Source organism: Caretta caretta, chromosome 11 (genome assembly GCF_965140235.1).
Source record: "Caretta caretta isolate rCarCar2 chromosome 11, rCarCar1.hap1, whole genome shotgun sequence".
In the NCBI taxonomy this organism is placed as follows: Eukaryota; Metazoa; Chordata; order Testudines; family Cheloniidae; genus Caretta; species Caretta caretta.
Genome location: NC_134216.1, coordinates 77,427,818 through 77,497,514, shown reverse-complemented (window position 1 = coordinate 77,497,514; position 69,697 = coordinate 77,427,818). Strand labels below are relative to the sequence as shown.

The following is a 69,697-nucleotide window of genomic DNA, read 5'->3' as shown; positions in this document are numbered from 1 at the left end:
CACAGGACGGCCAGGTCACCATCAGAGCGGATCGCTCTCAGATCCAGACCCACCTCTTTGTGAGGACCTCCCGCGATGAGAGCAACCCCCCCTTGCCCACCCTCCACACACACCCCTCCTTGGGAGAGAGAGGGAAAGAGGGAAAAAAGAAGCAAGAGAAGAGGAGAAAGGAGGGAGGAAAGAGGAAAAGGGAAACCAAAAAGGATAAACCCCAAGGTCCCCAGTGATTCCAAGCGTCAAAGCGCTCGGTAGGAAATCACATTCTGCCCCCTTAAGCCAGTGTTTTCTGTGCCGAGAATTCTGCCTGCAGCAGGTGCATCAGACCCAACAGGTTCCAAACCTCTCGCAGCCTCCGACCTTGTCCAAGGGACGTTCGTTTTCTGGCACAACCAGGGGTAGGAAAGGAGAAAGCTCCACAGAGGCTCCTCCTCATGCTACGACGTGAATCCTAATTCTCTCCCCGTCCTCGAGGGGAGACCGGGAGAAGGAGATGTGCGGCAGCAAAGCCGGGGGGGTCTCAGCGACTGCCCTGGCCCTGCACCTCGGCCCTGCCCCGCTGATGTCGGGGTCTCTCTGTGAGGTCACCCCCTCCCCACCACCTTTGCCCAATGGGCTGAGGTCCTGCAAAAGGCCTTTGTGATCTCACTGCCCCGCCACCCCTCCCCTCCCAGCTGATGTCCTGCCCCTGCCCAGCCTCTTGGAGCTTGGAGTTGTTGCCCCCGGATCTCCGCACTCAATGACTGGTGAGTCGGGGGATGGAGCCGGCTATACACTAAAGCACCAGTTTTTCATAAATTAGTCGACTTAAGGCCAGAAGGGACCATTGGAGCATCTAATATGATGCCCTGCATCTCCCAGCCCTCCCGTGTGTCACAAGAGCTGCTTTTGCACTAAAGCACCTTCCCGAAAGGCATCTAGTCTTCACTGGAAGACATCAAGAGATGGAGAATCCATCACTTCTCTTGCCACTTTGTTCCAGTGATGAGTCACCCTCCCTCTTACAAATCTCTGCCTTGTTCTAAGGAGAATTTTTCTGATTTCTGCTTCCAGCCATTGGTTCTTGTTCTGCCTTTCTTTGCAAGACTAAAGAGCCCTTTAAATACTTGGTGTTTTCTCTCAGCGAAGGCACTGCAGGCTGCCATCAGCTCACCTCTCCATCTTTTTAAAAACTAAACAGACTGAGTTTTTCAATTCCTCCTTGTAAGTCTTCTCCATCCCTCAAATATGGCTCTTTTCTGCACCCTCTCCAGTTTTTTTAACTTTATTTTTGAAATGTGGACACCAGAACGGGATGCAGCCCTGAGACTCTGAGGGGCGGGCGGCTGAGAGGTCTCACCAGAGGTCCCACAGGATGGCCAGGTCACCATCAGAGCGGATCGCTCTCAGATCCAGACCCACCTCTTTGTGAGGACCTCCCGCGATGAGAGCAACCCCCCCTTGCCCACCCTCCTCCTTGGGAGAGAGAGGGAAAGAGGGAAAAAAGAAGCAAGAGAAGAGGAGAAAGGAGGGAGGAAAGAGGAAAAGGGAAACAAAAAAGGATAAACCCCAAGGTCCCCAGTGATTCCAAGCGTCAAAGCGCTCGGTAGGAAATCACATTCTGCCCCCTTAAGCCAGTGTTTTCTGTGCCGAGAATTCTGCCTGCAGCAGGTGCATCAGACCCAACAGGTTCCAAACCTCTCGCAGCCTCCGACCTTGTCCAAGGGACGTTCGTTATCTGGCACAACCAGGGGTAGGAAAGGAGAAAGCTCCACAGAGGCTCCTCCTCATGCTACGACGTGAATCCTAATTCTCTCCCCGTCCTCGAGGGGAGACCGGGAGAAGGAGACGTGCGGCAGCAAAGCCGGGGGGGTCTCAGCGACTGCCCTGGCCCTGCACCTCGGCCCTGCCCCGCTGATGTCGGGGTCTCTCTGTGAGGTCACCCCCTCCCCACCACCTTTGCCCAATGGGCTGAGGTCCTGCAAAAGGCCTTTGTGATCTCACTGCCCCGCCACCCCTCCCCTCCCAGCTGATGTCCTGCCCCTGCCCAGCCTCTTGGAGCTTGGAGTTGTTGCCCCCGGATCTCCGCACTCAATGACTGGTGAGTCGGGGGATGGAGCCGGCTATACACTAAAGCACCAGTTTTTCATAAATTAGTCGACTTAAGGCCAGAAGGGACCATTGGAGCATCTAATATGATGCCCTGCATCTCCCAGCCCTCCCGTGTGTCACAAGAGCTGCTTTTGCACGAAAGCACCTTCCCGAAAGGCATCTAGTCTTCACTGGAAGACATCAAGAGATGGAGAATCCATCACTTCTCTTGCCAGTTTGTTCCAGTGATGAGCCGCCCTCCCTCTTACCAATCTCTGCCTTGTTCTAAGGAGATTTTTTCTGATTTCTGCTTCCAGCCATTGGTTCTTGTTCTGCCTTTCTTTGCAAGACTAAAGAGCCCTTTAAATACTTGGTGTTTTCTCTCAGCGAAGGCACTGCAGGCTGCCATCAGCTCACCTCTCCATCTTTCTAAAAACTAAACAGACTGAGTTTTTCAATTCCTCCTTGTAAGTCTTCTCCATCCCTCAAATATGGCTCTTTTCTGCACCCTCTCCAGTTTTTTTAACTTTATTTTTGAAATGTGGACACCAGAACGGGATGCAGCCCTGAGACTCTGAGGGGCGGGCGGCTGAGAGGTCTCACCAGAGGTCCCACAGGACGGCCAGGTCACCATCAGAGCGGATCGCTCTCAGATCCAGACCCACCTCTTTGTGAGGACCTCCCGCGATGAGAGCAACCCCCCCTTGCCCACCCTCCTCCTTGGGAGAGAGAGGGAAAGAGGGAAAAAAGAAGCAAGAGAAGAGGAGAAAGGAGGGAGGAAAGAGGAAAAGGGAAACCAAAAAGGATAAACCCCAAGGTCCCCAGTGATTCCAAGCGTCAAAGCGCTCGGTAGGAAATCACATTCTGCCCCCTTAAGCCAGTGGTTTCTGTGCCGAGAATTCTGCCTGCAGCAGGTGCATCAGACCCAACAGGTTCCAAACCTCTCGCAGCCTCCGACCTTGTCCAAGGGACGTTCGTTTTCTGGCACAACCAGGGGTAGGAAAGGAGAAAGCTCCACAGAGGCTCCTCCTCATGCTACGACGTGAATCCTAATTCTCTCCCCGTCCTCGAGGGGAGACCGGGAGAAGGAGACGTGCGGCAGCAAAGCCGGGGGGGTCTCAGCGACTGCCCTGGCCCTGCACCTCGGCCCTGCCCCGCTGATGTCGGGGTCTCTCTGTGAGGTCACCCCCTCCCCACCACCTTTGCCCAATGGGCTGAGGTCCTGCAAAAGGCCTTTGTGATCTCACTGCCTCCCCACCCCACCCCTCCCAGCTGATGTCCTGCCCCTGCCCAGCCTCTTGGAGCTTGGAGTTGTTGCCCCCAGATCTCCGCACTCAATGACTGGTGAGTCGGGGGATGGAGCCGGCTATACACTAAAGCACCAGTTTTTCATAAATTAGTCGACTTAAGGCCAGAAGGGACCATTGGAGCATCTAATATGATGCCCTGCATCTCCCAGCCCTCCCGTGTGTCACAAGAGCTGCTTTTGCACTAAAGCACCTTCCCGAAAGGCATCTAGTCTTCACTGGAAGACATCAAGAGATGGAGAATCCATCACTTCTCTTGCCACTTTGTTCCAGTGATGAGTCACCCTCCCTCTTACAAATCTCTGCCTTGTTCTAAGGAGAATTTTTCTGATTTCTGCTTCCAGCCATTGGTTCTTGTTCTGCCTTTCTTTGCAAGACTAAAGAGCCCTTTAAATACTTGGTGTTTTCTCTCAGCGAAGGCACTGCAGGCTGCCATCAGCTCACCTCTCCATCTTTTTAAAAACTAAACAGACTGAGTTTTTCAATTCCTCCTTGTAAGTCTTCTCCATCCCTCAAATATGGCTCTTTTCTGCACCCTCTCCAGTTTTTTTAACTTTATTTTTGAGATGTGGACACCAGAACGGGATGCAGCCCTGAGACTCTGAGGGGCGGGCGGCTGAGAGGTCTCACCAGAGGTCCCACAGGATGGCCAGGTCAACATCAGAGCGGATCGCTCTCAGATCCAGACCCACCTCTTTGTGAGGACCTCCCGCGATGAGAGCAACCCCCCCTTGCCCACCCTCCTCCTTGGGAGAGAGAGGGAAAGAGGGGAAAAAAAAGCAAGAGAAGAGGAGAAAGGAGGGAGGAAAGAGGAAAAGGGAAACCAAAAAGGATAAACCCCAAGGTCCCCAGTGATTCCAAGCGTCAAAGCGCTCGGTAGGAAATCACATTCTGCCCCCTTAAGCCAGTGTTTTCTGTGCCGAGAATTCTGCCTGCAGCAGGTGCATCAGACCCAACAGGTTCCAAACCTCTCGCAGCCTCCGACCTTGTCCAAGGGACGTTCGTTTTCTGGCACAACCAGGGGTAGGAAAGGAGAAAGCTCCACAGAGGCTCCTCCTCATGCTACGACGTGAATCCTAATTCTCTCCCCGTCCTCGAGGGGAGACCGGGAGAAGGAGACGTGCGGCAGCAAAGCCGGGGGGGTCTCAGCGACTGCCCTGGCCCTGCACCTCGGCCCTGCCCCGCTGATGTCGGGGTCTCTCTGTGAGGTCACCCCCTCCCCACCACCTTTGCCCAATGGGCTGAGGTCCTGCAAAAGGCCTTTGTGATCTCACTGCCTCCCCACCCCACCCCTCCCAGCTGATGTCCTGCCCCTGCCCAGCCTCTTGGAGCTTGGAGTTGTTGCCCCCAGATCTCCGCACTCAATGACTGGTGAGTCGGGGGATGGAGCCGGCTATACACTAAAGCACCAGTTTTTCATAAATTAGTCGACTTAAGGCCAGAAGGGACCATTGGAGCATCTAATATGATGCCCTGCATCTCCCAGCCCTCCCGTGTGTCACAAGAGCTGCTTTTGCACGAAAGCACCTTCCCGAAAGGCATCTAGTCTTCACTGGAAGACATCAAGAGATGGAGAATCCATCACTTCTCTTGCCAGTTTGTTCCAGTGATGAGCCGCCCTCCCTCTTACCAATCTCTGCCTTGTTCTAAGGAGAATTTTTCTGATTTCTGCTTCCAGCCATTGGTTCTTGTTCTGCCTTTCTTTGCAAGACTAAAGAGCCCTTTAAATACTTGGTGTTTTCTCTCAGCGAAGGCACTGCAGGCTGCCATCAGCTCACCTCTCCATCTTTCTAAAAACTAAACAGACTGAGTTTTTCAATTCCTCCTTGTAAGTCTTCTCCATCCCTCAAACATGGCTCTTTTCTGCACCCTCTCCAGTTTTTTTAACTTTATTTTTGAAATGTGGACACCAGAATGGGATGCAGCCCTGAGACTCTGAGGGGCGGGCGGCTGAGAGGTCTCACCAGAGGTCCCACAGGACGGCCAGGTCACCATCAGAGCGGATCGCTCTCAGATCCAGACCCACCTCTTTGTGAGGACCTCCCGCGATGAGAGCAACCCCCCCTTGCCCACCCTCCACACACACCCCTCCTTGGGAGAGAGAGGGAAAGAGGGAAAAAAGAAGCAAGAGAAGAGGAGAAAGGAGGGAGGAAAGAGGAAAAGGGAAACCAAAAAGGATAAACCCCAAGGTCCCCAGTGATTCCAAGCGTCAAAGCGCTCGGTAGGAAATCACATTCTGCCCCCTTAAGCCAGTGTTTTCTGTGCCGAGAATTCTGCCTGCAGCAGGTGCATCAGACCCAACAGGTTCCAAACCTCTCGCAGCCTCCGACCTTGTCCAAGGGACGTTCGTTTTCTGGCACAACCAGGGGTAGGAAAGGAGAAAGCTCCACAGAGGCTCCTCCTCATGCTACGACGTGAATCCTAATTCTCTCCCCGTCCTCGAGGGGAGACCGGGAGAAGGAGATGTGCGGCAGCAAAGCCGGGGGGGTCTCAGCGACTGCCCTGGCCCTGCACCTCGGCCCTGCCCCGCTGATGTCGGGGTCTCTCTGTGAGGTCACCCCCTCCCCACCACCTTTGCCCAATGGGCTGAGGTCCTGCAAAAGGCCTTTGTGATCTCACTGCCCCGCCACCCCTCCCCTCCCAGCTGATGTCCTGCCCCTGCCCAGCCTCTTGGAGCTTGGAGTTGTTGCCCCCGGATCTCCGCACTCAATGACTGGTGAGTCGGGGGATGGAGCCGGCTATACACTAAAGCACCAGTTTTTCATAAATTAGTCGACTTAAGGCCAGAAGGGACCATTGGAGCATCTAATATGATGCCCTGCATCTCCCAGCCCTCCCGTGTGTCACAAGAGCTGCTTTTGCACTAAAGCACCTTCCCGAAAGGCATCTAGTCTTCACTGGAAGACATCAAGAGATGGAGAATCCATCACTTCTCTTGCCACTTTGTTCCAGTGATGAGTCACCCTCCCTCTTACAAATCTCTGCCTTGTTCTAAGGAGAATTTTTCTGATTTCTGCTTCCAGCCATTGGTTCTTGTTCTGCCTTTCTTTGCAAGACTAAAGAGCCCTTTAAATACTTGGTGTTTTCTCTCAGCGAAGGCACTGCAGGCTGCCATCAGCTCACCTCTCCATCTTTTTAAAAACTAAACAGACTGAGTTTTTCAATTCCTCCTTGTAAGTCTTCTCCATCCCTCAAATATGGCTCTTTTCTGCACCCTCTCCAGTTTTTTTAACTTTATTTTTGAAATGTGGACACCAGAACGGGATGCAGCCCTGAGACTCTGAGGGGCGGGCGGCTGAGAGGTCTCACCAGAGGTCCCACAGGATGGCCAGGTCACCATCAGAGCGGATCGCTCTCAGATCCAGACCCACCTCTTTGTGAGGACCTCCCGCGATGAGAGCAACCCCCCCTTGCCCACCCTCCTCCTTGGGAGAGAGAGGGAAAGAGGGAAAAAAGAAGCAAGAGAAGAGGAGAAAGGAGGGAGGAAAGAGGAAAAGGGAAACAAAAAAGGATAAACCCCAAGGTCCCCAGTGATTCCAAGCGTCAAAGCGCTCGGTAGGAAATCACATTCTGCCCCCTTAAGCCAGTGTTTTCTGTGCCGAGAATTCTGCCTGCAGCAGGTGCATCAGACCCAACAGGTTCCAAACCTCTCGCAGCCTCCGACCTTGTCCAAGGGACGTTCGTTATCTGGCACAACCAGGGGTAGGAAAGGAGAAAGCTCCACAGAGGCTCCTCCTCATGCTACGACGTGAATCCTAATTCTCTCCCCGTCCTCGAGGGGAGACCGGGAGAAGGAGACGTGCGGCAGCAAAGCCGGGGGGGTCTCAGCGACTGCCCTGGCCCTGCACCTCGGCCCTGCCCCGCTGATGTCGGGGTCTCTCTGTGAGGTCACCCCCTCCCCACCACCTTTGCCCAATGGGCTGAGGTCCTGCAAAAGGCCTTTGTGATCTCACTGCCCCGCCACCCCTCCCCTCCCAGCTGATGTCCTGCCCCTGCCCAGCCTCTTGGAGCTTGGAGTTGTTGCCCCCGGATCTCCGCACTCAATGACTGGTGAGTCGGGGGATGGAGCCGGCTATACACTAAAGCACCAGTTTTTCATAAATTAGTCGACTTAAGGCCAGAAGGGACCATTGGAGCATCTAATATGATGCCCTGCATCTCCCAGCCCTCCCGTGTGTCACAAGAGCTGCTTTTGCACGAAAGCACCTTCCCGAAAGGCATCTAGTCTTCACTGGAAGACATCAAGAGATGGAGAATCCATCACTTCTCTTGCCAGTTTGTTCCAGTGATGAGCCGCCCTCCCTCTTACCAATCTCTGCCTTGTTCTAAGGAGATTTTTTCTGATTTCTGCTTCCAGCCATTGGTTCTTGTTCTGCCTTTCTTTGCAAGACTAAAGAGCCCTTTAAATACTTGGTGTTTTCTCTCAGCGAAGGCACTGCAGGCTGCCATCAGCTCACCTCTCCATCTTTCTAAAAACTAAACAGACTGAGTTTTTCAATTCCTCCTTGTAAGTCTTCTCCATCCCTCAAATATGGCTCTTTTCTGCACCCTCTCCAGTTTTTTTAACTTTATTTTTGAAATGTGGACACCAGAACGGGATGCAGCCCTGAGACTCTGAGGGGCGGGCGGCTGAGAGGTCTCACCAGAGGTCCCACAGGACGGCCAGGTCACCATCAGAGCGGATCGCTCTCAGATCCAGACCCACCTCTTTGTGAGGACCTCCCGCGATGAGAGCAACCCCCCCTTGCCCACCCTCCTCCTTGGGAGAGAGAGGGAAAGAGGGAAAAAAGAAGCAAGAGAAGAGGAGAAAGGAGGGAGGAAAGAGGAAAAGGGAAACCAAAAAGGATAAACCCCAAGGTCCCCAGTGATTCCAAGCGTCAAAGCGCTCGGTAGGAAATCACATTCTGCCCCCTTAAGCCAGTGTTTTCTGTGCCGAGAATTCTGCCTGCAGCAGGTGCATCAGACCCAACAGGTTCCAAACCTCTCGCAGCCTCCGACCTTGTCCAAGGGACGTTCGTTTTCTGGCACAACCAGGGGTAGGAAAGGAGAAAGCTCCACAGAGGCTCCTCCTCATGCTACGACGTGAATCCTAATTCTCTCCCCGTCCTCGAGGGGAGACCGGGAGAAGGAGACGTGCGGCAGCAAAGCCGGGGGGGTCTCAGCGACTGCCCTGGCCCTGCACCTCGGCCCTGCCCCGCTGATGTCGGGGTCTCTCTGTGAGGTCACCCCCTCCCCACCACCTTTGCCCAATGGGCTGAGGTCCTGCAAAAGGCCTTTGTGATCTCACTGCCTCCCCACCCCACCCCTCCCAGCTGATGTCCTGCCCCTGCCCAGCCTCTTGGAGCTTGGAGTTGTTGCCCCCAGATCTCCGCACTCAATGACTGGTGAGTCGGGGGATGGAGCCGGCTATACACTAAAGCACCAGTTTTTCATAAATTAGTCGACTTAAGGCCAGAAGGGACCATTGGAGCATCTAATATGATGCCCTGCATCTCCCAGCCCTCCCGTGTGTCACAAGAGCTGCTTTTGCACTAAAGCACCTTCCCGAAAGGCATCTAGTCTTCACTGGAAGACATCAAGAGATGGAGAATCCATCACTTCTCTTGCCACTTTGTTCCAGTGATGAGTCACCCTCCCTCTTACAAATCTCTGCCTTGTTCTAAGGAGAATTTTTCTGATTTCTGCTTCCAGCCATTGGTTCTTGTTCTGCCTTTCTTTGCAAGACTAAAGAGCCCTTTAAATACTTGGTGTTTTCTCTCAGCGAAGGCACTGCAGGCTGCCATCAGCTCACCTCTCCATCTTTTTAAAAACTAAACAGACTGAGTTTTTCAATTCCTCCTTGTAAGTCTTCTCCATCCCTCAAATATGGCTCTTTTCTGCACCCTCTCCAGTTTTTTTAACTTTATTTTTGAAATGTGGACACCAGAACGGGATGCAGCCCTGAGACTCTGAGGGGCGGGCGGCTGAGAGGTCTCACCAGAGGTCCCACAGGATGGCCAGGTCACCATCAGAGCGGATCGCTCTCAGATCCAGACCCACCTCTTTGTGAGGACCTCCCGCGATGAGAGCAACCCCCCCTTGCCCACCCTCCTCCTTGGGAGAGAGAGGGAAAGAGGGAAAAAAGAAGCAAGAGAAGAGGAGAAAGGAGGAAGGAAAGAGGAAAAGGGAAACCAAAAAGGATAAACCCCAAGGTCCCCAGTGATTCCAAGCGTCAAAGCGCTCGGTAGGAAATCACATTCTGCCCCCTTAAGCCAGTGTTTTCTGTGCTGAGAATTCTGCCTGCAGCAGGTGCATCAGACCCAACAGGTTCCAAACCTCTCGCAGCCTCCGACCTTGTCCAAGGGACGTTCGTTTTCTGGCACAACCAGGGGTAGGAAAGGAGAAAGCTCCACAGAGGCTCCTCCTCATGCTACGACGTGAATCCTAATTCTCTCCCCGTCCTCGAGGGGAGACCGGGAGAAGGAGACGTGCGGCAGCAAAGCCGGGGGGGTCTCAGCGACTGCCCTGGCCCTGCACCTCGGCCCTGCCCCGCTGATGTCGGGGTCTCTCTGTGAGGTCACCCCCTCCCCACCACCTTTGCCCAATGGGCTGAGGTCCTGCAAAAGGCCTTTGTGATCTCACTGCCCCGCCACCCCTCCCCTCCCAGCTGATGTCCTGCCCCTGCCCAGCCTCTTGGAGCTTGGAGTTGTTGCCCCCAGATCTCCGCACTCAATGACTGGTGAGTCGGGGGATGGAGCCGGCTATACACTAAAGCACCAGTATTCATAAATTAGTCGACTTAAGGCCAGAAGGGACCATTGGAGCATCTAATATGATGCCCTGCATCTCCCAGCCCTCCCGTGTGTCACAAGAGCTGCTTTTGCACTAAAGCACCTTCCCGAAAGGCATCTAGTCTTCACTGGAAGACATCAAGAGATGGAGAATCCATCACTTCTCTTGCCAGTTTGTTCCAGTGATGAGCCGCCCTCCCTCTTACCAATCTCTGCCTTGTTCTAAGGAGAATTTTTCTGATTTCTGCTTCCAGCCATTGGTTCTTGTTCTGCCTTTCTTTGCAAGACTAAAGAGCCCTTTAAATACTTGGTGTTTTCTCTCAGCGAAGGCACTGCAGGCTGCCATCAGCTCACCTCTCCATCTTTCTAAAAACTAAACAGACTGAGTTTTTCAATTCCTCCTTGTAAGTCTTCTCCATCCCTCAAATATGGCTCTTTTCTGCACCCTCTCCAGTTTTTTTAACTTTATTTTTGAAATGTGGACACCAGAACGGGATGCAGCCCTGAGACTCTGAGGGGCGGGCGGCTGAGAGGTCTCACCAGAGGTCCCACAGGACGGCCAGGTCACCATCAGAGCGGATCGCTCTCAGATCCAGACCCACCTCTTTGTGAGGACCTCCCGCGATGAGAGCAACCCCCCCTTGCCCACCCTCCTCCTTGGGAGAGAGAGGGAAAGAGGGAAAAAAGAAGCAAGAGAAGAGGAGAAAGGAGGGAGGAAAGAGGAAAAGGGAAACCAAAAAGGATAAACCCCAAGGTCCCCAGTGATTCCAAGCGTCAAAGCGCTCGGTAGGAAATCACATTCTGCCCCCTTAAGCCAGTGTTTTCTGTGCCGAGAATTCTGCCTGCAGCAGGTGCATCAGACCCAACAGGTTCCAAACCTCTCGCAGCCTCCGACCTTGTCCAAGGGACGTTCGTTTTCTGGCACAACCAGGGGTAGGAAAGGAGAAAGCTCCACAGAGGCTCCTCCTCATGCTACGACGTGAATCCTAATTCTCTCCCCGTCCTCGAGGGGAGACCGGGAGAAGGAGACGTGCGGCAGCAAAGCCGGGGGGGTCTCAGCGACTGCCCTGGCCCTGCACCTCGGCCCTGCCCCGCTGATGTCGGGGTCTCTCTGTGAGGTCACCCCCTCCCCACCACCTTTGCCCAATGGGCTGAGGTCCTGCAAAAGGCCTTTGTGATCTCACTGCCTCCCCACCCCACCCCTCCCAGCTGATGTCCTGCCCCTGCCCAGCCTCTTGGAGCTTGGAGTTGTTGCCCCCAGATCTCCGCACTCAATGACTGGTGAGTCGGGGGATGGAGCCGGCTATACACTAAAGCACCAGTTTTTCATAAATTAGTCGACTTAAGGCCAGAAGGGACCATTGGAGCATCTAATATGATGCCCTGCATCTCCCAGCCCTCCCGTGTGTCACAAGAGCTGCTTTTGCACTAAAGCACCTTCCCGAAAGGCATCTAGTCTTCACTGGAAGACATCAAGAGATGGAGAATCCATCACTTCTCTTGCCACTTTGTTCCAGTGATGAGTCACCCTCCCTCTTACAAATCTCTGCCTTGTTCTAAGGAGAATTTTTCTGATTTCTGCTTCCAGCCATTGGTTCTTGTTCTGCCTTTCTTTGCAAGACTAAAGAGCCCTTTAAATACTTGGTGTTTTCTCTCAGCGAAGGCACTGCAGGCTGCCATCAGCTCACCTCTCCATCTTTTTAAAAACTAAACAGACTGAGTTTTTCAATTCCTCCTTGTAAGTCTTCTCCATCCCTCAAATATGGCTCTTTTCTGCACCCTCTCCAGTTTTTTTAACTTTATTTTTGAAATGTGGACACCAGAACGGGATGCAGCCCTGAGACTCTGAGGGGCGGGCGGCTGAGAGGTCTCACCAGAGGTCCCACAGGATGGCCAGGTCACCATCAGAGCGGATCGCTCTCAGATCCAGACCCACCTCTTTGTGAGGACCTCCCGCGATGAGAGCAACCCCCCCTTGCCCACCCTCCTCCTTGGGAGAGAGAGGGAAAGAGGGAAAAAAAAGCAAGAGAAGAGGAGAAAGGAGGGAGGAAAGAGGAAAAGGGAAACCAAAAAGGATAAACCCCAAGGTCCCCAGTGATTCCAAGCGTCAAAGCGCTCGGTAGGAAATCACATTCTGCCCCCTTAAGCCAGTGTTTTCTGTGCCGAGAATTCTGCCTGCAGCAGGTGCATCAGACCCAACAGGTTCCAAACCTCTCGCAGCCTCCGACCTTGTCCAAGGGATGTTCGTTTACTGGCACAACCAGGGGTAGGAAAGGAGAAAGCTCCACAGAGGCTCCTCCTCATGCTACGACGTGAATCCTAATTCTCTCCCCGTCCTCGAGGGGAGACCGGGAGAAGGAGACGTGCGGCAGCAAAGCCGGGGGGGTCTCAGCGACTGCCCTGGCCCTGCACCTCGGCCCTGCCCCGCTGATGTCGGGGTCTCTCTGTGAGGTCACCCCCTCCCCACCACCTTTGCCCAATGGGCTGAGGTCCTGCAAAAGGCCTTTGTGATCTCACTGCCTCCCCACCCCACCCCTCCCAGCTGATGTCCTGCCCCTGCCCAGCCTCTTGGAGCTTGGAGTTGTTGCCCCCAGATCTCCGCACTCAATGACTGGTGAGTCGGGGGATGGAGCCGGCTATACACTAAAGCACCATTTTTTCATAAATTAGTCGACTTAAGGCCAGAAGGGACCATTGGAGCATCTAATATGATGCCCTGCATCTCCCATTCCTCCCGTGTGTCACAAGAGCTGCTTTTGCACGAAAGCACCTTCCCGAAAGGCATCTAGTCTTCACTGGAAGACATCAAGAGATGGAGAATCCATCACTTCTCTTGCCAGTTTGTTCCAGTGATGAGCCGCCCTCCCTCTTACCAATCTCTGCCTTGTTCTAAGGAGAATTTTTCTGATTTCTGCTTCCAGCCATTGGTTCTTGTTCTGCCTTTCTTTGCAAGACTAAAGAGCCCTTTAAATACTTGGTGTTTTCTCTCAGCGAAGGCACTGCAGGCTGCCATCAGCTCACCTCTCCATCTTTCTAAAAACTAAACAGACTGAGTTTTTCAATTCCTCCTTGTAAGTCTTCTCCATCCCTCAAATATGGCTCTTTTCTGCACCCTCTCCAGTTTTTTTAACTTTATTTTTGAAATGTGGACACCAGAACGGGATGCAGCCCTGAGACTCTGAGGGGCGGGCGGCTGAGAGGTCTCACCAGAGGTCCCACAGGACGGCCAGGTCACCATCAGAGCGGATCGCTCTCAGATCCAGACCCACCTCTTTGTGAGGACCTCCCGCGATGAGAGCAACCCCCCCTTGCCCACCCTCCACACACACCCCTCCTTGGGAGAGAGAGGGAAAGAGGGAAAAAAGAAGCAAGAGAAGAGGAGAAAGGAGGGAGGAAAGAGGAAAAGGGAAACCAAAAAGGATAAACCCCAAGGTCCCCAGTGATTCCAAGCGTCAAAGCGCTCGGTAGGAAATCACATTCTGCCCCCTTAAGCCAGTGTTTTCTGTGCCGAGAATTCTGCCTGCAGCAGGTGCATCAGACCCAACAGGTTCCAAACCTCTCGCAGCCTCCGACCTTGTCCAAGGGACGTTCGTTTTCTGGCACAACCAGGGGTAGGAAAGGAGAAAGCTCCACAGAGGCTCCTCCTCATGCTACGACGTGAATCCTAATTCTCTCCCCGTCCTCGAGGGGAGACCGGGAGAAGGAGATGTGCGGCAGCAAAGCCGGGGGGGTCTCAGCGACTGCCCTGGCCCTGCACCTCGGCCCTGCCCCGCTGATGTCGGGGTCTCTCTGTGAGGTCACCCCCTCCCCACCACCTTTGCCCAATGGGCTGAGGTCCTGCAAAAGGCCTTTGTGATCTCACTGCCTCCCCACCCCACCCCTCCCAGCTGATGTCCTGCCCCTGCCCAGCCTCTTGGAGCTTGGAGTTGTTGCCCCCGGATCTCCGCACTCAATGACTGGTGAGTCGGGGGATGGAGCCGGCTATACACTAAAGCACCAGTTTTTCATGAATAAGTCGACTTAAGGCCAGAAGGGACCATTGGAGCATCTAATATGATGCCCTGCATCTCCCAGCCCTCCCGTGTGTCACAAGAGCTGCTTTTGCACTAAAGCACCTTCCCGAAAGGCATCTAGTCTTCACTGGAAGACATCAAGAGATGGAGAATCCATCACTTCTCTTGCCACTTTGTTCCAGTGATGAGTCACCCTCCCTCTTACAAATCTCTGCCTTGTTCTAAGGAGAATTTTTCTGATTTCTGCTTCCAGCCATTGGTTCTTGTTCTGCCTTTCTTTGCAAGACTAAAGAGCCCTTTAAATACTTGGTGTTTTCTCTCAGCGAAGGCACTGCAGGCTGCCATCAGCTCACCTCTCCATCTTTTTAAAAACTAAACAGACTGAGTTTTTCAATTCCTCCTTGTAAGTCTTCTCCATCCCTCAAATATGGCTTATTCTGCACCCTCTCCAGTTTTTTTAACTTTATTTTTGAAATGTGGACACCAGAACGGGATGCAGCCCTGAGACTCTGAGGGGCGGGCGGCTGAGAGGTCTCACCAGAGGTCCCACAGGATGGCCAGGTCACCATCAGAGCGGATCGCTCTCAGATCCAGACCCACCTCTTTGTGACGACCTCCCGCGATGAGAGCAACCCCCCCTTGCCCACCCTCCTCCTTGGGAGAGAGAGGGAAAGAGGGAAAAAAGAAGCAAGAGAAGAGGAGAAAGGAGGGAGGAAAGAGGAAAAGGGAAACCCAAAAGGATAAACCCCAAGGTCCCCAGTGATTCCAAGCGTCAAAGCGCTCGGTAGGAAATCACATTCTGCCCCCTTAAGCCAGTGTTTTCTGTGCCGAGAATTCTGCCTGCAGCAGGTGCATCAGACCCAACAGGTTCCAAACCTCTCGCAGCCTCCGACCTTGTCCAAGGGACGTTCGTTTTCTGGCACAACCAGGGGTAGGAAAGGAGAAAGCTCCACAGAGGCTCCTCCTCATGCTACGACGTGAATCCTAATTCTCTCCCCGTCCTCGAGGGGAGACCGGGAGAAGGAGACGTGCGGCAGCAAAGCCGGGGGGGTCTCAGCGACTGCCCTGGCCCTGCACCTCGGCCCTGCCCCGCTGATGTCGGGGTCTCTCTGTGAGGTCACCCCCTCCCCACCACCTTTGCCCAATGGGCTGAGGTCCTGCAAAAGGCCTTTGTGATCTCACTGCCTCCCCACCCCACCCCTCCCAGCTGATGTCCTGCCCCTGCCCAGCCTCTTGGAGCTTGGAGTTGTTGCCCCCGGATCTCCGCACTCAATGACTGGTGAGTCGGGGGATGGAGCCGGCTATACACTAAAGCACCAGTTTTTCATAAATTAGTCGACTTAAGGCCAGAAGGGACCATTGGAGCATCTAATATGATGCCCTGCATCTCCCAGCCCTCCCGTGTGTCACAAGAGCTGCTTTTGCACGAAAGCACCTTCCCGAAAGGCATCTAGTCTTCACTGGAAGACATCAAGAGATGGAGAATCCATCACTTCTCTTGCCAGTTTGTTCCAGTGATGAGCCGCCCTCCCTCTTACCAATCTCTGCCTTGTTCTAAGGAGAATTTTTCTGATTTCTGCTTCCAGCCATTGGTTCTTCTTCTGCCTTTCTTTGCAAGACGAAAGAGCCCTTTAAATACTTGGTGTTTTCTCTCAGCGAAGGCACTGCAGGCTGCCATCAGCTCACCTCTCCATCTTTTTAAAAACTAAACAGACTGAGTTTTTCAATTCCTCCTTGTAAGTCTTCTCCATCCCTCAAATATGGCTCCTTTCTGCACCCTCTCCAGTTTTTTTAACTTTATTTTTGAAATGTGGACACCAGAACGGGATGCAGCCCTGAGACTCTGAGGGGCGGGCGGCTGAGAGGTCTCACCAGAGGTCCCACAGGACGGCCAGGTCACCATCAGAGCGGATCGCTCTCAGATCCAGACCCACCTCTTTGTGACGACCTCCCGCGATGAGAGCAACCCCCCCTTGCCCACCCTCCACACACACCCCTCCTTGGGAGAGAGAGGGAAAGAGGGAAAAAAGAAGCAAGAGAAGAGGAGAAAGGAGGGAGGAAAGAGGAAAAGGGAAACCAAAAAGGATAAACCCCAAGGTCCCCAGTGATTCCAAGCGTCAAAGCGCTCGGTAGGAAATCACATTCTGCCCCCTTAAGCCAGTGTTTTCTGTGCCGAGAATTCTGCCTGCAGCAGGTGCATCAGACCCAACAGGTTCCAAACCTCTCGCAGCCTCCGACCTTGTCCAAGGGACGTTCGTTTTCTGGCACAACCAGGGGTAGGAAAGGAGAAAGCTCCACAGAGGCTCCTCCTCATGCTACGACGTGAATCCTAATTCTCTCCCCGTCCTCGAGGGGAGACCGGGAGAAGGAGACGTGCGGCAGCAAAGCCGGGGGGGTCTCAGCGACTGCCCTGGCCCTGCACCTCGGCCCTGCCCCGCTGATGTCGGGGTCTCTCTGTGAGGTCACCCCCTCCCCACCACCTTTGCCCAATGGGCTGAGGTGCTGCAAAAGGCCTTTGTGATCTCACTGCCTCCCCACCCCACCCCTCCCAGCTGATGTCCTGCCCCTGCCCAGCCTCTTGGAGCTTGGAGTTGTTGCCCCCGGATCTCCGCACTCAATGACTGGTGAGTCGGGGGATGGAGCCGGCTATACACTAAAGCACCAGTTTTTCATAAATTAGTCGACTTAAGGCCAGAAGGGACCATTGGAGCATCTAATATGATGCCCTGCATCTCCCAGCCCTCCCGTGTGTCACAAGAGCTGCTTTTGCACTAAAGCACCTTCCCGAAAGGCATCTAGTCTTCACTGGAAGACATCAAGAGATGGAGAATCCATCACTTCTCTTGCCAGTTTGTTCCAGTGATGAGCCGCCCTCCCTCTTACCAATCTCTGCCTTGTTCTAAGGAGAATTTTTCTGATTTCTGCTTCCAGCCATTGGTTCTTCTTCTGCCTTTCTTTGCAAGACGAAAGAGCCCTTTAAATACTTGGTGTTTTCTCTCAGCGAAGGCACTGCAGGCTGCCATCAGCTCACCTCTCCATCTTTTTAAAAACTAAACAGACTGAGTTTTTCAATTCCTCCTTGTAAGTCTTCTCCATCCCTCAAATATGGCTCTTTTCTGCACCCTCTCCAGTTTTTTTAACTTTATTTTTGAAATGTGGACACCAGAACGGGATGCAGCCCTGAGACTCTGAGGGGCGGGCGGCTGAGAGGTCTCACCAGAGGTCCCACAGGACAGCCAGGTCACCATCAGAGCGGATCGCTCTCAGATCCAGACCCACCTCTTTGTGAGGACCTCCCGCGATGAGAGCAACCCCCCCTTGCCCACCCTCCTCCTTGGGAGAGAGAGGGAAAGAGGGAAAAAAGAAGCAAGAGAAGAGGAGAAAGGAGGGAGGAAAGAGGAAAAGGGAAACCCAAAAGGATAAACCCCAAGGTCCCCAGTGATTCCAAGCGTCAAAGCGCTCGGTAGGAAATCACATTCTGCCCCCTTAAGCCAGTGTTTTCTGTGCCGAGAATTCTGCCTGCAGCAGGTGCATCAGACCCAACAGGTTCCAAACCTCTCGCAGCCTCCGACCTTGTCCAAGGGACGTTCGTTTTCTGGCACAACCAGGGGTAGGAAAGGAGAAAGCTCCACAGAGGCTCCTCCTCATGCTACGACGTGAATCCTAATTCTCTCCCCGTCCTCGAGGGGAGACCGGGAGAAGGAGACGTGCGGCAGCAAAGCCGGGGGGGTCTCAGCGACTGCCCTGGCCCTGCACCTCGGCCCTGCCCCGCTGATGTCGGGGTCTCTCTGTGAGGTCACCCCCTCCCCACCACCTTTGCCCAATGGGCTGAGGTCCTGCAAAAGGCCTTTGTGATCTCACTGCCCCCCCACCCCTCCCCTCCCAACTGATGTCCTGCCCCTGCCCAGCCTCTTGGAGCTTGGAGTTGTTGCCCCCAGATCTCCGCACTCAATGACTGGTGAGTCGGGGGATGGAGCCGGCTATACACTAAAGCACCAGTTTTTCATAAATTAGTCGACTTAAGGCCAGAAGGGACCATTGGAGCATCTAATATGATGCCCTGCATCTCCCAGCCCTCCCGTGTGTCACAAGAGCTGCTTTTGCACGAAAGCACCTTCCCGAAAGGCATCTAGTCTTCACTGGAAGACATCAAGAGATGGAGAATCCATCACTTCTCTTGCCAGTTTGTTCCAGTGATGAGCCGCCCTCCCTCTTACCAATCTCTGCCTTGTTCTAAGGAGAATTTTTCTGATTTCTGCTTCCAGCCATTGGTTCTTCTTCTGCCTTTCTTTGCAAGACGAAAGAGCCCTTTAAATACTTGGTGTTTTCTCTCAGCGAAGGCACTGCAGGCTGCCATCAGCTCACCTCTCCATCTTTTTAAAAACTAAACAGACTGAGTTTTTCAATTCCTCCTTGTAAGTCTTCTCCATCCCTCAAATATGGCTCTTTTCTGCACCCTCTCCAGTTTTTTTAACTTTATTTTTGAAATGTGGACACCAGAACGGGATGCAGCCCTGAGACTCTGAGGGGCGGGCGGCTGAGAGGTCTCACCAGAGGTCCCACAGGACGGCCAGGTCACCATCAGAGCGGATCGCTCTCAGATCCAGACCCACCTCTTTGTGACGACCTCCCGCGATGAGAGCAACCCCCCCTTGCCCACCCTCCACACACACCCCTCCTTGGGAGAGAGAGGGAAAGAGGGAAAAAAGAAGCAAGAGAAGAGGAGAAAGGAGGGAGGAAAGAGGAAAAGGGAAACCAAAAAGGATAAACCCCAAGGTCCCCAGTGATTCCAAGCGTCAAAGCGCTCGGTAGGAAATCACATTCTGCCCCCTTAAGCCAGTGTTTTCTGTGCCGAGAATTCTGCCTGCAGCAGGTGCATCAGACCCAACAGGTTCCAAACCTCTCGCAGCCTCCGACCTTGTCCAAGGGACGTTCGTTTTCTGGCACAACCAGGGGTAGGAAAGGAGAAAGCTCCACAGAGGCTCCTCCTCATGCTACGACGTGAATCCTAATTCTCTCCCCGTCCTCGAGGGGAGACCGGGAGAAGGAGACGTGCGGCAGCAAAGCCGGGGGGGTCTCAGCGACTGCCCTGGCCCTGCACCTCGGCCCTGCCCCGCTGATGTCGGGGTCTCTCTGTGAGGTCACCCCCTCCCCACCACCTTTGCCCAATGGGCTGAGGTCCTGCAAAAGGCCTTTGTGATGTTACTGCCTCCCCACCCCTCCCCTCCCAGCTGATGTCCTCCCCTGCCCAGCCTCTTGGAGCTTGGAGTTGTTGCCCCCGGATCTCCGCACTCAATGACTGGTGAGTCGGGGGATGGAGCCGGCTATACACTAAAGCACCAGTTTTTCATAAATTAGTCGACTTAAGGCCAGAAGGGACCATTGGAGCATCTAATATGATGCCCTGCATCTCCCAGCCCTCCCGTGTGTCACAAGAGCTGCTTTTGCACGAAAGCACCTTCCCGAAAGGCATCTAGTCTTCACTGGAAGACATCAAGAGATGGAGAATCCATCACTTCTCTTGCCAGTTTGTTCCAGTGATGAGCCGCCCTCCCTCTTACAAATCTCTGCCTTGTTCTAAGGAGAATTTTTCTGATTTCTGCTTCCAGCCATTGGTTCTTGTTCTGCCTTTCTTTGCAAGACTAAAGAGCCCTTTAAATACTTGGTGTTTTCTCTCAGCGAAGGCACTGCAGGCTGCCATCAGCTCACCTCTCCATCTTTTTAAAAACTAAACAGACTGAGTTTTTCAATTCCTCCTTGTAAGTCTTCTCCATCCCTCAAATATGGCTCTTTTCTGCACCCTCTCCAGTTTTTTTAACTTTATTTTTGAAATGTGGACACCAGAATGGGATGCAGCCCTGAGACTCTGAGGGGCGGGCGGCTGAGAGGTCTCACCAGAGGTCCCACAGGACGGCCAGGTCACCATCAGAGCGGATCGCTCTCAGATCCAGACCCACCTCTTTGTGAGGACCTCCCGCGATGAGAGCAACCCCCCCTTGCCCACCTCCTCCTTGGGAGAGAGAGGGAAAGAGGGAAAAAAGAAGCAAGAGAAGAGGAGAAAGGAGGGAGGAAAGAGGAAAAGGGAAACCCAAAAGGATAAACCCCAAGGTCCCCAGTGATTCCAAGCGTCAAAGCGCTCGGTAGGAAATCACATTCTGCCCCCTTAAGCCAGTGTTTTCTGTGCCGAGAATTCTGCCTGCAGCAGGTGCATCAGACCCAACAGGTTCCAAACCTCTCGCAGCCTCCGACCTTGTCCAAGGGACGTTCGTTTTCTGGCACAACCAGGGGTAGGAAAGGAGAAAGCTCCACAGAGGCTCCTCCTCATGCTACGACGTGAATCCTAATTCTCTCCCCGTCCTCGAGGGGAGACCGGGAGAAGGAGACGTGCGGCAGCAAAGCCGGGGGGGTCTCAGCGACTGCCCTGGCCCTGCACCTCGGCCCTGCCCCGCTGATGTCGGGGTCTCTCTGTGAGGTCACCCCCTCCCCACCACCTTTGCCCAATGGGCTGAGGTCCTGCAAAAGGCCTTTGTGATGTTACTGCCTCCCCACCCCTCCCCTCCCAGCTGATGTCCTGCCCCTGCCCAGCCTCTTGGAGCTTGGAGTTGTTGCCCCCGGATCTCCGCACTCAATGACTGGTGAGTCGGGGGATGGAGCCGGCTACACACTAAAGCACCAGTTTTTCATAAATTAGTCGACTTAAGGCCAGAAGGGACCATTGGAGCATCTAATATGATGCCCTGCATCTCCCAGCCCTCCCGTGTGTCACAAGAGCTGCTTTTGCACTAAAGCACCTTCCCGAAAGGCATCTAGTCTTCACTGGAAGACATCAAGAGATGGAGAATCCATCACTTCTCTTGCCAGTTTGTTCCAGTGATGAGCCGCCCTCCCTCTTACCAATCTCTGCCTTGTTCTAAGGAGAATTTTTCTGATTTCTGCTTCCAGCCATTGGTTCTTCTTCTGCCTTTCTTTGCAAGACGAAAGAGCCCTTTAAATACTTGGTGTTTTCTCTCAGCGAAGGCACTGCAGGCTGCCATCAGCTCACCTCTCCATCTTTTTAAAAACTAAACAGACTGAGTTTTTCAATTCCTCCTTGTAAGTCTTCTCCATCCCTCAAATATGGCTCTTTTCTGCACCCTCTCCAGTTTTTTTAACTTTATTTTTGAAATGTGGACACCAGAACGGGATGCAGCCCTGAGACTCTGAGGGGCGGGCGGCTGAGAGGTCTCACCAGAGGTCCCACAGGACAGCCAGGTCACCATCAGAGCGGATCGCTCTCAGATCCAGACCCACCTCTTTGTGAGGACCTCCCGCGATGAGAGCAACCCCCCCTTGCCCACCCTCCTCCTTGGGAGAGAGAGGGAAAGAGGGAAAAAAGAAGCAAGAGAAGAGGAGAAAGGAGGGAGGAAAGAGGAAAAGGGAAACCCAAAAGGATAAACCCCAAGGTCCCCAGTGATTCCAAGCGTCAAAGCGCTCGGTAGGAAATCACATTCTGCCCCCTTAAGCCAGTGTTTTCTGTGCCGAGAATTCTGCCTGCAGCAGGTGCATCAGACCCAACAGGTTCCAAACCTCTCGCAGCCTCCGACCTTGTCCAAGGGACGTTCGTTTTCTGGCACAACCAGGGGTAGGAAAGGAGAAAGCTCCACAGAGGCTCCTCCTCATGCTACGACGTGAATCCTAATTCTCTCCCCGTCCTCGAGGGGAGACCGGGAGAAGGAGACGTGCGGCAGCAAAGCCGGGGGGGTCTCAGCGACTGCCCTGGCCCTGCACCTCGGCCCTGCCCCGCTGATGTCGGGGTCTCTCTGTGAGGTCACCCCCTCCCCACCACCTTTGCCCAATGGGCTGAGGTGCTGCAAAAGGCCTTTGTGATCTCACTGCCTCCCCACCCCACCCCTCCCAGCTGATGTCCTGCCCCTGCCCAGCCTCTTGGAGCTTGGAGTTGTTGCCCCCGGATCTCCGCACTCAATGACTGGTGAGTCGGGGGATGGAGCCGGCTATACACTAAAGCACCAGTTTTTCATAAATTAGTCGACTTAAGGCCAGAAGGGACCATTGGAGCATCTAATATGATGCCCTGCATCTCCCAGCCCTCCCGTGTGTCACAAGAGCTGCTTTTGCACGAAAGCACCTTCCCGAAAGGCATCTAGTCTTCACTGGAAGACATCAAGAGATGGAGAATCCATCACTTCTCTTGCCAGTTTGTTCCAGTGATGAGCCGCCCTCCCTCTTACAAATCTCTGCCTTGTTCTAAGGAGAATTTTTCTGATTTCTGCTTCCAGCCATTGGTTCTTGTTCTGCCTTTCTTTGCAAGACTAAAGAGCCCTTTAAATACTTGGTGTTTTCTCTCAGCGAAGGCACTGCAGGCTGCCATCAGCTCACCTCTCCATCTTTTTAAAAACTAAACAGACTGAGTTTTTCAATTCCTCCTTATAAGTCTTCTCCATCCCTCAAATATGGCTCTTTTCTGCACCCTCTCCAGTTTTTTTAACTTTATTTTTGAAATGTGGACACCAGAATGGGATGCAGCCCTGAGACTCTGAGGGGCGGGCGGCTGAGAGGTCTCACCAGAGGTCCCACAGGACGGCCAGGTCACCATCAGAGTGGATCGCTCTCAGATCCAGACCCACCTCTTTGTGAGGACCTCCCGCGATGAGAGCAACCCCCCCTTGCCCACCCTCCACACACACCCCTCCTTGGGAGAGAGAGGGAAAGAGGGAAAAAAGAAGCAAGAGAAGAGGAGAAAGGAGGGAGGAAAGAGGAAAAGGGAAACCCAAAAGGATAAACCCCAAGGTCCCCAGTGATTCCAAGCGTCAAAGCGCTCGGTAGGAAATCACATTCTGCCCCCTTAAGCCAGTGTTTTCTGTGCCGAGAATTCTGCCTGCAGCAGGTGCATCAGACCCAACAGGTTCCAAACCTCTCGCAGCCTCCGACCTTGTCCAAGGGACGTTCGTTTTCTGGCACAACCAGGGGTAGGAAAGGAGAAAGCTCCACAGAGGCTCCTCCTCATGCTACGACGTGAATCCTAATTCTCTCCCCGTCCTCGAGGGGAGACCGGGAGAAGGAGACGTGCGGCAGCAAAGCCGGGGGGGTCTCAGCGACTGCCCTGGCCCTGCACCTCGGCCCTGCCCCGCTGATGTCGGGGTCTCTCTGTGAGGTCACCCCCTTCCCACCACCTATGCCCAATGGGCTGAGGTCCTGCAAAAGGCCTTTGTGATGTTACTGCCTCCCCACCCCTCCCCTCCCAGCTGATGTCCTCCCCTGCCCAGCCTCTTGGAGCTTGGAGTTGTTGCCCCCGGATCTCCGCACTCAATGACTGGTGAGTCGGGGGATGGAGCCGGCTATACACTAAAGCACCAGTTTTTCATAAATTAGTCGACTTAAGGCCAGAAGGGACCATTGGAGCATCTAATATGATGCCCTGCATCTCCCAGCCCTCCCGTGTGTCACAAGAGCTGCTTTTGCACTAAAGCACCTTCCCGAAAGGCATCTAGTCTTCACTGGAAGACATCAAGAGATGGAGAATCCATCACTTCTCTTGCCAGTTTGTTCCAGTGATGAGCCGCCCTCCCTCTTACAAATCTCTGCCTTGTTCTAAGGAGAATTTTTCTGATTTCTGCTTCCAGCCATTGGTTCTTGTTCTGCCTTTCTTTGCAAGACTAAAGAGCCCTTTAAATACTTGGTGTTTTCTCTCAGCGAAGGCACTGCAGGCTGCCATCAGCTCACCTCTCCATCTTTTTAAAAACTAAACAGACTGAGTTTTTCAATTCCTCCTTGTAAGTCTTCTCCATCCCTCAAATATGGCTCTTTTCTGCACCCTCTCCAGTTTTTTTAACTTTATTTTTGAAATGTGGACACCAGAATGGGATGCAGCCCTGAGACTCTGAGGGGCGGGCGGCTGAGAGGTCTCACCAGAGGTCCCACAGGACGGCCAGGTCACCATCAGAGCGGATCGCTCTCAGATCCAGACCCACCTCTTTGTGAGGACCTCCCGCGATGAGAGCAACCCCCCCTTGCCCACCCTCCTCCTTGGGAGAGAGAGGGAAAGAGGGAAAAAAGAAGCAAGAGAAGAGGAGAAAGGAGGGAGGAAAGAGGAAAAGGGAAACCAAAAAGGATAAACCCCAAGGTCCCCAGTGATTCCAAGCGTCAAAGCGCTCGGTAGGAAATCACATTCTGCCCCCTTAAGCCAGTGGTTTCTGTGCCGAGAATTCTGCCTGCAGCAGGTGCATCAGACCCAACAGGTTCCAAACCTCTCGCAGCCTCCGACCTTGTCCAAGGGACGTTCGTTTTCTGGCACAACCAGGGGTAGGAAAGGAGAAAGCTCCACAGAGGCTCCTCCTCATGCTACGACGTGAATCCTAATTCTCTCCCCGTCCTCGAGGGGAGACCGGGAGAAGGAGACGTGCGGCAGCAAAGCCGGGGGGGTCTCAGCGACTGCCCTGGCCCTGCACCTCGGCCCTGCCCCGCTGATGTCGGGGTCTCTCTGTGAGGTCACCCCCTCCCCACCACCTTTGCCCAATGGGCTGAGGTCCTGCAAAAGGCCTTTGTGATCTCACTGCCCCGCCACCCCTCCCCTCCCAGCTGATGTCCTGCCCCTGCCCAGCCTCTTGGAGCTTGGAGTTGTTGCCCCCGGATCTCCGCACTCAATGACTGGTGAGTCGGGGGATGGAGCCGGCTATACACTAAAGCACCAGTTTTTCATAAATTAGTCGACTTAAGGCCAGAAGGGACCATTGGAGCATCTAATATGATGCCCTGCATCTCCCAGCCCTCCCGTGTGTCACAAGAGCTGCTTTTGCACTAAAGCACCTTCCCGAAAGGCATCTAGTCTTCACTGGAAGACATCAAGAGATGGAGAATCCATCACTTCTCTTGCCACTTTGTTCCAGTGATGAGTCACCCTCCCTCTTACAAATCTCTGCCTTGTTCTAAGGAGAATTTTTCTGATTTCTGCTTCCAGCCATTGGTTCTTGTTCTGCCTTTCTTTGCAAGACTAAAGAGCCCTTTAAATACTTGGTGTTTTCTCTCAGCGAAGGCACTGCAGGCTGCCATCAGCTCACCTCTCCATCTTTTTAAACACTAAACAGACTGAGTTTTTCAATCCCTCCTTATAAGTCTTCTCCATCCCTCAAATATGGCTCTTTTCTGCACCCTCTCCAGTTTTTTTTTAACGTTATTTTTGAAATGTGGACACCAGAACGGGATGCAGTATTCCAGTGTCAGTCTCCCCACTGCTGAATCACCTCCCTTTCCATCCTCTTTTTATCTATCCATGGATGGCCTCACGGACTCACAGGACTTGTGCTCTCTCTCAGCCTCGTACAGTCCTTGGGAGGAACCCCCTTCAGTGTGACAGCCCTTTTCGGAGATCCACTCTCTCGAGGGTTAAGCCGTAGGCCCTTCCGCCTCCTGCAACCCCTCTACTCTGAGCCTTGAGCATGCCTGTCTGCCGTGGGCCCCCTCAAGGAGTCCCCTCACTCTGGACCCCTGGGGCCTCTACTTCCAGAGAGAAGAAAGCAACCCCGATCTCGAGACTGCCGTGACTCTCAGACAGCGTAAAAGAGAGGGGTTTATTGAGCGTCTGATCACAGCACAGGAAACTCTCAGGGCCTCAAGGCTAATCTCCCTCTGCACAGTCCATCTAGGTCTCTCCTGTACCCGTGTGGGCTCTGGCTGTTTTCTCTCCCCAGTCCAGAAGCCCTCTCCTTCCAGCTAAGCGTCCGATATCACCTTCCCACAAGCCTGTGTCCTTTGTCTTCTGTCCCAGGTGGGTCTCCTCTATCTCAGCCTCTCCTCTCCTCCCTCTTTTCTTTCCCCCTGGCTGGAAGCAGTCACCGGGTCTTCTCTCCTCAGCCCATTGTCCTACTACTGGCCCAACCTGGCTGTGACTTCAAAGCTGGGCCTCCCGCTCACCAGTCGCTGGGGTATCCATTCTCCAGGCCTTTGCCTGAGGGCCCAACTGACAGGAGAGATCACCGCTGGTCCTCTGTAACAACAAACTACCTCTCCCACCAGTGCCACCTCGTTAAACAAACAGCACCCAGGGAAACTGAGGCATGCAAACCATTGAAAAACCAAGAAAATCCCCCCGTCATCACTGATGGCTTTGGCCCTGTTCCCCACAGCATCGCACCAGGAGCGGATGTTGAGCGGCTTGCCCGGTATGACACCTAAATCCTTGACAGAGTCACGGCTTCCCGGAGTACAGTTCCCCCTCGGTGGCCTGCCTGCTCTGTCCTGCTGCCCCCTCCCACTGCGCCAAGAGGGGACCTGGTGACTGGAGCTGCTGTGGTTGTGTGAGCGCCGGGCTGAGAGACCAAAGGGCACCTCCGTTCTGGAACAGAGGGGTCTGGCCGGTAGGCGCAGTCGCCCCCGGTTTGGGGCACAGAAGGGGCTGTGGCTGGCAGCAGCTTGAAGCCCGTCCCCCAGCTGCGCTAGGCACTGTTTGAATGAGTGCAACGTCCGTGTTACATACGGGCACCTGGGGCTCGGTCGGAAGCACTGAACTGCCTCAGAGTTCTCTGTTTGCAAGGTCGGTGCCAGGAGATTAGAGAGACAAGGCGGCGAGGGGATCTCTTTCATTCTCCAACTTCTGCTGGGGAGAGACAAGCCTTCAAGCTCCGCAGGGCTCGTCCTCAGGCCCTGGTCTCTCTCCCCAAGAGAAGCGGGTCCAATAAACCATATGACCTCCCCGGCCTGGTCTCTCGGTGTTTTCTGCTCCCACGGGCGTGGCTGGGAAGGGCCACAGGGCTCAGCAGGCTCAGGGAGAAACCTCAGCCCCACTGGAGACAGGAAGGGAGCAAACCTCACAATCCGTGTGGTCACTGCAGGTCTGTGCAACTGCCCCCCACTCACTCAGTGGCAGTCTGTGGGGGAGGTCTAGGGTGGCCAGGTGTCCCGATTTTAGAGGGACAGTCCCGATTTTTGGGTCTTTTTCTTATATAGGCTCCGATTACCTCCCACCCCCGTCCAGATTTTTCACACTTGCTGTCTGGTCACCCGAGGGAGGTCTGGCAGCCCCCTCCCCAGCCACAGTCCGTGCGTGCCCAGCAGTCTGTGTGTGTCTCAGCAGCCCCCTGCTCATTCCCACGTGGAGCCCAGATCGGGGTGGGCTGGGCCTTTGGTTTGTTTGATCCCTGAAGGGTTTTCTGGGCACGAACTGGCACCCCAAGTTTCTCCTACTTTGAGGAAATCCCTGTGAAAACTCATCTTTTCCTGGTGTCTGTTTCACACCCTCTGCCAGAGACGTTCCCCATTCTTTCTCCAGTTCAGCTGGCAGCAGGTCTCGTGCGAGGGGCGGGGGAGAGCTGAGATTTCAGGCTGCCGTCTTATGGCGGGATTGCTGCGATTAACTGGCTGAATGTGCTAATTCTGAGGACGAAACGGGGAAAGGGGCAGATATCGAGAGTCAGGGAGTGAAATGGAGAAAATACAGGAAGCATTTCGAGCAAGGGCGAAGTGCAATGACCAGAATCCAGAATATTCTCTGCACCCCTTGTCTAACTCTGGGCCTGATTCTCTTCCGCATTGACAGCCCTTTCCCTGTCTCCGGCCGTGTCTGGAGGGCTTTATGCCCCTGTCCAGCCCCTTCACACTGCCAGGAAGGGAGAGGTGTTATGGAATCTTAGCCCAAAGAGGAACCAGGCCCTGTGTCACCTTCATCCTGGGTTTCAGATGACCCCGAGAAGTTGGGGGGCCACCGGCGCCTAGAGCATGGCCCTGCCACAGAGGCCCCGCCCCCAGTCATCCTCTTCCCCCGAGGCCCCGCCCACCCACTGTTCACTCCTCTGGCCCCCGAGGTCCCCCTACCTGCCCCTCGCTCCTCTCCGCCTCTTCCCCCAGGACTCCACTCACCCCCTGCTTGCTCCTCTCCGCCCCTTTCCCCGAAGGGGGGCTACCGGGGGCCATGGGGCCAGGCACCCATCCCTTTTCTCTGTCTTCGGTGAGCGGGGGGCAGTGGGGTCCTTGGGGAAGGAGGTGGAGCAGGACAGGAAGAGGCACGAGAAGATGGGGCCGCGGGGGAAAAGGCCGAGGGGGGTTGGGGTGCAGGTTTTGGGGGAAGAGGCGGAGGGGGGATGGGAAGAGGCAGAGCAAGAGCAGGGCATCGGGCTAAGAGGCAGAGGGGAGCGGGGTGCAGGCGGGGCCCCCACTTCTCTGGAGCTTCACTTCCAGCGCTCGAAAGATGACCACGGGCCCACGGGCCTCCGGCGGGGAGACCCGCCCCACATCCCCAGCGTTTCCCCCCCGCATGGACGGCCTTTTGGGGGAGGCACCATCCCAGGCATCCCCATGAAAGGAGCAGAACAGGGTTTACCTGGGGTGGGGAGTGTATGGAGAGCGTCTCAGGGCCGGTGGAGATGTATTGCCCTGGTGAGCAAGTGTGGCTAAAACACAGGCCTCGCTGTGAGCAGGATTTGAACCTGCGCAGGGAAACCCGATTGGATTTCGAGTCCAACCCCTTAACCGCTCGGCCCTCACAGCTGTGAGTGACGTGGCCCCCAGTGGCAGTCTCTACTGGAGCGGCTGGAAGCCGACGGGAGGGAGCTCTCCACCCTCAACGAGCAGCCGTAGCCATGTTGGCAGGAGAAGCTCTCCCAGCACCATAGCACTGTCCACACCGGCGCTTAAGTCCGTGTAACTTGTGTCACTCGGGGGGTGGCTTATTCACACCCCGAGCCACATACGTTCTACCGACCCAAGGGGGAGTGTAGACGCAGCCTTAGCAGAGACGCGATTAAGATCCACTTCCTGGACACTACTGTGCTAATAAACGATGGTCACATAAACACCACCCTATACCGGAAACCTACTGACCGCTGTTCCTACCTACATGCCTCCAGCTTTCACCCTGACCACACCACACGATCCATCGTCTACAGCCAAGCTCTGCGATACAACCGCATTTGCTCCAACCCCTCAGACAGAGACAGACACCGACAAGATCTCTATCAAGCATTCTTACAACTACAATACCCAGCTGCGGAAGTGAAGAAACAGATTGACAGAGCCAGAAGAGTACCAAAAAGTCACCTACTCCAGGACAGGCCTAACAAAGAAAATAACAGAACGCCACTAGCCGTCACCTTCAGCCCCCAACTAAAACCCCTCCAACATTATTCAGGATCTACAACCTATCCTAAAGGATGACCCAACACTCTCACAAATCTTGGGAGACAGGCCAGTCCTTGCCTACAGACAGCCCCCCAACCTGAAGCAAATACTCACCAACAACCACACACCACACAACAGAACCACTAACCCAGAAACCTATCCTTGCAACAAAGCCCGTTGCCAACTGTGCCCACATATCTATTCAGGGGACACCATCACAGGGCCTAATCACATCAGCCACACTATCAGAGGCTCGTTCACCTGCACATCCACCAATGTGATATATGCCATCATGTGCCAGCAATGCCCCTCTGCCATGTACATTGGCCAAACTGGACAGCCTCTACGTAAAAGAATAAATGGACACAAATCAGATGTCAAGAATTATAACATTCATAAACCAGTCAGAGAACACTTCAATCTCTCTGGTCACGCGATTACAGACATGAAAGTTGCGATATTAAAACAAAAAAACTTCAAATCCAGACTCCAGCGAGAGACTGTTGAACTGGAATTCATTTGCAAATTGGATACAATTAACTTAGGCTTGAATAGAGACTGGGAGTGGCTAAGTCATTCTGCAAGGTAACCTATTTCCCCTTGCATAATGACAGGTTTCAGAGTAACAGCCGTGTTAGTCTGTATTCGCAAAAAGAAAAGGAGTACTTGTGGCACAAATAAATTGGTTAGTCTCTAAGGTGCCACAAGTACTCCTTTTCTATTTCCCCTTGTTTTTTCCTACCCTCCCCCCCCCCGCCCCCCCGGCGCAGACTTTCTTGTTAAACCCTGGATTTGTGCTGGAAATGGCCCACCTTGATTATCATACACATTGTAAGGAGAGTGATCACTTTAGATAAGCTATTACCAGCAGGAGAGTGGGGTGGGGGGAGAGAAAACCTTTTGTAGTGGAAAACACCCATTTTTTCATGCTTTGTGTGTATGAAAAGATCTTGTGTATTTTCCACAGTATGCATCCGATGAAATGAGCTGTAGCTCACGAAAGCTTATGCTCAAATAAATTGGTTAGTCTCTAAGGTGCCACAAGTCCTCCTTTTCTTTTTACTGATAAAGTTTGCGGATGATACCAAGATGGGAGGGGTTGCAAGTGCTCTGGAGGATAGGATTAACATTCAAAATGATCTGCACAAACTGGAGAAATGGTCTGAAGTTAACAGGCTGAAATTCAATAAGGACAAATGCAAAGTACTCCCCTTAGGACAGAACAGTCAGCTGCACACATACAGAGCAGGACGTGACAGCCTAGGAAGGAGTACTGCGGAAGGGGATCTGGGGGTCATAGTGGACCACAAGCTAAATATGAGTCAACAGTGTAACACTTGCAAAAAAAGCAAACCTCATTCTGGGCAGGATTAACAGGAGTGTTGTAAGCAAGATACAAGACGTAATTCTTCTGCTGTACTCCATGCTGATGTGGCCTCAGCTAAAGTATTGTGTCTAAGTCGGGGCGCCACATTTCGGGAAGGATGTGGACAAATTGGAGAAGGTCCAGAGGAGAGTAACAAAAATGGTTAAAGGTCTAGAACAGGGGTTCTCAACCTTTTTCTTTCTGAGGCCACCCACAACATGCCATTAAAATCTCCAGGGCCTAGTGTGGGAGGGGGAGGCTCTGGGCCGGGGAAAGGGGGGAAAACAAGTTTGCATAGGTATAGTTTGACTTCTGTTTTGGGTGGGCAGGGGCCAGTGAGGCTCAAGCCAGCTCCGACATCGGGGTCTGGGGAGGGTATGCTACATCCACCCCTGACTCACCTCAGCAGGCCACCCGCCTGTCTGGACTTGGTGGGGGGCCTACAACCAAAAATTATAACTCAAAGGTGGGGGGGCTCAGCTCAAAAAGTTTGAGGTGAAGGGAAAAGGATAGCTAGGGGCTGTGTGCAGGGGGGTAGCTCAGGGTTCAGTGAGGGGGGTAGCTAGGGGCTGTGTGTGGGCAGAGGGTAGCTCAGGGTGCAGGGAGGAGGTAGCTAGGGGCTGTGTGCAGGGGGGTAGCTCAGGGTGCAGGGAGGGAGGTAGCTAGGGGCTGTGTGTGGGCAGAGGGTAGCTCAGGGTGCAGGGAGGAGGAAGCTAGGGGCTGTGTGCTCTCAGGGCTCCCCTGCGCTCCCTGTACCCTGAGGGCTCTGCCAGCCACAAAGCAGCCGGGTCCCCCCGCCCAGGCAGCTCTTACCAGCTGCATGAGCAAAGGGGAGCAGCTTCAACCCCCTGCAGCAGCAGGAGACCAGGCAACGCTGCGGCTGCCTGCTCCATGGCACCAGTCAGAGCAGCAGCTGTCCCACGCTGCCGGACTCTGGCTTCCCACCTCCGACCTAGCCAGGGGGTGGAGAGAGGAGGTGGTGGAGGGGGGGTGTGGAGCTACCCCAGGACTGCCCTGCTCTTGCACTGTAGTTGGGGGGGGTGTAACACCCCTGTGTTCCCCCAACTCTGCTCATGGGCTCAGGGCTTCTGTCCCTTGGGGAGCACCGGGGCTCGGGGCTCCAGAATTCAGCCCTGCTGCTCCCGGCTTCAGCCCTGCGGGAGGTGCTGGGGTTCGGGCTTTGGATTTTAGCCACGGGGCCCTGCGGCCCCCCTGAAAGGGTTCATGGACCCCCAGTGGGCCACGAACCCCCTGTTGAGAACCGCTGGTCTAGAAAACATGATCTACGAGAAAAGGTTGAAAGAACTGGGTTTGTTTAGTCTGGAGAAGAGAAGACTGAGAGGGGACATGAGAACAGTTTTCAAGTACATAAAAGGTTGTTAGAAGGAGGAGGGAGAAAAATTGTTCTTGTGAATCTCTGAGGACAGGACAAGAAGCAATGGGCTGAAATTGCAGCGAGGGAGGTTTAGGTCGGACGTTAGGAAAAACTTCCTGCCAGCATAGTTAAGCACTGGAACAAATTACCTAGGGAGGTTGTGGAATCTCTGTCATTGTAGGTTCTTAGCAGGATCGACAGTCACTGCTCAGGGATGGTCTAGATGAGGGGTAGTCAATTATTTTTTGTCAAGGTCCAAATTCTTCATCAATGTACAGTCAGGGGCCAGACTGCAGAGAAAATCATTTAAAAAAATAATAATAACGATAATATGTAAATAAAAAGTTTGTGGGGTCCGTTCAAAAGCGTCTGGCAACCCGGATTTGGCCCGTGGTTCGCCTGTTGACAGCCCCTGGTCTAGATAATACAGGAGAATTACGGAGACCTCGGGAATGGAGGTTGTTCGTAACTTTGCCCAAGCCGTTATGGGCTGCTCCTCAGGGCGGAGTGCTCGGAACGGGGGCTCACACTCTGCAGCGGCTGCCCGGCAAGTTTCTGATTCTCGCCCCCTGACTGCAAGGGTGATGCGTGAGGCACCCGGGGGCGCTTTGGCACCAGTGGGTGCGCAGTGCAGGCCGGGGCCCTTTCAAACGCAGCCGCTCCTCCAGAGCGCGGCAGGCGGGCAGGAGTTCGGGCTCCAGCAGCTGACGCTCTCGGCCAGGTTCCAGCAGCAGCTCAGGGAGCTTCTTTCCTGGACTGAGACTAAGGTTGCAGGCTTGTCCCCCTCCCAGCCAGAGGCGGGAAACAGCCCCTGTGGCTCGTGCCGACCCCAGCACTCCTTCTCGGGAGCTCACAGCTGTGCCTGTGAACCTCAGCGTCTTCACCTGTACGTGGCTGGCCTTCCGCGTGGCAAGTAGTGGGTGGGGGTGGGGACAGGCAGCCCCGATGTGCCGAACTGGACGATGCCATGCCGGCACAGCTCAGTATTTGTTGGGTTTTTTGTTTTTCGTCTCCGCTGCTGCCTGACTGCGTACTTCTGGGGCCACGTGGTGTCTGGCTGACGGGTCCGTCTGTAACTCTGGTGTTCGTATTTTTGAGGTTCTACTGTACTTAGTCCTGCCTTGAGTGCAGGGGACGGGACTAGGACGGTCCTTCCAGTGCTGTGATTCCATGGACAGGACTAATGTGAGTTTTTTAATCTGACTTCCTGCATTACACCAACAATATGATTTTATCCAGCCATATGGCAGCAGGGCTCACCATTCTCCCCGACGCCTCCCCGAACCCCCATTTATCGCCCCCGACCCCACTGCCTTCCCTGGTTCCACCTCTATCCCCCCCATTGCCCCAGACCCCTGCTGCCTCCCTCTCCAAACCTGGGGCTTGCTGAGAAAAGCGAAACAAAGAAACATGCAAGTATCACTTTTCACAGCACACTGACTAGCTACCTGGGAGTCTGTGAAAAGTGATACTTGTATGTTTGTTAATATCACTTTTCACAAACTCCCAGCTAGCTACTGAGTGTGCTGCGAAAAGCAATATTCAACATACAAATATAATTTTTCATATTATTTGTGAGTCTGAAAAAACCCTACATAAATAAATTACGAGGATTTGGACACGTGTAGGTGCATATTTATTTGTTTTTCCTACAGTTACGTATTTTAGGGAAAAGTGTCAATGCGGCCACCGGCAAGAATTGGTGGGTCACAGTCCGAGGCCACCAAAAAATGTGTTCGGAGAACCCCTGGTTTAAATGTACTAATAGGCAAAATCCAAACCAGCCATGTCTGCCTGAACCTTTTCAGGCAGGACTTCAGGTATCACCCAAAAGATCTTATTTTTCTTTGGTTCCATGTATACATTTGCTCAGATTTTACTTCTCCATTAAAAATGTAACCAATTCCCAGCTGCCTGGCAAGTGAGAGCTGGCTGAGTTTCCATGGTTCTCCCCGCACCCTTATGGGTGTGCTGCCAAGGGAGCAACACACAGGCCGGCAATGAATCTCAAGTGCCTCTAACTTGCCTAGCTCTTCTCAGCCATTTCTCTTGCTGTGAGCTGCCCTCCTTTTGAGCCCCACCAACTTCCTCACATGCAGGAACAGCAGCAGATTGCCATCTTGGAGCAACAGCTGAGGAAGGCGACTTTTCTGTCAGCACTAGAGTGGTCTATTGTATTGTGCTCTTCTTAAATAAGCAGGATACTGTGATCGTTCAGTGAGCGTGTCTCAGCTTTGTTACGTCGAGTGCTTTAAAAGGGGTGATGCGCTGCACTGTGTGGGCTGAGAAAGATCTCATGTGCTCCCCATCATCAATTCTGAGATATGCACTGATTGGCATTAAGGCTTTTGGGGTGATGGCTCTATGACTCAAACTCAGTGGCTTTGTTTGGTCTACCAGAGTCTGAGGTTGGTGATCTTCGGGGATGGTACAAGCTTTACCTAAGACATTTAAGCGAGTTAGAATGTGGATGGAAGACGATAGAATGAATGATGTGCGAGTTCCTCCCAGTAACAGGGATAGCCGTCTGCCTCTGAACATAGCTCAATTCTTATTGTGCTTAACACGCTGGAATGTGAATGGCTGCTATGGGTGGCTGATAATCTATGAACATCATGTAGTAATTCCTGGATTTTTAAATTATTGTTTTAGCTGGACGCATGTATAATGTTTGATCAAATACTGTTCAGGGAGAAAGGTATAAAACCATCCAAGTATTTGCTATGTGTAGAGTGGTCATGTTCTGTGGGATACCTTCTGGAAGAACAGAAGGTTCTTAGTGTGGTTAAGTAATTCGTGTCACATTCTGTGCTGCACCCCTGCACCGAAAAAAGGATTTTCTGCTGCTTACACTATTTGCGGCTTCATTGGGTGAAAATAAAGAAGCAACAGTGGCCAGGTCTGAGTGTCCCTACTCTAACAAAAATCTTGAAATAGTTCACTGTAAAATTAAAAACCAACTGTGGCTTGTCTTAAGTAATGGTAAGGTGACGTTTAGAAGGAAGCCTCCAGGTGCATCCTCACCTGTTCGTTGATCCAGCACAACTTCCTATACATTAGACTCTTACGACAGTCAGTAACGCTCTCTCTACCTCCACAATAGAGCTATTTAGAAAACGGGAGTTTGTATTCAGTTTGTACGAATGCTGTAATCTGGAAGGCCCAGATCCACAAAGGTATTTTGGTTCTTGACTTCCATTGGATTTCAGTGGAATTTAGGAGCCTAAATTTTACCTTGGTGGATCTGGGCCTAAGTAACTGCAGTTTGACAAACATGAAAGATTAATAATTTGTGCAAAATAAGAAGTAATTAACAAATGAGGACCATCAGAATCCTTGTCTGAGGACTCCTAAAGCTTCAAAATACTTTAATGTTCTTATGAAATAATTCACATCCACTATCATTTCTTTGCCTGTAGTAAATATATTGTCCTTTTTAGTTGGCACACTGTTCTGATCGTTGTCTGTACAGTAATCTTTTGAGTAATTCAGTTCAGTTAGATGTTATCAGTCACCTGGAGTTTCTTCCTCAGAAGCTGTTATGGCTTTCAAGGCTCTTCTCTTCCTTAATCTTTCTGCATTTGTGATTGTCATAGGATGCAATGGGAAAAATCCAGAAAGACCTGAAAGAAAGATGATTTATGTTTATAGCTGGAGTTGCAATATGACTGTTCTAGACTCACAGATTCAAAGGCTAGAAGGGAGCGCTGTGATTATCTCGTCTGACATCCTATATGACACATGCTATAGAACTTCCCCAAAATAATTCTGAGCATATATATTTCAGAAAAACATCCAATCTCAAGTTAAATTGTCAGTGATGGAGAATTCACGACAACCCTGGGTCAACTGTTCCAATAGTTAATGAGACTTTTAAGAAGTGAGAGTAATTGTCTCTCTCACCAACCCTCTAGTGGCTTGAAGTGCCTTTTACTCTGTCTCGGCCAGCTCAGTGTCTCCATAAATGAGACCCGTTCCCATTTCCTCAAAAAGAACAGGAGTACTTGTGACACCTTAGAGACTAACAAATTATAGCTCATCTTAATTAGCCTCTTACAGTTTGTATGACAACTCCCACCTTTTCATGATTCTCTGTATGTGTAGATAGATCTTCTTACTATATGTTCCATTCTATTCATCTGATGAAGTGAGCTGTAGCCCACGAAAGCTTATGCTCAAATGAATTTGTTAGTCTCTAAGGTGCCACAAGTCCTCCCGTTCTTTTTCCGGATACAGACTAAGAAGGCTGCTACTCTGAAACATCCCATTTCCTGTGGCCAAAAGAAGGGTGATTGCATATATACATGTTCTCAAGGATTCATGCAAAGAAATGAAGAAAGAGTCTTTGGTACTCCAAGTATGCGGAGGATCACCAAGGAAAACCTATTGTCTTTTAAGAGAAATAAGCAAATAGTTCAGATTGGAAAACACACTGAGTTACCTAGAAGTTTTTCAACCGGTTTTGTGACATGTGCTCCACAACCAATCCAGTGTTTGATTCTCTTGATGTTCAAGCCAACAAGCTTTTCATTGTGGCTATTTGGGAGTGGGTCATAGCAGCCCACTTGCTCCAAATACTTGCTGCCCCGTGCTCGCTTGTTATATGCGGCCACTATACGGAAGAAGGGTCTGTTGGCACAATCACCAAGAGCCAATCGGATAGCTACGTGTCCTCCATGAACATTTTTCATAAGGAGATGAGCTGAAGGGAAGATCAACAGGTGTCACAATAGATTTGATTATAAACAGATGCGTATAGACGTCGAGCCAAAAAATTCCAAAGGCCTTAGAGAAAAGCTTGGTTTCATTTAAAAATCAAGAAAACTGCTGTAACCTTCCCTTACGCAGCAACAATAGATTATTCTTCATGATGGAATCGAAGTCTGTACCTTGCCAGGAGATTGAGGTCTTACAGCAATTTATTTACAATAAAGATGACAGATTTGCTCTACCAACCCTTAAGAGAGTTCAGCGGTGAAGGCTGCACATTCTCCTCTAACTGTGATTGATTTAGAGGGATGCAGAAACTGGGGTCTGTCAGTACAACATGGTGTGCACGCACCCCTTAACAAGCCCTGTCTGCACTTACCAAGGTGCACCATGATGACCCTTGAAAGCACCTGAAAGAGGAAAAAGACCATGAAGGAATCCCCTGCCACTCCCAAACACAGAACAAGGGGCTAGCCCACTGCAGCTGTGCCGCTGTAAATGCTATAGGGTAGACATAGCCTGAGTTGACAGAGACGAGAACCTGAAAGTTATACACCGGACCCTCGCTAGAACACGCGTCTATATAACACAAATTCTGATAGAACGTGGTTGCGGATCCCAAATTTAGTAATGGTCATTAACTTTCATTGTAACGCGGTCCCCACTGTAACGCAGTACCCGCTAGAATGCGGGATTTGGCATGGATCCCAAATCCCACATTCTAGTGAGGGTCCAGTGTAGTTTGAAAATCCTGAGGGAAACATGGGAGTTTAGTTGCAAGCCCTGCCCTGGCCCCTGTAGATTCTGTCTCTCATGACCCATGTGCCATGGCGATCCTGGGAATGGAAGTTTCAAAGCACCTGCCCCCACTCCCACTTTTATGCTTTGGGGTTTAGGTAACTTTCAACCTCTTAGGAGCACAGGCAAAATGAAAAGATTTTTTTTTCCCCCTGGTAGCCCTGCTAGGCATCAGCCTCACTGATAACAATCCTGCTCGTAATAAAACAATAAAAAGATTTCAGGATCTGCTGGAAAGCAGCTGGTGGTCCAGCTTTGGCCCGCGGTCTGCCTGTTGGCTGCCCCTGTAATAACCCTCCCCTGCTTTTACAATGCTGGTTGAGAGTCACTCCAGGGTAAGGAAGTGGAGTACATGGCTCCCTGGGGGCCTACAAGTCGCCCTTGGGTGTCCAACTCAGGTGGACTTGCTGACGTGAAGCAGGGGTGCTGAAGGCTCTGAGACTCAGAGTCAGGAGGCGGTGAAGCCAGGTGACTTTCCTCCCTGGAAAAAGTGTGACCTTAAGGGGTTTCCACACTAAAGAGCTCCTCCCAGGGACTGTTCAAGAGCACCAGACCTATGGCAGGGAAACAGCCTGGAGAATGGGATTTTCAAAAGGGCTGAAGCAGGTTAGGCAAGTCCATAGGAGTTAGGTGCTTTGGAGGTTCCCACCAGACACCTAAATACCATTGAAAGTGTGGCCCAAGGTGCTTAAACACTAGGGCCCTGATGCTCAGCTGGTGTCAGTCAGGGAGGCTGAGAATCCGTGATAACGTCTCCTGTTAACCAAGAGCATCAGCCCCTGCGCTCAGATAGCCAGGGAGAGAGCAGGAGACAGCACTGGGCGCACAGATTCATGATTATGAATTATCTGCTCTCCTGAAATCTTCCCCTTTGGGCTCTGCTCTGAGCAGCCAGGAAAGCTGGGACTCCAAGGGCTCTCCCAGGATCTGGGCCCCTCTGGGCTGGGCAGTCACAGTGCTCTCAATGAAGCTCTGATCCACGAGTAATACGGGCACACAGGAACTGAAAATAACCCAACCTGCTGGGCCAAATCCCTCCCCCTGGCCTGCTCAAATACAATGAGAGAAACCCCCAGCAGCGCCCCTTACCCAGGAATCCCGTCACAGCCCCCTGGAGATTGTTCTCTCGAGGGAAATCCCGGATTCTCTTTTCCAGCTCAGGGGATTCGGGCACCGGATGCGGAGACATGGCCTCCTCATCCCTGCAGAGACACGAGCGTGTTTATTCCTCCCCCTCCTTTGCTCTAAGTTCCTGCCCCCCAGAGCCAGATGGGGAGTGGGTGGGAGCTGGGCCACAGGCAGGGCTAACGGGGCCGTCACCTCTGCTGCCCAGGGAATTTACTGCCCGCACGATCTGCCGGGGGGCCGGCCTGGAGACTGGGGGCCTCTCTCCATCCAGAGAGAAAACCCAGCCCAGGCAGGGCCAGCTCCCCTCACACCTGGCCCAGCCCCACGTTCCCCACAAGGCCCTGGGGGGGCTTCTCCCGGGGATTAGCGAGGGGCCCATTCTCCAGGCCCAGCTTCTCCTCAGCTTCTCCTCTCAGCCTCCAAGGGGCCTGGTCACTCCCCGTGGGGTGGGGGTTCTGGGACCGGGACACTGCCCCACGAGGGCCTGGGCTGGGACACTCAGCTCTTTCCCCACAGGCCCTCACACGGGACAGGCTTTGCGCCATGTCAGAGCTGGGGCCAGGTCCCAGCTGGGCCCTCGGGGTGACAGGCTCTCAGCCCCATTAATGATCCCCCAAGCCAGCCTGGTCCCAGGGAGGGTTCTCCAGCCCAGAGCTGTGGGGCACTCCCCTTCCCAGGGTGGGTCACACAGACACAGCGGCAGCAGCCCCAGGGCTATGGGGATGGAGTGGGGCTGGATCCAGAGGGTGAGACCGTCCCACGGTCGGGATGCTGGGTCTGCTGCCTGGGCTCTGAGCCCTGGTCTACACTAGGACTTTAGGTCGAATTTAGCAGCTTTAAATCGATGTAAACCTGCACCTGTCCACACGATGAAGCCCTTTATTTCGACTTAAAGGGCTCTTAAAATCGATTTCCTTACTCCACCCCTGACAAGTGGATCAGCGCTTAAATCGGCCTTGCCGGGTTGAATTTGGGGTACTGTGGACACAATTCGAGGGTATTGGCCTCCGGGAGCTATCCCAGAGTGCTCCATTGTGACTGCTCTGGACAGCACTCTCAACTCGGATGCACGATTGTTTGCCGTTGCTCTGACGGAGGGAGGGGCGACTGAGGACACGGCTTACAGGGTTGGCTTACAGGGAGCTAAAATCAACAAAGGGGGTGGCTTTACATGAAGGAGTATTTCAGGCAGGACTTCACGGAGGGTTCCAATAAGAAATGGTGCACCTAAGTTATTGTTCTTATTGGAACAAGGAGGTTAGTCTGGCCTCTGATTGATACATGGCTAGATTTACCTCGCTGCACCTTCTCTGTGAGTGACTGCAGTGTGACCTAGAGGAATGAGTCCCCTAGACAGGGGGGGAAGCAAATGAGTACAAAACAAATCTGGTCTATTTCTTGTTTTGATCCACTCCATCTATCTTTTACATCTTTGGCTGACAGCAGATGGTGCAGAAGGACTGCATGCCATCCACTTCTCATGGCTGCTCGGCAGAAGATGGTACAATAGGACTGCTACCCATCCTCATCGCTTGCCTGCCCGACAGAAGATGATGCAATAGGACTGCTAGCAATCCGTATCGCTTGCCTGCTCACCATAAGATGGTTCAATAGGACTGACTGCAGGACTAAAGAGAATGACCGGATCAAGTCACTCCAAATTTAGTCCCTGCGCCCATGTCTGCCCAGGTGCTCCTGATCGACCTCACACAGGTGACCAGGAGCACCTCGGACATGACGATGACGGCTACCAGTCCTATTGCACCGTCTGCTGCCACAAGGCAATGGGTTACTGCTGCTGTGTAGCAATGCCGTACCACGTCTGCCAGCACCCAGGAGACATACAGTGACGGTGAGCTGAGCGGCTCCAGGCTTGCCGTGGTATGGCGTCTGCACAGGTAACTCAGGAAAAAAGGCGCGAAACCATTGTCTGCCCTTGCTTTCACGGAGGGAGGGAGGGAGGGAGGGAACGGAGGCCTGACGATATGTGCCCAGAACCACCCGCGACAATGTTTTAGCCCCATCAGGCATTGGGATCTCAACCCAGAATTCCAATGGGCAGCGGAGACTGCGGGAACTGTGGGGTAGCTACCCACAGTGCAACGCTCCGGAAGTCGATCCTTGCCTCGGTCCTGTGGAAGCGCTCCGCCGAGTGAATGCACTTAGAGCATTTTCTGTGGGGACGCGCACACTCGAATATATAAAACCGATTTCTAAAAAACCGACTTCTATAAATTCAACCAAATTCCGTAGTGTAGACATACCCTGAGTCTTTTCCTAGCACAACGAGGCGTGGGGGCAGACAGAGCCCGGATGTATCTGCTCACAGCACTTCTGACACCCCAGAGGGGAAGGAGAGACAGAGCAGAGAGTCAGTGGCCATGGCCCAGCCGGCCCCCTGCCCCAGACGGGTCACTCTGCTCCCCCAGCCCGGCCCCACAGGCTGCTCCCCCAGTGGGGTGGAGACTCTGAAGGGCTGTGCTAGAGGGAGCAGAGCCCCGTTCACACCAGATGTTCCGCAGGGACGGGACGGCCGGGTCCTCTGTGCTGAGCCCAGGGCTGGAACAGCCTTTCACCAGCCTCCCCGCACCTCCCCGACAGCCCAAACTCCTGTCTCTCTGCAGCCCTGGGCCCCTGGCCCTGCAGACGCCCCGGGCCGTGCTCCCTGCACTGAGTTACCCTGTCAGCCCGAGTGACTCAGGGGCCGTCCCCTCCCTGCACTGGGCTCTGGGTGCATCCGACACTGTCTCACCTGCAGCAATTCCAGCACCGGCTGCTGACGCTTCCCCTCCAGCTCCGTGATCAGGGCGCTGAGCCGGGAAATCTCCTCACCCAGGTGGGTGGCATTTTCCTCCCTCCTCCTCCCAATCTCCTCGCCCAGCTCTCCCAGCCGGGCCAGGAGGAGGCGCTCCTGTTCAGCCAGAAACTGGTGCAGCCCCTCGCACTTGGACACCACCAGCGGCCGCTCCACTTCCGTCTGCCTCTGGGGTGCACAGAGAGACGCAGGGGCAGGGCAGGGACACGGGGAGAGCGGGTGTCTTGGGAAATGGTACAAAGCCTTGTCCGGGCTCCCCAGAGCGTTTCATTCAATCTCTTTGCCAGAGTAACTGTGGCTACACGAGAGCTTTTGCTCGTATAAAAACGTGACCCAAAATCACCAGCCCCCAGCCCATCCCCACCACTGTCCCAGCACCAGAGTGAAGTGCAGACCAGGCCGTGGCAAATGGTGCTTCCCAAACTGCCCAATGGCATCACTGGGACGTCTGACACTCGAACCCTGGGATCAGCAAAAGTCTCCCCCTGCTCTGCCCTGACCCCTGCCACATCTGTGCCTGTTCAGTGTTTTACTGGCCTCTCCCTCCGCCCCCCCTCCCAGTGCTAGAGACACAGAGCCAGAGGCTGCTCCCAGCTACCCTGGTGTAAACCCATTGACCCCAGTGGGAACTAACACCAGGGTCCCAGAGGAGTCTGACCTGACCCCACTGACTTCGGTGGGCTCACTCCTGATGTACACCAGGTACCTGAGAGCAGAGTCTGCCCTGCACTGGTTAAAATGGCCCTGACCTGTCTCCCTGTAGCGACCCTGGAAACCCTTTAACCTTCTGAATGACCCAGACCCCAAGCAGCGCAGAGACCCCCTGCTGCTGTTGCTGACACCCCTGTGCAAAGCGGCCGGGCAGGGCAGGGCACCTACCAGGAGCCTCTCCCTCTCCTTGTCCCAGTCGGATTTCAGGCCCAGGAGCTCTTCTGTCTCCTCCCACAGATGCTGCAGGCGGGTCGGGATTTGCTCCTGCAAACAGATAATGGCTCTGGGGGCTGGTTTGGGGTCACTGGTTTGGGCCCAGCGATAACATCGTCACTGAGCAGAGTGAGGCTGTGGGAGCAGGTCCCCCTTCTCCAACCCTCTGAAAAAGTGACCTCAGCTCCAAGGTAGCTCCCCGGCAGAGCTGCTGGGCCTGGCCCGCTCCAGCCCAGCACCATCATCTCCAGGCTGTTTCCCTGCCATAGGTCTGGTGCTCTTGAACAGTCCCTGGGAGGAGCTCTTTAGTGTGGCAACCCCCTTAAGGTCACACTTTTTCCAATGAGGAAAGTCACTTGGCTTCACCGCCTCCTGACTCTGAATCTCAGAGCCTTCAACACCCCTGCTTCACATCAGCAAGTCCACCTGAGTTGGACACCCAAGGGAGACTTGCAGGCTCCCAGGGAGCCATGTACCCCACTTCCTTACCCTGGAGTGACTCTCAACCTGCACTGTAAAAGCAGGGGGGTTATTACAGGGGCAGTCAACAGGCAGACCATGGGCCAAGTCTGGACCACCAGCTGCTTTCCAGCAGATCCTGAAATCTTTTTATTATTTTATTATGATCAAGATTGTTATTATTTTTTATTATTTTCTCTGAAGTCTGGACCTTGACTATGCCTTGACCAAGAAATTTGGACCTTTATAAAAAATAATTGATTCTCCCTGTTTTTTGACATGTCTGGAACACAACGCAGACAGTGCTTAGTGAACACAGAGAACGACAACGGGGGTCTGTGGGTGTTAAACATGCACCACATAGGGGACACTGAGGCACACACAATATTCATCCAAACTATTATGAAAAATTCCCACTGCACAACAATCCCGTTATTAGGCAGCTCCCTGGCTCTAACCCAGGGCTGGTCAGACACACGGGGGGGCTCTGTAGCTGCAGAGAAGCTGCCCCTGTAACTCCAACCATGCAGATAACTGTTCCCTACCCTGTGCTCCTGGGCAGCCTCCATGGGAACCACCGTGCGAGTGCGGTGCGCCCAGGATCGGTCACACACCAAGCAAAGCGGGGGTTGATCCTCCTCGCAGGAGAGTTTCAGAGCCTCCTGGTGCCTGTCACCCACTCTCTGCCCCTCGGGCTCTGGCCCCGCCTGCAGCCTCAGGCGTTTCACTCGCTCCGCCAGGTTCCCCAGCTGCCCGTGGGGATGCAGGTCTCTCTGCAGGGCGGTTTCTCTGCACTGGAGGCAGGAGAAGTTTGGCTCTGGCTCCCCGCAGCACTGGCTGAGGCAGGCCCGGCAGAAGTTCTGCCCACACTCAATGGTCACCGGGTCTGTGAAATACTCCAGGCAGATGGAGCAAGTCACTTTGTCCTGGAAGCACTTGGCCAGGTCCCCAGCAGCCATGGTCCAGCCGCACTTTCCTGAGCAGAGGAAGTAGCCAGCAGCCCTTGAAATCTTTTTTTTGAGTCGATTGCACAACCAGGAGCCAATCACCCTCACCGGCGGGAAATTTAAACAAAACCAAAACCAAAGCAGAAGCCGTGCCCCCAGAAAAGCCCCCAAACAAGCAACGAGCTACTTAAAGAAATGAAGAGGTGATTTAATTACATACACAAAGAAGCCAAGGCTGCTCCCCTGTTTCTACGTCCCAGGATCACATTAGCAATGGGAGTCGGTGTTCAGCTCTTTGTCCTCTGTGACACATAAATCCTTCTCCTAGTCACTGCTTTCCAGGCTACCGTTCCCGAGGCTCTAGGTGCGGCCACCCGTCTCCATTCCCAGCTTTAGGGCCTTGCTTTTGGCTGCATTTGTTTTACTAATCCCAGTTTACCAAACTATCCAGGCTGCTCCATACAACGGCCCCATCATTAGCATTATTTACCACTCCTCCAAGCTGTGTTAGCCACAGTGATTTTATACTTACTTCCAGATCGTTAATTAAAAAGTTGAGACGTGAGGGGGCTACAGCCAATCCCTGTGGGGCCTCATTAACAGCTCCCCCATTCAGTGATGATGCCCCATTGACAGGTACAAGGTCAGACTTGGGGTCACAGAGCAGGGGGATTATTTTACGACTGTTTTATAATGCACCTCGTTTATTTATTCACAGGCTCCACCTACAGTGTCTGTCACTGTTGTATCTGGGCCCTTCTGGGACAAGTCTAGTCTCATTTACACTGGATCCACTCCAAAGTGAATCCAGGCCATCCCTCCCAGCCTGCCCACGAATGCTGTCTGTGGAGATCTATCCCAGGAAACAGCCTCACTCAGCCATGCTAGGGCTGGTGCCCTGATTTCTTGGCTTCTGTGGAAACACTCCCAATGGCCTTTCCCCTTCCCCTTCCCGCACATGCTGCCCCAGGCTGGGCAGATCCCATCTGTCTAGGGTTTGCCCCGCTTCACCTGCCACCTTTCCACTCATGGGACTCAGGGCACTTCAGTAATTCAACAAATGCCCTTGCTTTATTAGCACTGTGTCCAGGCCCTACTCAGGTATCAGGCCCCATTGTGCCAGGTGCTGCATACATACAGAACAAACAGACAGTCTCTGTCCCAAAGAGCTGCAATCTCCCTGCTTCCCTTCTCCCTGCAGGAAACCCTCTTTGCTACATCTTGGACCCGCTCCCACTGCTCTCTGGGTGATTGGCACTTTCACTTAGAACATTTTCTATGTGTTTCTGAGCCTCCGAACCATTTAATAAAATCACATCTCTGGGTGAGTTATGGTTTTGCTCCTTCCCCACCAAATGGGAGCGTCCTGAATGCAGCCAAACAGCTGTTTTGTGGTGGGAAGAAGGCCCTGGAAGGGTGGGGAAGGAGTTGGTCAGCAGGAGATGCTCTGTGGGGAGGGCAGAGCTTGGCTGCCGGTGGCTGCTAAGCACCCACTAATTTTTCCCCATGGCTCTCCAGCCCCGGGGCACCCATGCAGTCAGCGCCGATGATGCCCTCCCCCAAATCAAAAGTCCTTGAGATTTTGGGTGCATCTCTCCATGTTGTAAATGTTACCAGCTCCTGTGTGTGTGCGTGTCTCTCTGGGTGGGGGGGTCTGTGTGTGTTGATGCTTAAGTTGATTGTGAGGTCACGGATGCCAACAGCAAAGACTGTTCGGCCTCAGCATTCTTGCCCTGCCTTCAGTCTGCCAATTGCCTTGGTTGACAACGGCTGGTGACCCAAGGAGCTGCTGAGAGACGCGGACTATCCCTCTGTCAACAACTTCTTGCATCAGCTTTTTCCACAGGTTTTCGACAAAAGATGAGTTTTTACAGAAGGTAATTCCCACATTCTTTTCCTGCTCCTTCGATCGCACATGACAGGTTGGTGCCTCCTTCCCCACGGGCAGGGGTGGCCGACCTGGGGCTCCGGGGCCGCATGCGGCTCGTCAGAGGTTAATACGCGGCTCCTTGCACAGGCCCGGACTCCGAGGCTGGAGCTACAGATGCCAACTTTCCAATACACTGTGGGGTGCTCACTGCTCAACCCCCTGCTCTGCCCCAGGTCCTGCCACCTCTCCACCCCTTCCCCCTAGTCCCCTGCCCCTTCCCCCAAGCCTGCCATGCCCTCGCTCCTGCCCCTTCCCCACCAGAGCCTCCTGCGCACTGCAGAACAGCCGATTGCGGCAGGCGGGAGGAGTGGGGAGGAAGGGGGAGGCGCTGATGGGGGGGGCTGCCGCTGGGTGGGAGGTGCTGGGGGCTGGAAGGGGTGGTGGATGGGGGGCTGCTGGCCTGTTACTGGGGCTCTTTGGCAATGTTCTTTGGTCAATTCTGCCTCTTCTCAGGTTCAGCTTGGCCCCCCCGGTGCAGGGACGGGTGGGGGCCAGCGTTGCAACAGTCAGGTCTCAGCGTTCCGTTTTGATTTGAATGTGGGCATCTCTCCCTTCTCCGTCTGCTTCAGCCTGTCCCGGTCTTTGGAGGCAGATTTCGATGCTTTTATCTTTCAGCAGACTAGCATGGGTGAATTTCCATGGCTATAACCTAAAGGGAAGATAAAAAACTGGTGTAGAATTTAGACTGATAGCTCCATCGATAGTATTTCCCTTGGAGTTCCCCTAGTGCACTCCTTGCCTTCCAGTAGTGAATAGAAACCGTCTGTCTCATGTCATGATTGTCTAATGTATGTGAATTGTATTCCCCCATTGGGCTACATAAAATAGACGTGTTAAATCCCCCCTGCAATTCCTTTCCAGAAAAGGGGTTTAAATAAACTGCAGCCTAAATTTGTCATGGGTCTCGCTGTGATTTCTTTGTCCTTGTTTGGGTGGCCTATTGTTCTGATTGGACGTTATAAATCGTATGGGAAATTCTTCAGTTAAAGTTTACTGGTTATTTTCCCCATGCAACTACAGTCCAGATTTTGAAATAGTTGAGAATAAGTCAACATATCTGCAGCTGCTAATCCATCCTTCCAGACCCTCAAGCCTTCTAGATGAGAATCTTTGTTCCTTTTCCTGGCTTCTCTGGGAACAGAGGTGTCTTGGTTTTTGGCTTGGCCCTGTCTGTTCCCAGAGTCCCAACATTCTGTGCGCAAAGGAGTGGGGTTAATAATGAAGCATTTTTGCAACTAGGCCCCGGCAATGAGCAAAGAAAACAGAAATTGACCTTGGCTGTTTCCATGCCTGTCCATTGGCAAAGGAGGCGTGAGCTCCATGGGGTGAGAGTCAGACTAGGAACTGGAGCCAGTGACTGGGCTAGGACGGGATTACAGATCTGGTGCGTGGAGGTTTCTTGTTATAGAGCAAAAGGGGAGAAGCTGTGATGTGCTGTGTCCAAGAAAGGCTGTGACAAAGGTGGAACGGGGATCCTGGTGCCTCTCCCCAAGCAAACCTCAAAGCATCTCCTCTTGGACAGGAGCAGCAATTTTCATCCTAGCCGTTAAAGGCAACTTGAGGTTCATAAATTCACAGTTTCAAAGGCTCTAAGGCCAGCCCTGATCATCTAGTCTGACCTCCTGCATAACACGGGCCCTGGAACTTTCCCAGAAGAATTCCTCTTTCACCATGGTCCCAGATGTCTTCACCTGGGGCTGGGTCTAGTCATGGGGGTAGAGCTCAGTGATAGAGTGTTTGACTGCACATTAAGTGGTCCTTGGTTCAAATCGAAGTGCCCCCATTGAAGCCTTTGTTAATAAGCAGCAAATTTCAAAGAAACAAAGGATTCAAAAATGAACTAGATAAATTCATGGAGGATAGGTCCATTAATCACTGTTAGCCAAGATGGGAAGGGATGGTGTCCCTGGCCTCTGTTTGCCAGAAGCCAGGAGTGAGCAACAGGAATGGATCACTTGATGATTCTCTGTTCAATCCCTCTGGGGCACCTGGCACTGGCCACTGTCGGAAGACAGGATACAGGGCTAGATGAACCTTTCGTTTGAGCCAGTGTGGCCAGTCTTTTGTTGTTTATATTCTTTTGTTGTATGAACCAGTCCTGACTATTAGAGAAGCAGATGGCTTCAAAAGACCACTCTCTTGGATCTGGGAATCCTGGGCAGACTAATTCCCTTCCTTTAGAGTAGGACAGAAAAACCCATTTCCTCCGTCTTTCTATTCCAGGCTTCGTTCCTTTTTTCAAAGACTCACCTCTCGGGAGCACAGAGAGAGCCATGTGCACACAGTGGTCGTCCAACCTGCAGCCATGGAGGCATGCTCTGCCATCAGCCAGCAAGAACAGGCCTTGCCAGAGAAGCCCACGAGAAGCAAATGCTCGTGGAAGATCCTATCAGGCATGAAAAGACTCTGTGTCTGTAGCCAGTCTGACAACTCGATGGCAGATAGCGATGAGGAGAGAACAGTTTCCTCTCCAAGAAGGTGGACGTGCTTTTCCCTGAAGAAGGAGAAGAAGAAGAAGAAGAAGAAAGCAGCCAAGAACCAGGTGGCGTCAGAGGAGGAGAAGCTGCAGGAGAAGCAAGACCAAGTTGAACTGGATCTTACAGGTGAGGATACAAACCACATGGTTAGCAAGGAGCATGTGAGGAATACTCACACCAGTCACTCTACAAGCCTTATGGAAGCGGGGGAACGGTCCCGCTATTGTGGGGAACTTTCCTGGCTTCTGCACTACTCCGGTGAAATGGGCTAGAGGAAGGATCTGAGTCCTCGCTCCCACTTCCTTTCCCCAGAGGCCTCCCTGCCCTGGAGGACTCCCCTTCCACTCTCCTGTCTGGCAGAGTCCTCGTAACCCCAACAAGGCTGGGCCCAGGATTCCTGGGGGGGCTCGACCCCCAACCTTGCTGTGGCCACCCAGGACAGGGGCTAGGGTGTCCCCACTCCGGGGTGCTCTCTCTGCACTGAGCGCTTCCCAGACCCACTGATATTTACATACGATTTAAAGCAAATACAGTTTATTTAATCAGCAATTAATGTAAAAAAGAATAAGGAAAAATGGGAAAGATGAAAGGAAAACACATCACCCCGCTCTGTGGCAGGGAACGTCACAAACCATGTCTCTGGAACGTCAGGGCCGTTCACAGTTGGTTCCTTGTAGGTCCCAGGCCCCTTCTCCGGCCCTGGCTGTGCTGCAGGGATGCTGCGGGTCGGACACTTGCTCTGGTGGTGACCACACCCCTCCAGCCTTTGGGGAGTGGGTCCCTCCTTCCCGCTGGGTTCAGATCCCCCTCCCAGTCTGGCCTGCAAGGACCCTCGGCTGGGGGTGTCTCTCTGCGCTGGGCCCTTTGCCAGGGTCCCCCCTTGGCTGGCCCCCGTTGCTCTCCGCACCCAGCTCCAGACTGCTCCAGCTCCAGCCCCAGCCCCACTGTTCGAGCTCCGGCTCCACCCTGCCTCAGCACGGATGCTGCTGCTCTGCCTCCAGCCCCCGGGGCTGCTTCTCCGGCCCCACTGGCTCTGTGGCTGCAGCCCTGCTCCCAGCCCAGGGTCTGCTCTCCCTGGGCTGTCTCTCTGCCCCGCTGGCTGGCCCGCCTCTGCTCCCCAGCTCAGCTCGGGCCCCCGCTCTCTCCTTAGCTCGGCCCCACGCTGCCTGAGCCAGGCAATTCCAGCTCACGCGGAGGACGGGGACCTTTCTGACCCCCTGACTCCGTCATTAGCCTGCCCGCCCTGTCAATCAGGCTGACCTGGAGCATTGGCCTCTCCCCATGGCCCCTGAGGACTGTCAGTATCAGAGTACTGGTATCAGAGGACTGGTATCAGAGGACTGGTATCAGAGGACTGGGACCTAGCCAACCAAAAACCCCACTGACTTTGAGTAAGGGGCCAACAGTCCCCTTATACTTCCACATCAGGGCCGTCTCAGGGGACAGTGATGGGTACCTCAGACTCTGGAATCCATTCAGTGCCTGATCCTCTTGGAGAGGGTGGCAAAGGTCCATTGCTGAGGTGGGGAGAGCTGACAATGTCAGGTCACGCCCCTCTGGGGGTCTGGCTCTGTGGGATGGGGAGTACTAACATTGCTCCAGGCTGTAAGGGGAACAGAGAGGCTGGACGTTGTAGGAAATCATTTCTTTTCTCCTGGATCGGGTCCCTTTCATCAGGAAAATGCTCCCGAGGTCTCAGCAGGTCACAGCTGGGAACCGTACCAGAGCTGAGTCATTGCTTCTTGGGGGGTTAAATGCAAAATGAGGCCTGTTGCCTGTCACTGACGGGAAATGTGGGAAAGGGGAGAGGAAGAGTAGAAAAGAAAAGAAACTGGCCCCTAGGTAAGAGGAAGCCTCATGTGGTAAAAGCCCCTGGCTAAGAGGCATGAGATCGGAGTTCTCTGCTCAGTTCTGCCAACAACCTTCAGTCGGACCCGGGGCAATTCGCTTCAGGGCTCTGTGCCCAGCTTCCACCCTCTGAAACCAGGGAGAAGACATGGAAAAGCAAAATGTTTACAATGTTTCTTTCTGCTGCAGGGACGAAGAAGGAGCCGTCGGAGACGAAGGAGAAGTGGGAAAAAGGGAGCCCAGAAGAGCAGGAAGAAGAGCGCGCTCCCGTCTCCTCATTAACGAGCATCTCCCCTAGGACGATGGTAATGACGCTGTGTGGCTGTGCTCATGGAAAGCACCCCTTGCTGTGTGTGTTCATATCTCCCGGAGCTGGGATCTCTGACAGGAGAACGACCTGCCCCTTGCTCAGGGGGCTGAAAAGGAACACTCTTGAAGTGGGATCAACTCCAGCCAGTCTTTACGAGTTTCTCTGGGTTGTCGAAGGAGGCCCAGTTTGACAAGGGGGTTTAGGCACCTCAAGAAGCCCAGGGGTGCTTCGTGGGATTGGCAGACGTGCCTGGCTCAGGTGCCTGATTCTGAGGCACTTCCCATGGCCCACAGGCATGGCTGAAAGTCAGACCAGGCCCATCCCTGCCCTTGTCGGGGTGACCCGCATATCTCCTGGCTGTGGGGTTCTGGCCCATCTCGTGGCACCAGGACCACTTCGAGACAGAACCGATGAGTCTGCTCTCCAGCCTGAGCTAACAGCCGCATGGGTTTTAGCTCCTGTGGCAGGGGCTCCTGCATTGAGATCCCAGGTTCGATCCCGCCTGCCGACATCTGGCTCCGTCCGAGGTACAAAGGCACCTCGATGCCCTTGTGACTCTTGCTGTCAGGGACAGAGCACCCTGCAGCGCATACAAAAGTCTGCAATTCTGGGAGCTCCTGAGGTGCCGGGGGGCTGGAGTGTGGAGGCGAGTCGGCCACTCCGGTGTGCTCTGCTGCGTCCTCAGCTGCGGGCATCCAGGACAGACGGTGCTAATCCAGCGCCACGCAGGCCAGCCGCAGCAATCCCCAGGGGCTGCCCTGGGACACCCGGGCAAAGCCTCCAGCACCCCAGGCCCTGGGTTGAGGTGGCCCTGGAACCGGGCCCCCAGGAGTAACATTGTGCCCAGTGAGTTCTGACCCACAGGGCTCTGGCCCCGGAGGCCCACGGTTTGGGGTTCTCCTCAGCCAGGCAGACTCGCTCCTTCAGTCTCAGCTACTTTCTCTCCTGCCGGCGATTCCTGCCTGTTTTCTGGCAGCGCCTCACGCTGCGGGGTGGGGAAGGAAGAGGGCGTTTCCCTTTGGGCCCTATTCTCACTCCTTTCCTCGCCGACACTGTGGGCTGCCAGAGTTGCTGAGCCAATCTCCTCAGGCGCTCGGGGTGGGATGGGACATGGGGCAGGTTCTCCAGTGACCCCTCGGCGACACTCAAGGAGCAACTCGAATGGGCTTTGCAGGACATTGAGGCTTTCTCAGCAAAAGCTGGGCGTCCTGGGAGGAGGGGCTAGAGAGGGAGGAAATGGGGTGGTCCTTGGTGTCCCCGCACTGCCCGAGAGCCTCCCATCTCTTCTCAGGAGAGGGGGACAGAGCGTGGACGAAAGGCTGAGGAAACCTTGGCACCTGGGGAGGCTTTTGAGGAAACGGGCTCAGCCGGAGTCTCCAGGCTCCCTCGGCGCTGGCAGCCTCCCCCGGGGACAGACTGTTCCAGGGCAGCTGCCCGAGGGAAAAACTCAGTCCCCACAGGCTTTGTCCCTGTTCATTGCAGACTCTCGGGGAGCACCATTCCTCAGACCCGCTCCACGCCCTGCTGATGACAGCCGTGCAGGGTCTGACAACACCCACCCTGCAGAGATTTAGAGCCGCAGAGGAAGAGCTGAGGGCCATCGTATCTCTCCACGGAGACAAGATGGAGAGAGTAAGATACGCCCGCAGCGGGGCAGGGGGATGCTGGGCAGAGAGGGGGAGGGAGAATCGCCTCTCCTAGGAAACCGTTCCTGGGACACACTGGCATGGTGCTTTGAAGGTTGGCTCAGCCCCTTGCCATTCAGGGCTTGGCCGCGGGGATCCGCGGCGTCAGGTTTTGAAGTGTTCTCTGCCCGAAGGAGCTCTGACACTTCCCTGAGGACGCCCAGCCACACTGAAGGTGTGTGACAGCCCCAGCCCTGGCAAGGCAGCACTCACCTAGTCTGCTGACGAGCCTCCACATTAGGCTCCAGGAGCAGACATGGTTTCCTCAGACATGCTGCAGGGCCTTGTTTTCCAGCTGAAGTATCAGGAAGAATTTGGCTTTGCACGTCTCTCTCTGTCTCTCCCAAGCTCTGATCCTGTTTCCCACCCCGCTAGCAAAACAGGTCGCCCGAATCCTCCACCCAGGGTTGTCGCTCCTGCTCCTTGTTCGAGAGAGGCAAGAGCCATGACCAATTCCTCATGGAAGAGCCCTCGGGGGGGGCTTGTCCCTTTAGGGTCTGTCTGCCCTGTCCTGCAAACTCTGCAGCAGGAGCCTGAAAGCCTCCTGGCCCTATGGACTTGGGCTCCCAGGGCTGGCACTGTGGGACCAAAACAGGAATGCAGACTCTTCTGGGCTTGGGCTGGACCCTGATCTCTGAAGCCCAGGGAGGAGGGGAGCTTCAGAGCCTGGGCTCCAGCCCAAGTCACCACGTCTACACTGCTGTTCTAGGTGCCAGAGCCTGAGCCCGAGGGTAGAGAGCCGGCTTTAAGATTTGTTACGGCAGGTTTTACAATCCCGCAGCACAGAGGTTCTCCTTAGGGCTGGGTCTGTGCTGGCTCGCCCCATCCAACTAGCCCGGCCTGCCATCTCTAGGATGGGCTCTGGGGTCTGGAGCAGTGGTTCTCAACCTGCGGCCCAATCAGCACAGAGCTGCGCCCCATGGGACATCCTCAGGGCCAAACAGGTAGGATTGGATGTGGCCCACAATGGAAACTAGGTTGAGACCCCTGGTCTGGAAGAACTGATTGTGCTAGAAAGAGCAACAGGAAGCTGCAGAGACTGAGGAAAGGCTCCTGCAGGGAAGCCTTTGAGAGCAGGGCTGAGAGCAGTTTGCCATGGCAGGGAAGGCCCTGGGACATCAGGGGAGTTTGGGCTGTGCCCACTGTAAGGTTTTGGGGAAGGCTTTTGTGTGTGTTTCTGAGCTTTAAGGTGCTAAACCAGACCTCAGGAAGACTGGGGTTCCTGGACTTGTCAAAGCCTCTTTCTTCAGATTATGGAGGAGCCAAGATGGGAAACTGAGGTCAGAGGCAGCTTGCAGGGCTGCCAGGAGGGCTTCCCTGGGAGGAGGCCACTCTTTGATTCATCCATCCCTCAACTTCCTGGCATTCTTCCAGGTTGGAGACGTCGTGGGAGGGATCTTAATCTGGCTCGACAACGTCTGTGATCCCAGAGCCAGAAAAGCAGCGCTGAGGGCCACGGCCTTGCTGGCTCGCTCCCACCCCCAGGACGTGGTTCTGACCTGTGTGGCTCACACGCTGTCATCGCACAGGTAGGGAGCTGCTCTGTTATCACCTCAGTCTGTTATTTCTCTTCCTGCTCCCACTGACAGGCCACAGGCCGGGAAGGGTCCGTGGGGCTCACACAGTTGGAGGGAGTTTCCTGCTGTGCAGAGAGCTGTCCATGCTTACTAAGAGGAGATGGCCAGGCCCAGCCGCTGAGGAGCCAACCCCTCCTCCTGCACTCCCCGGGATGGAGACGTGCCAGTTTTCTGGAGAATTCCAGCATTGTCCTGATTTCTATGGGCCACCCACTTCCTCTCAGATCCAGTACAGGGCCAATAAATGACTTTGGGGCTCACTCAACATCCCTGGCTCATGAGGTCTGGCTGCTCCTTAGTGCATGAGAGAAGGCAGAGATGGCAAAGGCCCATGAGGCCCATCTGTCTATCCCCTGCAGACCAGGGCAGGATTGTTACCTGTCGTCAGATCCCTAGTTATTCCGTGGCTGAGGAATAGCTCAAAAAATACACTCATTCTTCTGGAGCTGTGCAGCAGAGGTAAATCTCTGAAGACAGAAATTTCCAGCCCTTATTGTTGCAAAAAAGACAAAAAATCATCCACACATGACCAGAGCATAAATGCAGTGCATCCTGCCTGAGTCTGCAGACAGCTGGCAATAATAGCTCTGAGAGGGGTGAGTGCCTCTTTTCATCTCAATATGTTGTAAACTCTGAATCCTGCTGGTTATTGCTGGTCACTTTGCAGAGTCATCCATCTGAGGTGTTTAGAACACAATCCCCATGTCCCTAGGGGCCGTGAAACCCAACTTGGACCCTAGCCAGAGGTCACAACTCCGGCTTTCCTCGGCATCTTCTGCAATGCAGTTCTGCACTGCCCAGAGACAAATCTGTGTCACATGGGAGAGCAAATTGAAGAGCAGCATGAAAGAAATTGAATTTCTTGCCCAATTCAGTTACCAGAGGAATACAGTGTTGGTTTTCATATTTCTTTGAGTGTTTGATTTGTAAACCTTTCAGGTCTGAATTCCTTGGAACAGCCACAGTGCTTTCCAGGGGCTGTGCTCACAAGCTGTAGAAACTCGGCAGCCACGGCACAGAATTTCAGTCAAGCTTCCTGAAGACCTTGCTTCCAGGCCATTTGCTCTTGATTTGTCCAACCTAGCTCTCAGTGTCCCCAGGGCTTGACCACCATGTCCGAGCTTCCTCACCAAACTTGGAAGTCAAATGACTGGAAGTCTTTTGGATCCGTCTGCAGTCTTCCTCTGCAGATGCCTGCGGGCACCAGCAGGACTTAGATCAGCAAGAATGGAGAGAAGAGAGGAGAGGGATTTCAATACTAGTTTCCTTCCATCTCTGTCACGCTGGGCAGTACAATCTCCCCTTCCAAGCTCCTGAATCCTCTCCTATCAGGGCATGTTCTGATTCAGTGTCTGACCCCATCCACCACACTGCAGTAGGATTGAGGTGCTTTGAGACACTTGGCCAAACGCTGGGTCTCCGTTACACCCCCAAATAGCCAGAGTAACTCCAATGAGGTCAGGCAAGTTCCTCCGCACTGACCCTAGCGGAACAGAGCAGAATTTTGCAGTCTGCAGTGTGTTGGTCACTCTGTGGTCAGTTCATGGGCACTGTTTGGAAGCAGTGGTGCTGGCTTCAGGAACAATAACCCATTAGGGGAAAGGAATAAATACAACGTTCTCTGAAGGGACTTGCCCAGCCTCAGCCTCCCCACACCGATCGGTGTCTCCACTGAGAGACGCCTTTTCTGCCCACATTGCAAGCCTCTCCCTGGGGAGGGCGAGAGGTGGCCAGGCAGGGAAGGTCTGACTTCTATTTCTGACTCTGCAGATGTGCCCTTGAGCTGTGGAAGGCCTTGGGTGAAGAACCCCAGCTCACCAGGGAGGTGCTGCGGCAGCTGCTGGACAAGCTCCAGCAGAGACGCCGGGAGGAAAAGAGCGGCTATGTGTCCCTGGCTGTAAGTGAGATTTGAGATGTCACTTTGTGAACCCACCACGGCAGGGAGGATGGTGCATCTTTGTGTGTGTGTGTGTGTCTGTGTGTGAGCTTCACCCCTTCTGAGCTTCAGGCCACAGCTCCACTACACAGCTCAGCTGACCTAACCTCCCTCGGCTCACAGCCGCCACAGCAAGCCCATCCCTTGGGTGGGGCTGCACTTTGCTGCTTGTGTCAGCCAGGGCCGGCTCCGGGGGCCAGCAAAGGAAGCAGGGGCCTGGGGCAGCCAATAGAAAGTTGGGGCGGCACGTCCGGGTCTTCGGCGGTAATTCGGCAGCGGGTCCTTCATTCCCTCTCTTCCTCTTCAGCGCCACTTCGGGGGCAGCTCAATCGGGTTTTTCTTTTCTTTCCCTTCTCCGCTTGGGGCCGCCAAAACGCTGGAGCCAGCTCTGGTGCCAGCAGCGCACGTCCTCACCAGAAGCGCTTGTCGCGATTCCTCCGTCAGGGTGGGGCATTGCGGGAAGGCTCCTGAGGGTCAGTTGACGTAAACGACGCGGTGTCCATGCCGACACTGCATCGACCGAACTGCATTGACTTGGACTCTCTGCCCCTTGTGGACGTGGAGTTATGAACTTGGCCCCCAGGGGCAGTTCTGCCAATGGGAAGGAAATTCCATAGTTAGGGTGATGCTGGGTGAGTGGCCTTGTGTTGACCTAACTCTGTCGTGTAGACCAGACCTTCGTGTGTCCTGGCCACCTCCAATCAAACCAAAGAGGTGTAAATAAAGTTTCCCCCAGGTAAAAGTTACAGATCTTAAGTGGTTTCTCTGCTGGCACCCTGGCTCCGTCGTCTTCTGCTTTAGATGGCCCTTTAGTGAGCAGGTGCAGTTCGGGTGTCTCTTGGAAGTATCCAGGTTTCTGGCTTTGTAAACTGTGACTAGAAATCTTCCCAGCATGGGATCTTGAGATGTCCAGTACGTTTGACTGGGCCAGAAACACTGGGCCTATGAGAACGCATCTCCTCAGGATGGTTCAGCCCGTCCAGTCACAGCTGGAAAGCCAAAGCGCAGGGTCTGCACCATTAAGAGAAATAACGGGGAATAACGTCACCCAGACTCTTCTGATCTTTCCATAGGGTTCCATCCTGCTTCCGTTCCAGCAATGGGGGAAGGTTCAGGAGCTTCCAAATGTCTCCTCCCCTCTCAGGAGCCAATCCTCTTTTGTAACACGCTGGAGAGGAAATGAGACATGACAAAAGGACAGTCGCAAATGGCAATGGGGGCAGGGGGCAGATTGGGATAGTTGAGTGAAATTCTTTCCCCCCTTCAGGCAATGAAGACCATTTATGAGGTCCTTTTCCTATGGGGATACCGAGAAGCCATCCTGGAAATGTATCCCCAGCTGCTCATCCTCTGCGTCAGGCAAGTGCAGTATGTGATGGATCTGCACTTGCCAGGGACCTACATGGCCAGCGAGACATCCAGCCCCGAGGAGGGATCCAGCTGCCTCAGCCCCCTAAGGTAATGACTGAAAGGAAAAGGAAGAACAGATTTGTTCTGCTAAACACCTGGGGTCCGTTCATGGCCATCGGTGGTTCGGGTGCTGTCGTTGGCCCAGGCTCAGTTGGGTGCAGGTCTCTCTTGAGGGAAAAGGGTTGAGAGCCGTGTGTTCTTGTGAGTCACACTCGCTCATCTGACGCCGTCCACAGGCCAGCTGCTTTCCCCACACACTCAGGCAGCAGTCATGTTTGTGCATCCATCCACCTGTGCCACCCGCCAAAGGGTCAGTGCTTTCATCAGTGCCTGCTGAGCAAATCTGTGGGCCTCCGTCCCCGAACGCGGACAGAACCACACCGGCAGCACATGGGGCCAGGCCCTGCAGGATCTCAGCCTCACAGGCAGGCAGGAGGAAGAGGGACCCGTTCATCTGGTTCTGTGGGCACAGTGAGGGGCTTCCATCTACACGGGAAAACCAGAGCGCCGGAAGACACCTCAGGTGGTGTAAACTGACATCGCTTTGCTCGCTTACACCAACTAAGGACCCGACCCCACATGCCCGCTTGAGTCCTGTTACCTGTCACAGGAAAGAGTCAAGTATTCAGCGATAGGGAGTGATGACACCAATCATCTTAAGAAGCTACAGTGTCACTAATTGGTTAGAAACTCAACGAAACTGCAGTGTAGACAGGGCCCATTGGGCAGGGAAGCACCATGATATCACACTGGATCTATCCTCGGGGAGGCTAGCTACTGCTGACCATGCTGTATTTCCCAGGGCTTGTGCAGATTTGCCATGCCTGGGGCTGATCTCGTTGCCTGAGACTGGTATTTTTTTCTCTTTAGCACGTCAGTGGAGGCTGTGAAGACTCTTTTCTCCATGCCCGGCTACTGGAAGGAATTTGCCATCATCCAGTTTCAGCAGGGTTGGGACACGATAGCCTCTCGATATTACTACTCACAGGGTGTTGGCCTGATTGCAAGGTAGGAGCCCAAAGTTTCCTCCTCACTGGGTCTCTCTTGGGAATGGGATTTCCGTGTGAAATATTCCTCTGTTCCAGGCTGCCAGCTCAGCCCAGCAACTGGAGAGGAACTTTCTCTCCCCCTTGAAAATCACAAGGGACTTTCTGTTCCATGTTCCAGAGCCATGATCGAGTGTGAGAACCCTCAGCTCCCTGCAGTTTTCAGAGAGGCAATCACCATCGTCCAGAGTGAGAGGGAGGAGGAGCAGAGAACAATTGCCATGGCTTTCTGTATTGAGGTGAGATACATTAGTTGATAGGCACAAGGGGGCTTTCTGGAGAGCAGCTCAGGCCAGTAAGCTCTGGGGCACATTGTCAGCAGCTCAGCAGCCTTACCGCCAGCTATCTCCTCTCTGCACAAGGATGGTTGTGGGGCATGGCAAAGAGAGGGAGGGAGAGACAGGGTGAGATTGCTCCTGGCTGGATGTGCCTCGATGGGATTATGGGACAAGAGGAGAGGTTTCTCCAGTGCCCCAAGACCATGCTTCTCTCCTCACCTTTTCCTGAGGTTGTGCTTTTCTTCTGTCCCAGGGGTCTCTACATGGCGCTCAATGAGGCCTGGAGACGCCCCTTGTGACAAAGTGGGACTGTTCTTAATGTTTCCTCTGAATAGTGTGGGGGTGCCTCAGTTTCCCCTAGGCAGTTCTTAAGTATCTAGGGGGTGGAGTAAGGGTGTATGATCATTGCAGAGCCCTAGAGGGCAGGTGTGTGCAGGAGTCTGGACACAGAGAATGGCCGACACCCTGTTTCCTGGCAACTGATGGCCTGGGCCCTTCCCCCCTGCAAGGTGAGAGCTGAAGGGTTGGAGAACAAAGGAATCAGGTGACCACCTGGCCCGGGAAAGGAACAAAGCCAGAGGAGGAGGGGCTGGAGGGAGTTTTCAGTTTGGGGCTGGCTGGGACATGGAGTGAAGTGCAGACGTGGTTGTCTGGCTCACTGCCCCCCAAAGTGGACCCAGCTGAGGGGTCCCGTTCTCTGCACCTGCAAGCTCTGTTTTAGACCATGTTCCTGTCGTCTAATAAACCTTCTGTTTTACTGGCTGGCTGAGAGTCACGTCTGACTGCGAAGTTGGGGTGCAGGACCCTCTGGCTTCCCCAGGAGCCCCGCCTGAGCGGACTCGCTGTGGGAAGCGCACGGAGGGGCAGAGGATGCTGAATGCTCCGAGGTCAGACCCAGGAAGGTGGAAGCTGTGTGAGCTGTGTGTCCTGCAGACAGGCTGCTCACAGAAAGGCGACTACCCCAGAGTCCTGACTGGCTTCATGGGGAGCAGTTCCAGAGCATCGCCCAGGGACTCCGTGACACCCCTTTCCCTGGGGGTTGATTTGTGAGCTGTGCATGAGTCCAACTTTTGGGAATGAACCAACTGAAACAGCAGCAACTGGCTCCCTACGCACCAGAGACTTTGGGTGGGAGTAAGCGGCCCTTTGGTAAAGACGACTGTCCAGGGAAGAGACCCCCCAGGAAGACCTCTGTTCCTCAACCTGATGTTGATTTGGCTCTTTGCAGTTTCTCCAGAGTCCTTCCATTGACACAGTGCTGACAAAATCAGAGCTCCGGGCGCAGCTCATGGAATGGACCAAGGACACAAATCCCGTCATATGTAAGCTCAGTCTGCGAGGCCTTGGCAGTATTGTGTTCCAGCCAGAAAAGGTAAGAGGCGTGGATTGCCCAGGGGACCAAGGAAGCCGATGTCTCTCAAATAGCTCGGAAACGAGAGCCAGATCCCCACATAAACCTTGTTGTTTAACACACAGCCATCAAATGGTGGAGGTGCTTTCCTGAGCAAATCAAGGCATGACGTGCTCCCTGCTCCCATGAGCGGAGCCCTGATTGCAGATGGGATGCAATGGGGGAGGTGGGGTGAGCAACGACAAAGGTTACAGTGAGCAGCTGGCACAGAGTGACAGGAGAACGACTTTCTGCCCCGTTGGGGGGCTCTGCCATCCGTGGTTTCTCCTAGGCGGGAGTGGTCCAGCATGTGCTCCAGGCTGTCAGCCCGGAAAGTAATGAGTTGCCTTCTTCATTCCTGCAGGTGAGATGGTTACAGGCCCAGCTGCCAGGAACCGTGGCCAGGTTTTGTGACCGGGATGGAGGGTGTGTCAAGGAGGCCATGCAGAAAGCTGGAGACATCATCTACCTCCTCAAGAGGGAGGGGCTTGGCTCCATCTCCCAGGACATTGCAGTCAGCCTTCGCCCCTTCATTGATGACGTAAGGCTTGGAACCCCAGGAGAAGCCCGTTCCCCCCCTCCACCTGTCTCTGATGCCCTTGTCTCTCTCTCCCCATCTCCTTGGCTCCCGCCCCTCAAGCCTGCCATGGAGCCTCCAAGGAGCGCCCCTGCCATGGGTGGGGAATCTCCTGCTGAGCCACCTCCCTGTCAGAGCTCTTCTCGCCAAAGCTCAGTCTCAGCGCCATGCTCCCAGCCCCTGCTGCAGCCTGGCCTGGGGGAGAGGGGGCCTGGCCCTGGGCAGATGCCCAGCTGTCTGGAGAACACAGGCCCCCAAAGAGGTGGAGATTCTCAGCAGGAAAGAGGTGGGTCGGGAATGGCCCGGCTCTCGGGGGCACCGAAGAGCAAAAGAAATGCTGTGTTTTGTAGCAGCGAATCCCTGCAAGGCTCCAGCAGCGGCTTCTCCCCTTCCCCAGACCAGTCTCCAGCAGACTTCTCTCCCTCTCCCCAAATCTTCTCAGGTTCTGGGATTCTGGGCTCTCCAGACAGAAACTGCCTCTGGGACACCCTGGGGCTGCGCTGTCCTGCACAGGGTCTCAGGCCCTGCACAAGATGTCTATGGCGCTGGCCTGGTGTCCGCCCTGCTCCCCCCACCCAAGTCAGTTCACACGGGGGAACCGGAGCAGCGGGCGGATTATGACTCTGTCGCGTTCTGCTCTGATACTGCCTAGCTTTAACCGGGTGTCCCCACCCCCTGTGTGTCATTGCCAGGAGAGGGGCAGTGTGCGCTCAGCTGCCATTTCACTGCTTGGCAACGTGGTGAGCAGGGTGCAGGACCCGGACAAAGCCCTCGTGCAGCAGGAAATCATCCACTGCTTGCTCCCGCTGCTGCTGCATCTTGCAGACCAGGAGGAGAGTGTGACACTGGTAAGTGCCACGGACATAATTTCCTTCAGAGCAAAGAGCCAGAATCCCCTGGGGCCCCCACTCCAGTCATCGCCAGAGCCCCTTGCCCAAGCAGAATCTTCTCCTCCCTGCTTCACTCCATGCTGGAGCCTCGTGCCTCATCCATCCTCACAGCACAAGGGGTGGAGAAGGTCCAGTGTCCCCCAGACTATCCCTCTCTCAGTGAGAACCCTCTTGGTCTCCCCTTCTCTTGCAGCGATGTAAACTGACGCTCTTCCGCTGCGCAGTGTTTCTCGGCTGGGCTCATTTGAAGAGGCTGTTCCGCAGCATGGCCTGGGATGGCTCCTCACAGCTCTTGAAGAGTGTCGGGAAGTGCCTGGTAGGTGAATTCCTTGTGCCTTGAGAGGGGTGAATGGGGACTTGAGAGAGACCTTTCTAACCCCACAGCCTGAGGACCCATCCGCTTCGGTCGGGTTGCAAGACGCTATTCCAGGCTCTCTGCTGGTTCATTTCTGCAGGAGTTACAATCCGTTCACATTGTTGACATTTTCCTCCACAACTGTCAGACCTCCAAACTTTTGTCTTTTCAAATGAAAGCGGAGGTTCTGGAGAACACAACAGTGACTTCAGAGAGGTGCTGCTCTGGTGTATGGGTTCGTATTGGCGGTTGCCATGGCCTGGCTATATGCTTTGGCTTTCCTGGACTATTCGCTGTGGGGAGAACATATCATTTGTATATTGTGCATTTCTTCCTTCTTTCTTTCCAGATGCAGAACAACAAGAGCCACATCCCCAAATTCCTGTTCCAGGCCCTAGACTACCTGGAAAGCTCACAGACAACAATACGACACTCTGCAGCCTTGTTCATTGGTAAGCAGAGCAAATTCACTTCAGCTTTTTTAAATGTTTCCTTCAAGGCCCTTTTCTAGACAGCTGCTCTGTTCCCTCCGACAGCACCAGAATCCTAAAACGGGGTGTGTGTGTGTGTGTGTGTGTGTGTGTGTAAGAGAGAGAGAGAGAGAGAGAGAGAGAGAGAGAGAGAGAATTAACATGTATTCCAAGATGAAGGGAGCAACTTAGCTGTATTGACTGCACCAACTTCCCCTGCCCACAACAGCTCTTTGGCTGCGCCTAGGGGAGATTGAATTCACATCATGCTGGTTTGATGTGAATTCAGTCTCCTTTAGAAATCAGCTTCTCAGTAACTGCTGGGCATCTGATGCTTTATCTAATCTGCTTTGTGAACAGATGTAAGGAATGTATTTAATTTTCCGAAGGGCTGTCTTGGGGAAATGGCTGCATCTTCAGCAGTTTTCAGCGAAGGATTTGAAAAGTAATGAGATCCATTGTATTCATTGTATGTCTAGGAAATACTATCCACCATTACTGTGATTTGTTGTCTGAAACAGTGAATGAAGATGGCATCTCCCGCCTGTATGAAGGTAAGGAAATACCTCTGTGTGTTTGTGCCTCTGTGGGAAGTACAGGGGTGCAGCACAGGGCCCGAACACAGGTTTGAATGTGGACACAGGTCCCTCTCTGTCTAAGGACAGCGTTTAAGGAAGAAGGATGGTCATGCGAGCGTCATCGAGGTACCACAAAATGTGTATGGGAGCAGGGGAATTGCATCTCTATCTCCTACTATAGACGTAACCTTAAAGCTGTGTGGGGAAAGTGTCTTCATAAAGGTCTGAAAGTCTGTAATGGAAGGCCTGACAGAATTGAAAAGAGCTGTTGTTATGAAGGATGATGATGATGATGACAATTATCCTCATCACCTGCCCTCCCTGTACTGGAGTGATTGCAGGCCAGGGAGATTCCCTCCGAGATTGGTTATCAGCTCATAGGAAATCCCATGAGGGCACATGGGAAACACTTCTCCCTGTGACCTCTTGAGGAATGAAGGCACAGGGCCACAAAAGATTTCAGTAGACATTAGGAGCCTAAATCCCTTTGTGGATCTCGGCCTAAATGTTGGATGGTTTAATGTCGCTGCGGCTGTCACTTTCCTGTTCCATCGAAAGAACAAGTGCCCCCAACCGTCTGTGTGTAGGGGTGTGTGTACGGGTGTAGGCCGGCGGAGGGGGAAGTGACAAGAATGGGGTCTCCTCTCTGTGCAGGGCTATTTTGGGAGGAGCGGAGTTGTTGTTCTTGTGCCTTTAGACTCTTGGGGAGCTAATAGCAGGGGGCGATGGCCATCGGGAGTGGAGATTTCCTAGGCACCAGGCACATCAGCACCAGAGGCTTTTCAACCCGTTTCCTCTTGGTTTCAGCTTTTCAGGAAGTGCCTTTGAAATCTGACAGGACCACGTGGTACATCCTCAACAGACATTATAAATGGTTGCAGAAGCTTGTAAATCTCGTGTCGGGTTGTGCATTTGACTAGGGAACCGGGACCGACACAGAAGAGCTCTTTGTCCTGCTATGGTACGTACAGCAGACGCTGATCAACTTTTTGCTGTCCCTAGCCTCTGTTTGCCAGCAGCTAGGAATGGGTGAGAGGGCATAGAGCACTGGATGATTCCTGTCTGTTCACTCCCTCTGGGGCACCTGGCAGTGGCCACTGTCGGAAGACAGGATACTGGGCTAGATGGACCTTTGCTCTGACCCAGTCTGGCCTTTCTCATGTTCTTATGTTTGGAACCGGGGCTGAACAACGAGGTGGATATTGGCAGATGACACAAGATTGTGCAGATTAATCAGCCTAGAGAAGACTTTGAAGAAGTTCAAAGGGATGTAATCAAGCCATGTGACTGGGCAGCACCATGGCAGATGAAAACCAGCGCTGACCAGGGCAGGGCCATACGCATGGAAAGCAGTGCGGTGAACGACTCCTCCATATCGCTGGGGTCAGAAGCCAAAGCACGGCTGGTTGGGCCCAGTGGTTGGAGCAGGGGCGCTGGGGCCGCGTGCTCAGAGTGGTGGAGGTCGAGCCGAGGGGAGCCAAGGGTTGGAGCTGGAGTCAGGAGTCAAGAGCAGGATTGGAACAGGCTGGGGAGTAGGGCCAGGGCCGGATTAACGATTCCCGGCCCATGGGAGCTGCGGGGGGACGTGCGGGGGGAGGGCAGAGCCGACAGGCAAGAGCAGCCCCCGGGACAGAGGTTCCCGGTGCAGTGCTGGTCGCGGCGACGTGGCTGCGGGGGGGCAGGAAGAGCAGCGCGCGGAGCTGCCTCGCCCCCACCCCAGCCAGGCAGAGCCGGCCCGGCTGGAACGCAGCACACAGGGGTTTTAGAGGCTGCAGCTCGGGCCCCGCTTAGCCCTGCTCCTTTCCTGAGTGCACCATTGCCCCACTTCTGCCCCATTCCCACCCACTGTTACAGGGCAGCACCCTGGAGCTGATCTCTGACATCTCTCTCCCCGGAATGAAGTCACTGCAGAGTCAGCACAACCCCACCTTTGGGCACCATGTAGGACATCTCACCCCACCGCACAGAGCCCGACATTCACACAGCTTCTCGCATGTGGTTCCCTCACTCATCAGAGCCAGGCGGAGAGAGGAGAAATTCTCCCAGACTCCCTTTCACCATTGCCAGCCCCCAGGGTAGCGGAGGTTGCCGGGGGTTGGGTGCTCTCTTTAAGAAATGCCAGCTCTCCGGGAAGTTGCAAATGAACATTAGCAAAGTGGGGTGGTTTTGTGCTGTGGAAAACCACCCTGCTTGAAGGTTTTGTTTTTCTAATTTGTGCTCCTGCCCTTTCTCCATCTTCCAGACATCTAGAGGCCAACAGGAGCCAACTGAGCCCACCACTGATCCCATCTCTTGTGAGATGGCAAAGCAGCTGTTGCACGGGAAGGAGGAGACAGAAGAGGCCGAGCAGCGTGTGCCGGGGTGTACCAGCCCCACGTAACCCCACAGTCTAGGCGGAGGAAGCCAAGCCCCTCCCCAGCCCTGCCGGACACTCTACAACTGGAGCACCAGTGTGAAAGGGAGCAGCTCAGCTCACGCTAGGCAGAGCGCCGAAAATGGAGGATGCACCAGTCCAGAAGCAGCTGAAGCCCCTGACTGCAGAGCCCCGAGGCGCCGAGACCCAGCCGCACCCCCGGGTGCCTGCAGACGTCCAAGGGAGATCGGAGTGTCTGGGAGTTTCCCACGCCGGGAGCCCAGAGACCCCCAGCCCGTGGCCTAGAGACTTCTCCTCTGAAGTAACCTGGGTGAACAAGCCATTGTCATGCTGAGTGACGTCAGCATGTTCTGGTTGGATCCCCACTGACTCAACGGCAAACACATTGGCCACGGACAAGGCCCTGGGCTAGGGCAAGGGGGAGTAAGGAGAGTCTGGGTCCCCCTGCCCTGGCTGCCATTCATCCCTGGGTGGCTGCCCAGGTCCCCATTGTGCCACTAGACTGCACAGCCGTTGACTCTGGTCGTTGGGCCACACAGCCCCGACGGAGAGGACAGCCGCACGGACTCTGGTCGTTGGGCCACACAGCCCCGTTTGGAGAGGATGGCCGCACGGACTCTGGTTGTTGGGCCACACAGCCCTGGATGGAGAGGACAGCCGCACGGACTCTGGCCATTGGACCACACAGCCCCAGATGAGAGGGCGGCCGCACGGACTCTGGTCGTTGGGCCACACAGCCCCGGTCGGAGAGGATGGCCGCACGGACTCTGGTCGTTGGGCCACACAGCCCCGACGGAGCGGGCGGCCGCACGGACTCTGGTCGTTGGGCCACACAGCCCCGACGGAGAGGGCGGCCGCACGGACTCTGGCCATTGGACCACACAGCCCCGACGGAGAGGGCGGCCGCACGGACTCTGGTCGTTGGGCCACACAGCCCCGACGGAGCGGGCGGCCGCACAGACTCTGGTAGTTGGGCCACACAGCCCCGACGGAGGGGGCGGCCGCATGGACTCTGGTCGTTGGGCCACACAGCCCTGGATGGAGAGGACAGCCGCACGGACTCTGGCCATTGGACCACACAGCCCCAGATGAGAGGGCGGCCGCACGGACTCTGGTCGTTGGGCCACACAGCCCCGGTCGGAGAGGATGGCCGCACGGACTCTGGTCGTTGGGCCACACAGCCGCGACGGAGAGGACGGCCGCACGGACTCTGGTCGTTGGGCCACACAGCCCCGACGGAGCGGGCGGCCGCACGGACTCTGGTCGTTGGGCCACACAGCCCCGACGGAGAGGGCGGCCGCACGGACTCTGGCCATTGGACCACACAGCCCCGACGGAGAGGGCGGCCGCACGGACTCTGGTCATTGGGCCACACAGCCCCGACGGAGCGGGCGGCCGCACGGACTCTGGGCGTTGGGCCACACAGCCCTGAGTGGGAGGGCTGCCATTTTGGCTCTGGCCATAAGGCCAAACCACCCTGAGGCTAAGTACAGTTATTTAGTTTCACCCATGGGACCTCGCCCCTTTACCCCTAAGGCATCGCCCATCTGTCACCATAAGACCCACACCATGATATAAGACTTTCGGGGTCAGCATGCAAATATGAGTAGAAGCAAGGAGTAGCATGTGACCTCTCTAAGAGCTCCTGCCACTCCTCTACCAATCTGGGGGTGGTTTATCTCCATCCATCTGCCTCAGGAATGGATTTGACCAATGGGGGAAAGTTCTGGGGCAGAGTGACCCATCCGGAAGTAGGTCACGTGACCCCTCCGAGAACTCCTCCCAGTTGGGGTGAGCCTCAGCCCCTGAGGACCAGCCAGAGAGGGGATTTCACCAAATTGGGTAAGTGCCGTGGTGGGGTGACCTGCCCGCAAGAGGGGCCCATCACTGCTCCATGAAATCCCCCCACTGTCCTCTACTAATAGGTCAGGGTTTCACACACCCCATAGGCCATCCCAGAAGGGTAACGTACCGATCAGAATAGGCAGTGCCCGAAGGTCTAGGCCAGAAGCCGCCGATCTCTGGAGCTCCATGTTTGCGTGGCTGGCAGCATCCTCCTGGAAGTCGCAACACAACACTGCGTGGAAGAGCCTGTCTCGTTCCAAGGATGTCTTTTGCAGAAATCATGGCCTAGGCCTTCGGGCTAAACCTGTTCTGGATTGGTACACGTTTACCTTCTGAGATGGCCTAAGGTGGGAGAGAAACCCTCGCCAATTGGTAAAGGGCGGTGTGAGGACTTTTTAGGGACCACAGGATCCTGTTGCGGGCAGCTCACTCCACTATGGCACTTCCCCTATTTGGTCAAATCCCCTCTCGGGGTGGTCCCACAGAGCTGACGTCCACTTCAGTTGTAGAGGACAGAGGGAGGAGTTCTCAGAGGGGAGATACAAGCCCCTTCTGGATGGGTCACCCTGCCCCGCAACGTCCCCTGATTGGTCAAATGCATTCTCTGGGTGTGTAAAATGGTGTTTGCCCCTGCCAAATTTTCGTAAAAGAAGGGAAGAAAGGCATGTACGTTTTGTGTTATCTATAAGGTGGCCATCTTGGACTTGGCAAAAGAATCTGGTGACCTTTTGCCATTGGCTATATTCACTTGGGTTGGGAAGCACACTCCCACGCACGGATTGAATCCGCGTAGATAGGGTCTAACATCCAGGCAGAGACGACGCAAAGAGGGATAGGGAGGGTTTTTAGTTAGGTCTACTCACCCGGTCCTGTGTCCATCATCGAAGTCTGTCCCTGACGTCCAATGTCAAGAGAGCAGAAGCTGTCCATCGCTCTCCCTGCAAGAGAAGGTAGAAAGCACATCAACATTTCCTCGCGGGTGTAATTGTTTGTGAGAGTGGAGCATTTCCAGAGTTAAAGTTTTGTTACTCCACCCCTTCTCTAGCCTATCCTAGTCCTTTCCCCCATCGTAAATAAAGTCTTGTTTGTGTGGTTACCACTCTGTGGCCTTATTTTCGTGTGCTAAGGCAAGCTCTGACAGATGGGATTACAGAGGGGACTATGTGGGAAGACTTTACTGTAAGATTCCCCGCATCTTCTGAATGGGGTTTGGGTTCTGCCCTCTTTAAAGGAAGGAAAAATCCTGACAGGTGATCCTAGGGGGCTGAAACCCACCGTGATGAGTTAGTAATCTGTCCTATTCACCACTCTAGGATGGAGTCTGGGATGCAGGCTCTGGGATGGAGTTTGGGTGCTGGGTGCAGGCTCCGGGCTGGGGCACAGGGTGGGGGTGCAGGATGGGTGGAGGAGTGCAGGCTCTGGGAGGGAGTTTGGGGATGGGAGGGGCTGCGGAGGGAGGGGCTGCAGGCTCTGGAACGGAGTTTGGTTGTAGGCTCTGGGCTGGGGGAAGGGGTGGGGGTGTAGGAGGGAGTTTGGGTGCAGGAGAGGGTGTGTGGGAAGAGGGTGGGGGTGCAGGCTCTGGGCTGGGGCAGGGAGAACCGCAATTAACTCATGCAATTAACTCAAAAAAATTAATCGCAATTAAAAAAATTAAAACTGCAATTAATCATGATTAATTTTTAATTGTGATTTTTTTAGATATGATTGATCACCCTGTTAAACATTGAATACCAACTGAAATGTATTGAAGATTTTGGGGTGTTTTTCTCCTTTTTTCAAATATACTGATGTCCATGACAACACAGAATACAGGGCTCACGTTCTAGGATGATGGTTTACAAATATTTACACTGTCAAAGTAATAAAAGAAAGAGCATTTTTCAGTTCCCCTCATAAACGTGCAGCAGTGCAAGCTCTTGGGCGTGAAAGTGCAACTTACAAATGTAGATTTTTTGTTTTGTTCCAGAACTGCACCCAAAAGGAAAACAGTGTAAACGTTTCGCGCCTACAAGGCCACCGGACGTTGAGAAGAGGCGTTCGCATGGCACTTTTGTAGCCAGCATTGCATGGTAGTTATGTGCCAGGCATGCTAAACATTCGTATGCCCCTGCATGCTTTTGCCACCAGTCCAGAGGACATGCTTCCATGCTGATGATACTCGTTAAAAAAAAGTAATGTGTGAATTAAATCGGTGACTCAGCTCCTTGGGGGAGAATTGTCTGTCTCCTGCTCTGTTTTACCTGCACTCTGCCACAGATTTCATCTCCTAGCCATCTCGGATGATGACCCAACACGTGGTGTTCGTTTTAAGAACACTTTCACTGCAGATCTGACAAAAGGCAAAGAAGGACCAATGTGAGATTTCTAAAGATAGCCACAGGACTTGACCCAAGAGTTAAGAGTCTGAAATTGGACTCCAAAATTTGAGCGGGATGAGGTGTGGCGCATGCTTTCTGAAGTCTGAAAAGAGCAACACGCCAATGTGGAAACGACAAGATCCAAACCATCGAACAAGAAAATGAACCTTCCGCTGGTGACATCTCAATCTGTCATCAGCATGGACGCATGACCTCTGGAACGGTGGCTGAAACGCGAAGGGACGTATGATTCTTCAGCACATCTGGCCTGTCAATATCCTGCGATGCCAGCTACAACAGTGCCCTGTGAATGCCTGGTCTCCCTTTTAGGTGACACTGTCAACGAGAAGTGGGCAACATTAGCTCCTGCAAATGTCAACAAACCCCTGTTTGAGCGATTGGCTGAACAAGTAGTAGGACTGAGAGGGCTTGTGGCCTTTCAAGTTTTTCATCATTTTATTTTTGAATGCAGTTATTCCACTTCTGTTACGTGTGAAAAATGCAGATTTTTCTTCCCCATAATTACAGCACTTACTCCTAGACGACATTTGCTGACTGGCTTTATCAAGAATCACTAAAA

At 53.8% G+C, this 69,697-nt stretch overlaps 1 protein-coding gene and 2 non-coding genes across 3 annotated transcripts; 1 reads left to right on the top strand and 2 right to left on the bottom strand.

Moving 5' to 3' along the window:
* Positions 1 to 28,550: 28,550 nt before the first annotated feature.
* On the bottom strand, positions 28,551 to 28,632 carry TRNAS-CGA (transfer RNA serine (anticodon CGA)). Its single transcript has one exon. It is a non-coding gene; the product is annotated as a tRNA-Ser (tRNA).
* Positions 28,633 to 35,354: 6,722 nt separating this feature from the next.
* On the bottom strand, positions 35,355 to 36,623 carry LOC125629696 (uncharacterized). Its single transcript, XR_012664305.1, has 2 exons — positions 36,445 to 36,623; positions 35,355 to 35,626 (listed from the first exon to the last, which is right to left on the bottom strand). It is a non-coding gene; the product is annotated as an uncharacterized LOC125629696 (transcript).
* Positions 36,624 to 58,708: 22,085 nt separating this feature from the next.
* On the top strand, positions 58,709 to 65,479 carry LOC125629636 (maestro heat-like repeat family member 5). Its single transcript, XM_075117630.1, has 8 exons — positions 58,709 to 59,653; positions 60,036 to 60,212; positions 60,941 to 61,096; positions 61,332 to 61,454; positions 61,843 to 61,945; positions 62,443 to 62,517; positions 63,349 to 63,502; positions 64,784 to 65,479. Exons 1-7 carry the CDS (start codon positions 59,570 to 59,572, stop codon positions 63,459 to 63,461), a joined length of 831 nt encoding a protein of 276 aa, XP_074973731.1. The 5' UTR covers positions 58,709 to 59,569; the 3' UTR covers positions 63,462 to 63,502; positions 64,784 to 65,479.
* The last annotated feature ends 4,218 nt before the right edge of the window (positions 65,480 to 69,697 follow it).

Bases quoted from the DNA above. Each gene is read 5' to 3' on its own strand.
- LOC125629636 (XM_075117630.1), top strand. From the start codon at position 59,570: ATGGAATGGACCAAGGACACAAATCCCGTCATATGTAAGCTCAGTCTG. The intron at 60,213-60,940 runs GTAAGGCTTGGA...TGTCATTGCCAG, and splicing joins TTCGCCCCTTCATTGATGAC to GAGAGGGGCAGTGTGCGCTC. The intron at 62,518-63,348 runs GTAAGGAAATAC...TCTTGGTTTCAG, and splicing joins CATCTCCCGCCTGTATGAAG to CTTTTCAGGAAGTGCCTTTG.